This window comes from Schistosoma haematobium, chromosome 2 (genome assembly GCF_000699445.3).
Source record: "Schistosoma haematobium chromosome 2, whole genome shotgun sequence".
NCBI classification, from domain to species: Eukaryota; Metazoa; Platyhelminthes; class Trematoda; order Strigeidida; family Schistosomatidae; genus Schistosoma; species Schistosoma haematobium.
In genome coordinates this window covers 41,015,833-41,087,921 of record NC_067197.1, presented here as the reverse complement: position 1 = coordinate 41,087,921, position 72,089 = coordinate 41,015,833, and the positions used below count along the sequence as shown (strand labels likewise).

The window sequence follows — 72,089 nt, the reverse complement described above, 5'->3', positions numbered from 1 at the left end:
TTGAAGTTCTAGTGAAAATTCGTGATATTAATTGGAAGTAGTTGACAGGAAACTGTGGACCTAAGTTTCATGTTAGACAGGAGTCATCAGCAAGAAATAAGGAAACTCGTAAGAAAATTAATATTTTCTGTTGAATTTAAACTTGGGTCACTAGGCTCCCCAGTCTTAAATGACTGAGAAGACGAACTCAAGTTATCTAACATAACATAAAGCAGTAACTGTTGAGTCACTTGAACTAGTGATCATGTTACAACTTGGTCGATAGAATTTGACGAGCACTAAAGGATCACACAAATATGATTTTGGTCACTACATGATGATCATTGGTTGTTAATCGTATTTCATCGTTTCAAACAAGTTGGAAGTGAAGCAAATACTCATTGATGATATTGGACTACAAAAATTGAATAAATTCTCAAATGTAAACTTACTAGACAATCACTGAATAACTTACGTAAAAATTTAAACATCATTGGTTCGATCTCTCATGGACGCAGTGGATTCAAATCGTTTAAAAACCTTAAACTTCCTGAATTTCAATGATTATAAAGGTTGATTCCAACTCGTAATAAAAATCACTTAAGAAGTGTACTCATATTGTGATGCGTGCTACTTATATTGATGTAAGTAGTATATGACGCGAGTCAAGAACGTAATGTCTGGCAGCAGAAGACGGGGGAAGATCAAGGAAGGAAGAGCGAGAACACAATGCAATTTGTAAGAAAACACATGAACAATGAAATGTGAGACAATGGATTGATGATTACAACAGCAACAGTCCGGTTTGATATGAAGGAATAATATTTTGCATATTGACGATTTACTATATTGTTTTTCTATTTTACCAACTAACTCTGTAAATTCGTGCCAAATACATCCAGTTGTCTCCACCCGTGTTATGTTCACTACAATTTATTTATCTGTTATAATATGTTTCTTCTAAAAAATGGATATCAATAATACGGGAAGCAACTACATTAATGTAGATAATCATACTTCTTTTTGATAATCATCAAGTTGATTTCAATAAAATAATGTTTCTTAATTGAATCAAGAATAATTAAATTCTTTATATAATGATTTCTTATTCATTTAACTGAACTTATTACTCAATTACAATGAAAGTAATGATATAGAATCACGAGTACTTTAGACAGATAAATATCTGAACATTTTATTAATCGATTTTATTACCAAATAAATATATAGTTATTTTTACTGTGTAATCCATACAAACAATCTGATTAATCTATCATTTCGTTTTAAGGATTATGGAGATAAGTTTTATTTTTATAGTCGATTGATCACTGAGTGGTAATCGATCGTTATGGACTTATCTCATTTCAGATACAATTGAAGATCTGGGAGCACTGGATAGCTGTTCTATTTAAAAAAAAACGGGACTTCTCATTACTAGTTACACATAACCCAATCAGAGGTCATGGTGAACCATTAGAGCCACTGGATTGCTATTCAATCTTACAGTTGGAAGCCCAACCTTTAAGCGTTTGCCGCTAAACTTGAAGGTCCTAGGTTCTATCCTAGTCAGGGTCGTTGCTAAGTCCTAAGCTACTACAAAACAGCTATTCAGTGCCCCAGGATTTCTACTGTTGCTCAAAACAAGATCAATCTGTAACAAAAACAACCTAAAAGCTTAACCAATCTCCACAAAATAATGATAGAATATGATAATGTTGGTACTGCACACTGAAAAGCCAGTGTAAAATAGTGTTTGTGAACTTGTTTTCTTTCTAACACTAATATCATTTTTACCGCTTTCCCCCCTTTGTTTTTTTTACGTTTTAGTCAATCAGAATATCTTTTTCATGGAATAGCACTATGGGGAGAACTATTTCTATTCCTATTTCATTTACACCATAGAAATCCACTAGATGTTTACCTACATCTATTATTAACTGGTATGATTATATTAGGGATTCTAGTGTCAGTTGTTGAATTATTAAATCCACACGAACCTATTTATGGTTTAATACGTAGTTGGACTTATCTTATGCAAGGCACATGGTTTTGGCAAGTGAGTTCCATCAATATCTTCTGGCGTTATTTTATTTCTTTACGTTATTACGACTTTCTACGTCTTGACTACTAAAATTTTGTTCGTTAAAGTTTATACTATCTGATTGTTTGCGTTAAGAACTAGGATTGATCAGTCTCGTCTGACATATGTTCGTTCTGATTAAAGTACCTGAATTCTGCCATTTAGTCTCAAGTTATAGTCGAGTTGGATTGTGGTTAACAGTGGAATATATGACGAACGTTTCGTTACATTTGGAACCCAATAGCTACATGTACCTGTCACATTTCAATGTTGACGTACACGATAAGATCCTCACCCAGTATCTTTCGTTTCGAATTACAACACACTATCCATTGAACTATTGAGTCTAGATAGCCTCTCATTTGTTCAAAACATATAAATTTTATTGCTAAAGATCCTAGATAGCTTTCATACTTACGACGTTTAAGAAAATAATTTGCGAGTGAAAAAGTTTAGCAGTTTTTTAATTGAGGATGATAATACAACATCGAAATGACCAGTTGTGAATCAATCAGAAGATAGCTTTTCTAAATGATTAATTTGTGGAAAATAAACAATAATATTACGATAGTCAAGCAAATTTTACTGAAGTAGTGAAACTTTGGAAGCCTCTCTCCTACAGTCTGTTCTATCTGTAAATCAAGAAAATCGTCACATATAAATTCGTTCATAATAATTTAAATTATCCGTCTTTGCCAACAGATTTTTAGCAGTTCTCACAATGATCCTGGTTAGTCTTAAAGATTTAGGGTTGGATATATAGGGTGAGGATTAAAAGTTTAGAGTTTAGGATTAAGTATTTAGGGTGAGGGTTTAGTCTGGAAATTACGGGTTTACGGTTGTGCTTTAAGTCAGGATTAAGGGTTTAAGATGAGAATTTAGTGACAGAGTTGATTGGCATGTTATATACAGTCTACATGGGAATAAGTGAACGTTTAATGCGTTTGGTACTATCCTCTTTACTCTATTATATAATAAAACAGTTCTTCCTTAACACTTACACATATTAAACACTGAACAATAATAGTTCTACTTCTCGCTTCATAAGATATAAGATAAAGGTTGGTTGTTTTTCAATTCAGCTATATAAATTCAGGCGTTTTCTGGATTCTGAATGGATCATCCACATGCTAAACTTTTAGCCTGTTAGTTTTCATGTAACTTAGTAAACAATTAACAGTGAGACTATAATTTATGGACGACCTTTGAGAGACGCTAAAGTAATTTCGGGAATATAGCCCTACTTATTAGGCCTATATGATGGTTATAAAGTAGTATGGAGAGTAAGGATTATGATTTACAGTTGATGGTTGGGGTTAGGAATTAGATTTAGGGTTTTCATCACGAACTGACATCAGTTATAATCCCAAAACTCTATTTAATCAAATGGATGAGTGAATTTCGCTCCAAAATTCGAGACCTTTTATTTTATACTTGATTGGTTCGTTCATAAATTATAGTCTCGCCTAATTAACTTATCAGTGTTACATCACGGAAAATCCTATCTAACATCATTTCTGAGACTTTTCAATCTATGGAATTGTGAACATTTATTAAAGCATTATAAGATACAACTGATAAGTCACCACAAGTTTATTCCTTGACCTTTGTGATCTTTATAGTCACTTGTTCCATTCATTCTGTGATTCCTAGTAGAGAATAATGTATATGAATTGCAACTAGGGCATGAATGCAATTATTCATCTCCACTGTTATTCCCAACAGGATTCAGTTGTCAATCTTTGATTTGAAAGATCAGCTTATTTCTTATCCGGTTATTGAATTAAAGTGTTAGATTAGTAGATAGTAACAAAATCTAAACGTGAATACTATCCACCAATGACTCACTATTACCCTGAATATAAGTTTTTATTTAATATAATAACTGTTGAAAAATCCCTTACTATTAATGAATTACAGTTAAATATCCATAATCATCTCAATTAGATCTACACCACAAAAGACCTAGTTTACTACAAATTGTAATTTCTCATTGACGATATGTTTTGATCTCCTATTTGATGTATATAATTATGTCAGTTTTTACATTTCAATAATAGAAAGTACATGGGACAATTTTTCTCATATTGTAATTAAGATTTTGAGACAATAATTTTACAACTGTTCATTAACGTTAGCTTGTACCGTAATAATGAGTAGTAATTAGTATGATTGACGTAAAATAAAAATGTAATATTGTCTACACACTGATGCTTAACCTGTGTTCTTCTATAAATATATATATATATATATATATTGATCCTCGTTGGAACTGTTTGCCTAATTTCAAAACCAACTTAACAAACAACTCATTCATAATACTAATTTAGAACTTGATGTATTAAGTTCATGTTTCATTTCAAGATTTGCATGTTCATTGTATAAAATATAATTCTGTATAATCGAATAAATTTCTCATTCAAATATGAATAACCTGTTATTTTATTAACAGTTATTTTTGTTAATGATAAATAATGTTACCTTGGTGACTTTGATTAAGCAATATTGATTAATTGATTAGTACAGCACACTGTTGTGATGCAAATCTACGGTAGCATTTTATTTTAGAACATGATTATAAACTTTCAGTTTCGCGCGTATATTTGTGTTGTTAATTTGACAGAACAGAATTAATGTCTCTTTGTAGTTTACATTAGATAATGATTTTATTTGGGTAATCAGCGGAAACCAAGAAGCTGTTGAGAGCTTTCCCCTCCTAGTATGAGATTATTTGACAATGCAATCAACTATCCCTTCATTACTGATATCCGCCTCCCAACTCGATATAATTAAGCTTTACTGGCTACGATCATTGATTCGATGACTGATGAAGTCGTGGATGAGCACTGATAAAACTTCCCATAATAGAATGAAATTGCTGCCCAGTGATTCTTAGTTCCCAATAGTTATCGAACTAAAATCTGTCCTTCATGTAAGCTAAAAACTGGAAGATTTTCTTGAATCCTCTATGTCCATAATATTCAGTTTCCGTTTTCGTGAACGCTAATCATACTAACTTCTCGATGATTTTTGTTTTTACACTCTCAATATTTGGACTAGCAAACCTTACTATATTTAGCTCATTAGCTGATTAAACATAAAACGCTTTGGATAACAGGTATTTCAGAAAAGCATAAACACTTAGATGATTATTTCTGAATAAGATAAAGTGCGCTTTCTGGATTTCAGTAAATTCTGTTGCAATATGGTGTTTAGGTTATCACATTCTTAAAAGCCAATTATATCGAATAGATGGCTCCTTACATACACCATACTTCTTTTATTCTTAGTATGATTATAGATTCTGTCTTTATATTCCATTTATTGTGCCTCAATTCAGGCAATCGATTTTAGTACAAGAGCATAAGTTCGTTTATTTATGACATTGTATACCAGGAACTGATAAACTTGATACGTAACGATTTTAGATTCCTTTGCTTACTGACGATTTTCGAAAAGTTTAAACCTCTAACATGTCCACTGTCGAGCAACTGGAGATCAATTGCGTTATTGGAAAGCATCTGCCCGTTAAGTTCCAGCTTTTATGGAATATGTTCGGACATCCGGAAACAAACCTCCCCTTATGTTCTTCCAATATATGTGATTCCTACATATAAGCTGATAAACAATTGGAGGTAATATAAGTTGGATAATTGTCCACATTTGATTGTCGCAGTGATCATTTGGTTTGGTCTGAATCACCGAAAATATTCCACAAAAGCTGGGATCTAACGGACAGATGCTTTTCAATAACGCTATTGATCGTCAGTTGCTTGACAGTGAGCATGATGTTAAAGTTTCAAAATTTTTAAAGATCATCAGTAAGCAAAGGAATTCAAAACTGTTACGCTTTATTGAAGCTGTTACAATAAAAAGATTCAAACCGAATTCATGTATTCAAAAAGAAACATTTAGCTATCTTATTTTCCCCTAGTGACATTTTCTGTGAGATTATTACGTAGGGGGTTTTCCTATAGAATTCCTAGTATCTCTATCCATACTTTTGAGCTTTACTCAACTAGCCTATATTACATAATCTATTTTCTGTTTTTATTGAAGTTTCTAAATCGGAAAAAACTGTTTTTAGATTTTTTAAGAAACTGACTAAGTGGTTAAATATTTTAATTTATATACCATTCCACATGTTTCAAAATGTGTGGTGACTAGTATATTCTTAGGTTACAAAAAGCGAAAATAACTATATTTAACCCAAGCATCAATCACTAAAGTCACTAACGAATGGTCTGTATTATACAGGCTTCATTACTGATATTTAATATGCTAGGAATCAACGAATTAAAGCTTTCAGTGTTCACAATTCAAAGTTATTCAGCAGTTCACATACAACAGAATAGATCAAAGTGATTTAATATCCCTTGAAAACTACTGATAATTCGGATAGAAATGATGAATAAGTTATGACGGGATAAGGGATATATTTTGTTTGGCAAACTGAATATATCGGGCAATTAGTTTAAGGATTCACAATGATTGATATAACTGAGATAATTTTTGCAAATGCTGCGTTATTTGTTCACGTTGACAGAATAAAGGTTCAAGGAAGTTTTTCATTCATTGTGTTTATTTCTCTGGAGAATTGCATTATGTCTGAGTTATAGCTAAATTATAAGTCTTCCATTTTTAATTAAATGAAAGGAATTATAATCAGTAAACAAATTAACTTTATAAAATGGTTTGATCTAGTTTGCATGTGTTGTAGATCCAACATTTTACTGAATCATTATTCAACATGTATACGTTTGTTTGTCAATCGGTTCATTATCAGACAATCCTTCAAAATCTTGAAATTTCCCCATGTAATTTTTTTTTAGTACAATTGAATAGTGTGTTGTAGTGGAATTCAAAATGTGTTTCATCTCATATCAAAACAATCAGAATAGGATACACTATTATCAAAAGAGACTGATCAATTTGTGTTAGTAACATAAATAATAAATAAATACAACATTTTACAATCAAAATGTTTTTAAGCAAATCAATCACTCAAATTTGTACATGAATGAGGACATTTCTATCGAGGTTAGAAGAATAACGTAAGCTATATCCATTATTTAGTTTATGTAGATGTCTTACAATGAAATTTTAACTGTGCATAGCTATTTTTTATTCATTCTAATTTGAACTCTATACTCACTAATCTTTTAAAGATTTTATCTTTAAAGAGAACAATAAAAGATGTAGAATAAATGAACATGGTTGCTAGTCAATAATGTGTTTATGTAGTGCGTGTGTATATGTGTACATGTGAAATAAACTACTCAAATATTATTGATTGATTAGTATTTATTGAAATATAAATGTTCAGACAACAGATTGAACTCATTTGGGGTTAGGAGTAAAACAGAAGTCGTTAACCGTTGTATTACAATGATTATTGAATACAGTCGGTGAATTGTTAAGAGCTTGCCAAGAGACCTAAATGTCCTGGGTTGTGAACGTGTACCTCTAAAGAGTCCCATACTAGGAAGAAATAGATATCTAGTCCTCTTGCGTTTTCAGTGGAACCGTAATTAAGACCAATCTACCACGAGTCGTACTTTAATTCGATTTTGGAATTAATGGTAATTGGATTTATCAAAATTTCATTACTTATGTTACAAAATTTTCGTAAAGGCGGAAAATATTCTAAGTGAATTTTACTTTGATTGACTAATGGTTTTAAGAAACATTGAAAAAAACTTCCTAATTAAATTAGGGGGGAATAGGTGGAGAAATCTCATCTTTAAGGATGAAAATTTCTATGAAGACTGTTCAGTCTGAAAACAATTGGGATTATGAACTGGCTTTAGGTTGACAGCCACTAGTAGTTAGAAATATAGAAAAACGATTTTTCGGACTACTTTGGTACTCCTCACGAGTGTATACCAATGGTCTGCCTCCCTTTCCCATGAATATAACCCAAACCTCCCAGTACTCAGCTAAATATCGTTTTCTAAACATAATGTTTATAACACTTTCCAAATTTCTCACTAGATAACTAATTTACAGAAAGTGGAAAGATATATATAAATTCTGTAAATCATTGTTGTTATTTTATTATCACTGTAGGTTGGAGCTATTCTATATCCTAAAACATCATGGATGCCAGAATGGGATCAGCAAGCTAAACAGAGTATACCGGCAGCTGCAAATTTATTCGCCTATCATATGTTGGGAAATTCCGTTGCAATCATTCTAATCGCTATACCAGTTATGATTCGTACAAAAGCTAGTTTGATGAGTGATGAAACAATGAGAACACGTTTATCAAGAAGAGAATATCGTCAACAACCCCAGGAACATCAACAAAATTTCACGATTGACAACAATTCAGAAGAAATAGAATTATGGAATTATAATCATAGTACTACAGGGATTAACGAAGTTAAGCAAAGTGACAGAACCTGTGTTTAATGAATAAACCATAAGGCACTTGTCATTACATCATTAAGCCATTATGTTGATGCCAAGTAGATTGAACTGGTAATACGTTGAAGCAATATGAAATTTAATCAAGTTTCATAATATAAAACTATTCCTTCATCTTTCTTTTTTTAATTTTGTAACCTCATCTTCATTTCTTGTTTTGATCGTCTAACCTTAATTCAAACGTATGACTGACCCTCCTCGCTATTTGTCTCTATCTTAGAGATGGGCAAACCATTTTATTAAGAGGCTGTATGAGCCTATGTACTGTATCAAACATGTGGTGAAAAAAACCCGGCAATCTTTTCAGTTGGAATAATAACTTGAATTATTCATTGGAAAACTATGATTTACTTGCTCAGTCATCATCGTAGACGACACTATATAGCTTGAAAGATGAATGCAACTGAACATGACTTAAATAGTATTATTTTTGTCTGTTGTAATGCGTAAAATGGGACCTGGATTAGCGTCTGTTGGTTGAGACAATTTGAAATTTTATTTATGAATAGGTGAGTTCAGAAGAATAAATCAACTCCATAAACAGAATATTCTACTGACAAAATATTGTCAGATATGAAATGTATTCACTGTCAGAGATGAACAGGATTCAATAAATGGATTATTTTTGACGAATTTCTAAGTTTTTATCAACCTGAAGGTGTACTGATCATATATGAATATCACAATCAGTTACCCAAATATCCAAAGAAATTGGAAAACTCAATAGGCTGAACTGGGATACAAAAACTTTTTAAGTCTGCATAACGACGCGAAAATTAGAAACTTGAGCGCTGAAAACTTGTGACCATATTCTGAATAACTTAAACTGAAAATGCTTATATGCTTATTGTTAAGAAATAAACAGTGTATTTTCTCAAATGACTTGAACCTTATATTTTGTTTTCTTTTAGTTGGTCTTGACAAACCAATAGTGAAGAAACATATTCACTTTATTGTCAAATCCAATATAAATGGAATGAATTAATCACTTGCTTTCGGTATAAAGGTTAGAGTTGACTGACTGAAACATTCTCAATACCTAGTATGTATTTCATTTGATTCTTTAAATATGATTGTACTGTAGTGACCTACTTTTATCAAGATGACGCGATTGGTGCAATGGAAACAATTATTATTATAACCAATTGTACCAGGTATTGTTTTACCGTACTTGTTTGTTTAACTGTATCGAAATACATACATTCTCCCGTGGATTGTGACCCTGAAGGAATTCCCGGTTACGTTCAGTAACCACACTTGTACTTCTTTGGCACGATCTCGGTATTCTTTGGATACCACGAGATAGCTAACGAATATATCTCGACTGCAGCCATCAACTGCCTTCTGACATTTGGCTTACGGGGGACCTTATCGGTTAACTGGCACGTAGTCTTCCTGTAGTGGTGATCATAGTCAACTATATTAGTAATCTGATGAGGTTTTACAAAAAAGTGTAGGATTTTCGTTTATAAATTCAATGTTTTAGCGTTCACCTTCAGGCTGGAGTGTTAACATTTAAATACTTCATGTTAACATGCATGAGTATGTGGACCATTAAGGAGATTAAAATTATCGTAGATTAATATGATAATTAGAAGCATTTGAACTAATGAGCTGAAAATTCCCGAAGTAGTGCAGTTTGAGAAAGGTAGAAGTAGATGAGCACAAATGAAAGTATTATATTTGAAATTCGTGATCAGAGTGAAATCAAGTTCAAAGGAATCACCAGTTGATACAAATACCACAACCACCTTAGCTTAAATCGGAATTCGATTTCCATAAATCTACTGTATGTCTTCTCAGGTCCATCATATGTTTGTCCGACTGTACATATAATATAGCGAAATAGAACTAATCCCAATAAGTCTAGAACACCAACAGGACACAATAGAAAAATTCAAATTCGAAGTAAGCAGTATGAGATTACATTGTATTGTAATTATAGGTTTGAATGAAAAATAAAATATTGAGCTATACAGTAAATGTATTAGTTATTCACCATAACTGCCACATGTTGGTTGTGTCTATGTGCCTATAATGTGATCTGGATTTGTTTGCGAATATGTTAAATCTCAGTTGTTCAGCATTCTGATCCCCATTTTCTTCATCTGTCTGAAATTCGTTATGTAAACATAAATATAAATATATATATGCTTTGAACTGATTGACCACTTAAATCATGAATCTTTGCCATCTGACTACCTATTCTTTGAATTATAATTCCCCTTAGATGGTTGGTAACTCCGTCTGGAGTCCCCACGGAGGCTACTGCCGGTCCCAAGCCGAGATAAAGGAGGAGGGTCGGGCATGGGGTTAGCTACCCTATCGCGTAGAAAACTAACTCGTTAAAAAACGTTACCCATAAAAAATTATTCAAACCACTTAAACTCTGCTTGGGAGTGTAGTGACTCACATTTATCACGAGAACACGACTGGTTTAATAAAAACAATTATTATTATAACCAACTGTACCAGTGTCTGTTTTAACGTGCTTTTGTTTGACTGTGCTAATGACAGCTATTTTGTGCTTCCATTCTTGTACTTACACTTTGATTGTAACTTCGCGCGAATTCGGTTACCTTCTGTAACCAAGCTTGTATCCTGGCACGATCTCGGTATCCTTTCGATGCCACGAGATCGCCAGCAAATAAACCTCGACTTGGTCCATTAATTGCCTTCTGATATTTGGCTTCTCGGGGATTTTATGGAGTCATTTGGAACGAGCTTCTTACGCCTTCTGATCTATTTGGCATGTGTTTCTTGGTAGCGGTGTTCATAGTTAATCTCAACTCGACACCACGCTACAATTGGTGAGCCGTATTTTGGAACACGCCTCAACATCTGGTCAAATCTTCCAAAGAAGCCAATTCGGTGAGTCTATGATTTATCTATCCACATCTGTCGTGTATTTTCATATTTAATATATAATATACTCGACATGACGGATAACGATAAGAATAGTATTAATATAATAGACTCATATGTATGTGTACCGAATCCTTGTCACTTTTTATTCGCGTGACGATGAATTCCACGCTTTATTCGAGAAATGTTACCCTATTAACGATTCTCCTCGCTGACCCGGCTGCTTGGTACGGAATGCATACGCATAAGCATATCCGTCTACCACCCAGCACCAAATGGTTAAGTTGAACGGTTTCACTGCCAACTTAAAAGAGTTCTACGAGCACACGAAAACGGCAACTGGCACGAAACCTTACCGCTCGTTATTTTAGGGGTGAGAACGAGCTTAAAGGCAGATATCCAATGTTCCGCCACTGAACTTGTATACGGCACGACATTGCGTCTGCCTGGAGAATTCACACCACGGAGCAGACCTAATTTCGGTAAATCAGACTACGTCCATCGACTGTCTACATTTATGCGAACGCTGTCTCCGGTGTCAACTCGAATACAACATCGACAGGTCGCTCTCTCTCGAGAGTTATCTACCTGTTCACATGTTTTTGTACGAGTAGACTCGGTACGCAAACCTTGGCAACAACCTTACGAAGGCCCTTTTCACGTGATCGCTCGTCACGAAAAGACCTTCAAGGTTGATCGATATGGACGCGTCGAGATCGTCAGCATTGATCGTCTCAAACCAGCACACGTCGATGACAGTGCCCTATCTGACACCCTGAGATTCAATGCTAGACCTATCAAACCTAGCGGGATCCTTAAATCTCCTTCAGGTCCCACGCTAGATACATCTGAGACCTCATTCTCACGTCCCGGTCAACAGCACGCGTCGTCTGCACCGTCTACGGACGAGACGATAGTCTCACGTCCAGATCAGCAGACCACGCCGCCTGACCTCGGATGAGATTGCAGGCTCACGAGATACGAACGAGACTGCTGTCTCACGTTCCGGTCGCCGAGTACGGTTACCCGTACGCTTCCGCGACTAATAGCACAGTGAACAACCGATACGGTGTAGGGATATTCCTGTACTACACGCATGCTACACTCTTCTTTTTTGATTTTCTTTTTGTTTCCTGAGCCCACGCCTTCGACCATTTCCGTTTGGTTCCGTCGACTTCAGTCAACTTTGGCGAAAGCTGGCCTGATCACCCACGCTCTTGTCAACGTATTCAGTCGATATATTGGTTTCGAATGCTTGGCATACGCTTGGTCTCGAACTTGGTCGTTATGGTCGCTTCTGGTCTTTTGGCTCAACGTGGATTCGTCCCACGTCTGCAGCGTTTCTGGTCCGCATTCCCTACGAACGCAATCTTCAGATTCTGGATACAAACCACTCTGGTAGCATGCCAACTCAAGCAATAAATACAACACATCGCTCCTGGTACCGTTCTCCGAAAACGACCTTCGTTGGCAACTCGACGATCAACGATCGCTTTCCTGTTCGCCAATTCTTCCGTCCTACAATCGCTCGTCAGCCGATCAGTCCCACGATTCAAACCGCTATTTGTCGAAAGTGTAAATCCTTTCTAGCGGGGGTCTCCTGTAGTGACTCACATTTATCACGAGAACACGACTGGTTTAATAAAAACAATTATTATTATAACCAACTGTACCAGTGTCTGTTTTAACGTGCTTTTGTTTGACTGTGCTAATGACAGCTATTTTGTGCTTCCATTCTTGTACTTACACTTTGATTGTAACTTCGCGCGAATTCGGTTACCTTCTGTAACCAAGCTTGTATCCTGGCACGATCTCGGTATCCTTTCGATGCCACGAGATCGCCAGCAAATAAACCTCGACTTGGTCCATTAATTGCCTTCTGATATTTGGCTTCTCGGGGATTTTATGGAGTCATTTGGAACGAGCTTCTTACGCCTTCTGATCTATTTGGCACGTGTTTCTTGGTAGCGGTGTTCATAGTTAATCTCAACTCGACGCCTCGCTACAGGAGTCAGAAGGTCTTCATTAATAAGGGTTATGACGCCTCATGATGAAGGTCGAGTTCCTTCGGAAGTCACAAGGCCGATGCCCCTTCTGACAACCACAGCAACCATTTATTTAGGTACACGGAACGCTCGTACAATGTGGGAGACTGAGAGAGTCTTCCGAATTGCTTCAGAAATGAGGAGATACAACCTGTAGGTGCTTGGGACCAGTGAAGCACATTGCACGCAAGTTGGACAACAACGACTAACTTCGGAAGAACTTCTGTTATACTCCGGCCATGAAGAAGAAAATGCCCCACATACACAAGGAGTTGCATTGATGCTGTCCAAATAAGCACAAAATGCACATATAGGATGGGAATCTCGTGGACCAAGGATCATCAAAGCCTCCTTCAAAACAAAGAAAGAGGGCATTACAATGAACGTCATCCAATGCTTTAAGCCTACTAATGACTACAATGAAGACGTTGAAGATCAATTCTACGATAGGCTGCAGTCAATCGTCGAGAAGTGCCCAACAAAGGACCTGACCATTCTGATGGGAGATTTCAACGCCAAGGTTGGAACGGACAACACTGGATATGAAGACATAATGGGACGACACGGGCTGGGAGAAAGGAACGAAAGTGGTGAGAGATTTGCGAATCTATGTGCCTTCAATAAACTGGCCATAGGCGGCACTGTATTCCCACATGGACTTCACCGAATTACACTACACAGAACCCAGTCGACCGTATCTGTATCAACAAAAAGTTCAGGACGGCGATGGAGGATGTGAGAACCAATAGAAGAGCTGATACAGTATCGGATCATCATCTGCTAGTCGCCAAGATGAAATTGAAACTCAAGAAGCACTGGACAACGGAGGGACAACATCACGAAAGTTTATTACGACTTGTCTTCGGGATACTGACAAACTCAACAAATTCAAGATAGTCCTCAGCAACAGATTCCAGGCCTTTCATGATCTACTCAATCGAGAGGGAACTACTATGGAGAGCAACTGGAAGATGATCAAAGAGGCGATCACTTCAAAATGTCATGAGGTCCTGGGCCCCAAGAAGCACCATCACAAGGAATGGATCACTGTTGATACACTGGATAAGATTCAAGAAAGGAGGAACAAGAAGGCAGCAATCAATACCAGTCGAACAAGAGCAGAAAAAGCCAAGGCACAAGCTGAATACACAGAAGTAAACGAGTAAGTGAAGAGGAGCACCAGAACTGACAAACGTAAATATGTAGAGAATTTAGCAATGACGGCGGAAAAGACTTCAAGAGAAGGAAACGTGAGATAATTGTATGACACAACAAAGAAACTCGCTGGAAATTATCGTAAACCAGAACGACCAGTGAAAAGCAAGGAGGGCGAAGTAATCACCAACATCGAGGAACAGCGAAACAGGTGGGTAGAAAACGTCAAAGAACTCGTGAATCGACCAGCCCCATTGAACCCACCCAACATCGAAGCGGCACCCACGGACCCCCCAATCGATGTAGGCCCACCAACAATTGAAGAGATCAGCATGGTCACCAGACAAATCAAGAGCAGCAAAGCAGCAGGACCAGATAACATTCCAGCAGAGGCATTGAAAGTAGACGTAGCGGTAACTGCAAAGATATGTAGTGGCATTGGACCATGACCACACAATCCTCAAAGCTGAACACGAGACTACTCGGAAAATAGATATTCAATATTTAACGCGGAGAAATACCTAATGATGGAGAAGGCGGGAACAAGGAGTTGAATTAATTGAAGTTGATCGAATGGTATGGCTGGGCCTTGCAGGCGTGGTCCTTGTTGAATGTTATCTAATATCTTTTGTTCATATTAAATGTATTGTTCTATCTCTAGCCTAGGCTTGTTCTCCGTCATGTTTTGGTAATTGTTACGATGCAGTGAGTTGATATAGACGATGACGCAACATCCACGTAAGATCCTATAGATTAGGCAGTTATATCATGACAAATCTACGATTTTAGGATTAGATCTATTACTAGAGCAGTACTAATATCAAAGTGGACCATAATTCTACAGATACTCCACATTCTCTTCATTAAGATTTGGGATAAGGAACAAGTACCAACAGACTGCAAAGAAGGATTTCTGGTCAAAATACCAAAGAAAGACGATCTCAGTAAGTGTGATAACTACAGGGGCGTCACTCTTCTCTAAATATCAGGAAACGTCTTAAACAGGGTATTGTTAAAAAGAATGAAGGACTCCGTAGACGCCCAAATTCGAAACCGACAGGCAGAATTCCATAAGGATAGATCCTGTACAAACCAAATAGCAACTCTACGGATCATTGTGGAACAATCAATTGAATGGAATTCATCACTCCACATCAACTTCATTGACTACGAAAAAGCATTTGATAGCGTGGACAGAACAACACTATGGAAACTTCTTCGACACTACGGCGTGCCTCAGAAGATAGTCAATATCATACAGAGTTCATGTGATGGATTAAACTGCAAAATCGTACATGGAGGACAGTTGACAAAGTCGTTCGAAGTGAAGACCGGTGTTAGGCAAGGTTGCCTACTCTCACCCTTTCTCTTTCTCCTGGTGATCGACTGGATCATGAAGACGTCAACGTCTGAAGGATAGCACGGGATACAATGGACATCTAGGATGCAGTTGGACGATCTGGACTTCGCAGATGATCTGGCCCTTCTATCCCAAACGCAACGACAAATGCAGGAGAAGACGACCAGTGTGGCAGCAGCCTCAGCAGCAGTAGGTCTCAATATACACAAAGGGAAAAGCAGGATTCTCCGATACAACACAGAATGCACCAATCCAATCACAATTGACGGAGAAGATTTGGAAGATGTAAAAACCTTTGGTGAACACGTTGGATCTGATTCATATGTGAAGGCGTGAATCGGCAAAGCTAGAGCAGCATATTTACAACTGAAGAACATCTGGAACTCAAAACAATCGGCAACCAACATCAAGGTCAGAAATTTTAATATAACTGTCAAGAGAGTTCTACTGTATGGGGTGGAAACCAAAGGGTTTGACACCTGAGAATCAATAAAATATTCCCGACAAAACGGGATCAAATATCTATCTGCAGGGATTTCAGCAATCTTCCCAGGCAGACAGTCAAAAGGTTAACAGCCACACACTGAATCACGCCGTGACTTTGAGCTTAGTCACAAACGACCTTACTGTCAATAACCCGTCAACATGCAATAGAAAATCAGGTAACAAGGGACAAGTCTCTAATCAAAATCAAGTAATAAAAGTTCAGACGAGGAAGACTGAAGAACAAATGGCGTGGTTAAACGAGATCTGAACAAAGGTTAAAATACACGACAGGGAGAAGAAATAAATAAATGACAGTACTGTCCAACAAAAATGCTGCGGAGGGGTTTTCATCATTCTCTTTCCGTTACAAATTTGACAGAACTAGAAAGAAAAGACCAGGACAGAGTGAGTTGGAGAATGTTGGCTGGCGGCCTATGCTCCATTGGGAGTAACAGGTGTGAGTAAGTAAGTGAGATGCTTAATAGTCATTTCACCATCAAAACTGCACTTTCGATGATATTTTGTTTACTAAGTGAATTCAAAGTACGGGAGTTTTAAAGAGTTGAGCTGAACTACCATGAGTTCTCGGACGTTCTACAATATGATATTGATTTCAACAGTGTGATAGCACTTGTTCAAGTCCAAAAGACATTTTCCGCTAAACCTTCAGGCTGATGATGTCTTGGAGCTGTAAATAGATTAGGGCATCCAATATCATTGATCCAACTGTTAAACTCTTTCCATGAAATGGGTGTAGTGACTCACTTTTATCACGAGAACACGATTGGTTTAATGAAGACAATTATTATTATTATAACCAATTGTGTCTGTGCTTGTTTAATGTGCTCTTTGTTTAACTGTGCTAATGGCAGCTATATTATGCTTCCATTATTATTCACACACTTTGATTGTGACTTCGTGCGAATTCGGTTACGTTCTGTAACCAAGCTTGTATCCTGGCACGATCTCGGTATCCTTTCGATACCACGAGATCACCAGCAAATATATCTCGACTTGGTCCATTAACTGCCTTCCGATATTTGGCTTCTCGGGGATTTTATGGATTTATTTGGCACGTGTTTTTTGGTAGCGGTGTTCATAGTTAATCTCAACTCGACGCCACGCTACATGGGTTCCATTATCGGCTACTGATATTTTTGTGGCCAGTAGCTAAACATGAAGGCTTTGTTGGAGCAAAACAGTTTGGAATATGTAATTCGTAGGGTAGTTTTTAAAAATTAGACCTTCTAACGTCCATGCTGTCAATGATGTATGTGTTGTTCTAAAGTGCTTATTGAATTATTGTTCACGTCATGGTTTTATTATTACTGTCTTTTTCGTTATTGCTGTGGAAATTTTGTTTTCTTTCTTAACTGCTTGCGTAAATTTCACAGAGTTTGCTGGGTATCTATACGCGTAAAAAGCAAAGAATCATAGTTTTTATGAACTAAAATTATCTACTGGTGACTGCCTAACTTTATGTACGGAAACTCCATCTAAGCGCCCTAGATGCATGACGGAATTAGTAGTTCGCACTTGCCTTTGCACAGACTGCCATTGATTCTGTGCATAGGGCCTGTGGAATAAGCTATACGATTTTTTCATGCATCTGAGCCAAGTGTGTGCATGAAGAACTACTTCGTGTACGTATCAGTACAGTGAAGAATGGTAAACAGTTAACCAAGTTATCACGAATCCCTACTCTTACCTGGCTCTGTATGCTAGTCAGGTTTGAAGTTGGTATGATCACGACGTAAGATTGTATTGGATAAGTCAGTTACATTATGACGAGCCAACTATGCTACATTGAACATATCAGTCAAGTTGTCTAAATGGGTCAGTCAATACACATTCAAGAACGAAATTCATGACATTAAAGACATTTATCGAGATATTTTAATATTATAAATCCCGAGGTCTGTATTGCTATCATTAGTATCACTTTTTATGACTTACAGCCCGATTTTTCATACAGTATGAATATCTAATATACGAATAGTAGGTAAATTCAAACTCAGAATGACAGACACAGAGAGTCATGCGATCACGAAAGACCGCACTACGAAATTCAGATAAGTTCATTATCATTGTACACATTTAATTGATTTATTTATTTGAACATATTGGTACAAGGGAACACCAAATACATACGTACCACACAGCAACAATGAGGTTGTATAGAGATAGATAATGTAAAGCGCCTATAAGGAAAAGGCGAACAACAGCAAATAAAATTAAATTATCAGAAACAAATAATGATGAATTTAATATTTGTAGGAAGCAATTTCCTACAGATTCAACTTTAAGCTAATCCCTAGACTGTCGAATACAAAGTCTTGGTTCAGCCAAAGTCAGAACAAGTAAGCAACTTGGCTCGATAAACTTTATGTGTTTCTAAAACGTAAATTCACACTGTTAGTGTACAAAACAAAAGTACAGTCTATAAACACAGGGAAAAACGGAGGCATTAATAACGTACCGAACAGTAGCTAGAGAGTTGGAAAAATGAGTCAACAAGGCAAATATTGTTTTATAATAAACATCGAATTGTGATTGGTGAATAAATGAGACACGGTCATACAAAGTCAAGAAAAGTTAGTGTGGTGGTGGGCGTTTCACTTTACTATTGGTGGGTTCGTTTATCGATCACAGTTTACACTCCCTCCGAAACGCGCACCACGTCCATTGTCCAGGGTCTTCGTCCCCGCCAAACAACCGGCTCCTTTTGTAGATATAAGCTTCGTACGTTCCGAACGATTTCTTCGCTTGCGGCTCACAATTTTGCCGTACGAACTCGTCCGTCAGGGCCATAGCTTACTTGTTCGACAATAGCCTTATGCCAGAGACCTCTACTCGTTTCGACGTTACTAACAGGAACAAGGTCTCCCGGTTGTAAGTTCTCATGTACGTTCAACCATTTGTCTCTTGTTAAGAGAGTCGATAAATATTCTCTTATCCATCTATTCCAGAATGCGGTGGCTAATCTTTGGGCTTCTTTCCATCTCTTGTTGTATAATAACGTCTTATCCACCAAAGCATCGTCGAATGATAATCCTTTATAAATCAACAACAACTTATTCGAAGTAAGAGCCTCTAGGGTGCCAGGATCGTCTGTCACTTTAGCCAGAGGTCCTTTATTCAGTATCCATTCTGCCTCAGTTAAGAAAGTTTGCAGAGTTTCATCGGTCAACACGTTTTGGAATAAAAGCCCTCTTAAGATTCTTCTAATAGATCTTATGATGCGTTCCCACACACCACCTCGATGACTTACCTAGGCGGGTTGAAACGCCATTCACGTTCTCGTTCTTTGAGGTGGTTTTCTATTTTATTCATATCCCAGGAACGTATAATCTGTCTCAAACTAGCATCTGCACTCGAAAATTTGTGCCGTTATCGCTAAAAATACGCTTCAGGCAACCTCTTCTGGCAATAAATCTTGATAATGCGCATAAAAATGAATCCGTATCTAAAGAGCAAGCCATTTCGATGTGAACAGCTTTAATAGACAAGCAGATGAATAAACAGCCGTAGCGTTTCTCGACAACTCTGCCTCGTTTGGAATGGAATGGTCCGAAGTAATCCATACCTACTTGACTAAAGGGTGGCGAAAGACTCTCTACTCGGTATTCCGGCAACAGTGCCATTATTTGGGAATATGGTGTAGGGTAAAGTCTTCTACATAAGTAGCACCGTTTTAGAACCTTCCGAACAGTAGAATATCCTCTAACAATCCAATACTCCCCATGAATACTACTCAGAGTTTGAGTAACTCCAACGTGTGCGTTAATCAAATGATAATGCATTATAATCATATCTGTAACAAAATGATTATGAGGAAGAATAATCGGATATTTGGTTTCAAAGGGTAAATATGATAACTGCAAACGTCCTTCCACGCGGATCTTGCCTTCCAACATAAAGGGGTTGAGATTTCTTATAGAACTTTGACGAATTAATTTTTTTCTCCTGACCAACTCGTCTATTGCTTCTTGACCTTTTTGCTGTCTAGAAGCGTTATCTCCGAGCATTAACGGTGAACTGTTTGGAACTCTTTTTCGGCCGGGAACGAGATACGTTGGACTAGTTTGATTATGTCACTCTTCGAATTTTCGATATCAGCACTTAGTGCACCTTAGGTTAGACGATTCCCATTCCTCTTGCTTAACATATTATTGATAAGCCGTCTGCAATATAAAAATACCCTTAGAAGTCTGAACCAGGACTTGCACGAACGAGATCGATCTAGGAACTCATCATTGCATCCTGGGAGTCCGAAATCCTCTGTCAGTACATGGGCTATAGTGTTCTCAACCTTTTCTAGGTTAGGCCATTTATCTTCTTCCTCCCACAAGAATCTCGGCCCTTGTAACCACTCTCTTATCTTAGCCTTATCATTTAATGATAATTCACGCGACGCGTGATCTGAAGGATTCGATTTACCTTCCACATATCTCCATTGGCTCGGCGTGGATAACTCGTGTATAGTTTCTAACCTGTTACTCACAAACCTTTCAAACCTTTTAGTCATATTTTTGTACGATGAAGCACAACTGTCGAATCGGTCCAATAAATGACTGACGAAATGGAGATACTTAACTGTTCCCTTACATGCCTTCCAATCTTAGCACACAGAACGCAGGCCGTTAATTCCATTATGGGTATAGTAACAAGTTTTAGAGGAGCAACCCTAGACTTAGCTAGCAGGAATGAACAATGGATCTGACCAGAAACACTTTCATAACGAATATATGCAACAACACCATACGCAAGCTCAGAGGCGTCGGCAAAACAATGAATTTGCGCAGATGATGGTCCGAACCCTGGTTTCAAACACCTTGGTATTCTTAAGTGGTCTAACCCTTTTATATGTCTACACCAAATATTCCACTTTGCTTGACAATCTGTGGGTAACTCGACATCCCAGTCTAGTTTCCGGCGACAAGTATCTTGTAAGATCACTTTAGCTGGTAATATTATTGGAGCTACAACCCCAATTGGATCAAAGATAGATGCTACGTACGATAAAATATTTCTTCTGGTTGGGTTTCCGTGAAATTCATGAACTTTGAAACTTAATTCGTCTGTTCGGACGTTCCACTCTATTCCCAGAGTTCGTTTACTTGTCTCATTGGACTCGCAGACAATAATGTTACCTTCAACATGGTCTTCTTCTGGAATGAACTCCAACACTTCAACGCTATTATTAGTCCATTTAGTTAAGTTAAATCCTCCCAAACTTAGGAGTCTTTTAAAGTGTGAATATGTCTGTTTGGCTTCTTCTATAGTATCCACACTTATCAATAAATCATCCACATAGAACCGTTCTTTAGCTGCTTGCGTAAAAGCCCTGGGAAATTTATCTTGGTTATCAGAAATCGGTTTTTCCAAAGCAAACGTGGTGCAACATGGCAATGAAGTTGCCCCGAACAGGTGGACCTTCATTCTATAAATCTCAGGTTCCTTTTCTAAGTCTCCACCTGGCCACCACAAATATCTAAGTACATCCCGATCATGCGGCGGGACTATTACTTGATGGAACATGGCTTTAATATCCGCCGTAAGACCTACTGGTCGTTGCCGGAACCTGGTGAAAACGTCTACCAGGTTATTGACTAAATCAGGCCCAGAATAAAGGTTCTTGTTTAAAGACGTCCCAGCATACTGAGCTGCACAATCGAACGATATTCTTAACTTGTTAAGTTTCTTGGGGTGGAAGACGGGATGATGAGGAAGATACTAAATTCGTCCATCAGAGTGGTTATCGTGTACCTTTTCAGCGTAATCTCGTTCTACATACCGAGTCATGGAGTCTACATAGTCTTGGAACAACTTATCCCGAATAAGTCGACCTTTCAAACAACTAAGTCTACGTTCTGCTAATTCCCTGTTATTAGGTAACTTGTGTTTGTGCCTCCAAGGCAGAGCTATTTGATAGTGCCCGTTTAACCTTTGTACTGAATTTGATATAGTACTGAGTGCTATACGATCTTCTACAGACATCGATATAGTACGACTAAATGGATCTTTGAATTCAGCTGAGTACAACTGTTCAAACTTATCCTCTGATTCCTCTTTAGCTGAGAGGTGATTGATTACACGATTGCTTTTACAGGGTTCCACATAGGAACCGAACAGCGTTCAACCTAACAGAATCTTCACGGCGGATGGTTCACTCAGCTTTCCAGTTCTTATCTCTTTCATTTCGTATGCACTCGGTGCCTTGCACCCGATAAACAGTTTGGCGTTCTCATCTTCTGCTCTCAGGAAACTTATATCTTTTAAATGAAACCAGGATGTCATTTGAGATGTCGTTGGTACCGTCCTGCGCAACACAGGTAATCTCTCGACTGTCCATGCATTTGGGATTCTAAATGATGAAGACGAATCTAAGGAGGAAACCTATACTTGGACCTCTTTACACTGATATATGGACTAGTTATCCAACGTTTTCAATAAAATCGTCTTGAACTCTCCTTCTAAACCCAACCTTCTAGCTAGATCTCCTGTAATAAGCGAAGCATCCGACCCACTATCTAGGAAAGCGCAAGTCTGTACTAACTTTTCTCCATTTCTTACCAATACAGGCACTATTGCGAATGCCACTTGTTTCTGTACACACTCAACGCTTTTCTCCGTATATAGTTGGGTATTAATGTGTGCATTATTGCTATTATCTCCTTGCTCTTCCCGCTTCCTATTTAACAACGTATGATGCCTCCAGCCACATCCTTCGATGGCACATGACCTCGGTGCTCGACAGTTTATTGCTATGTGGTTCGCTTTTAGGCAGATACTACACAACTTCTTCGTTGATACAAATTCTATCCTTTCATTAACATTCTTGTCTCCAAACCATTCACATTGATCCAAGGGGTGGTTTCCAGTACATAATAAACATGACAACCCAAGAACCCTTGGTTCACATATGGGGTAACATCATACTCACTCGTGTTAGCGAACGACACTCTCGCTTTATATCCTGAATCAAGGTGTCTTCTAGTATCGGCAACAGATTGTCTTTGGTTGCGATTAGAAGGGTCACTGGTGACAAGTAATCTATATCTAGTATTAGCAATGTCTGACTGCTCTCTCACAAATTCGCAAAAGTCCTTGAATGAAGGTTATCTACCCGTCTTCAGAATTCTACACACAACTTTAACCCATCCTCTTCGCAAGTGTAGCGGGAGTTTTAAGAACATGCATTCGATAGTCTTTGTAGAGTTAAGACTGGACACATAGTTCATTTGCGTGAGTGTTAGCTCACAAATATGCATCTCATGAGATAGCCTTCTTAAATTATCTGGATCGGTCCCTTTAATGGAAGGAATGCTCAGCATCTTATCAATAAATGCATGGGCTACTATATGCTTCTGACCAAACGCTTCCTCGGGAAGTTCTAGGGCTTTACGATAGCCTTCTTGCGGCTCGAGCAATGCGCAATGAACAATAGTAGCTTTAGCTTCACCATCACAGTACTGGATCAAATAGTTTAACCTAGATCGCAATCCAACGCTCTCATCAACACAGTCCTCGAAATTCCCTGTGAAACTCCAATAGTTCATAGGGTTACCATCGAACCTTATAATCTCTTTCTTTGGTAGGTCTAAAGCTCTAGATAACATTGTTACCCAGTCCTTTCTAGGAGGGACATCAACTGCATACGAGGCAGATGTAGACTCATACGTCGGCGTCTTGTCAATCACAACTTGATTATAATTTTCTCTTCCCTTTTGACGTAACCGTTCCGACTCAATTTCTCGTTCTGTCTGGGCTAAACGTAATTTAGCTGATTCTAACTCTAACAAGGGATCCATTCGGTAGGTATTTCCTCCGAGCTAGTCTTCAATATGAGTTTCTGAATAATAGGGAGACAATCCGGGAATATGATCAATTTTATGACTCTCCATAAACATTTAAAGATACTCAATGTACGAATTCTTGATGAGATACTGTTCGAAACTTTGTAGAAAGCAATTTCCTACAGATTCAACTTTAAGCTAATCCCTAGACTGTCGAATACAAAGTCTTGGTTCAGCCAAAGTCAGAACAAGTAAGCAACTTGGCTCGATAAACTTTATGTGTTTCTAAAACGTAAATTCACACTGTTAGTGTACAAAACAAAAGTACAGTCTATAAACACAGGGAAAAACGGAGGCATTAATAACGTACCGAACAGTAGCTAGAGAGTTGGAAAAATGAGTCAACAAGGCAAATATTGTTTTATAATAAACATCGAATTGTGATTGGTGAATAAATGAGACACGGTCATACAAAGTCAAGAAAAGTTAGTGTGGTGGTGGGCGTTTCACTTTACTATTGGTGGGTTCGTTTATCGATCACAGTTTACACTCCCTCCGAAACGCGCACCACGTCCATTGTCCAGGGTCTTCGTCCCCGCCAAACAACCGGCTCCTTTTGTAGATATAAGCTTCGTACGTTCCGAACGATTTCTTCGCTTGCGGCTCACAATTTTGCCGTACGAACTCGTCCGTCAGGGCCATAGCTTACTTGTTCGACAATAGCCTTATGCCAGAGACCTCTACTCGTTTCGACGTTACTAACAGGAACAAGGTCTCCCGGTTGTAAGTTCTCATGTACGTTCAACCATTTGTCTCTTGTTAAGAGAGTCGATAAATATTCTCTTATCCATCTATTCCAGAATGCGGTGGCTAATCTTTGGGCTTCTTTCCATCTCTTGTTGTATAATAACGTCTTATCCACCAAAGCATCGTCGAATGATAATCCTTTATAAATCAACAACAACTTATTCGAAGTAAGAGCCTCTAGGGTGCCAGGATCGTCTGTCACTTTAGCCAGAGGTCCTTTATTCAGTATCCATTCTGCCTCAGTTAAGAAAGTTTGCAGAGTTTCATCGGTCAACACGTTTTGGAATAAAAGCCCTCTTAAGATTCTTCTAATAGATCTTATGATGCGTTCCCACACACCACCTCGATGACTTACCTAGGCGGGTTGAAACGCCATTCACGTTCTCGTTCTTTGAGGTGGTTTTCTATTTTATTCATATCCCAGGAACGTATAATCTGTCTCAAACTAGCATCTGCACCTCGAAAATTTGTGCCGTTATCGCTAAAAATACGCTTCAGGCAACCTCTTCTGGCAATAAATCTTGATAATGCGCATAAAAATGAATCCGTATCTAAAGAGCAAGCCATTTCGATGTGAACAGCTTTAATAGACAAGCAGATGAATAAACAGCCGTAGCGTTTCTCGACAACTCTGCCTCGTTTGGAATGGAATGGTCCGAAGTAATCCATACCTACTTGACTAAAGGGTGGCGAAAGACTCTCTACTCGGTATTCCGGCAACAGTGCCATTATTTGGGAATATGGTGTAGGGTAAAGTCTTCTACATAAGTAGCACCGTTTTAGAACCTTCCGAACAGTAGAATATCCTCTAACAATCCAATACTCCCCATGAATACTACTCAGAGTTTGAGTAACTCCAACGTGTGCGTTAATCAAATGATAATGCATTATAATCATATCTGTAACAAAATGATTATGAGGAAGAATAATCGGATATTTGGTTTCAAAGGGTAAATATGATAACTGCAAACGTCCTTCCACGCGGATCTTGCCTTCCAACATAAAGGGGTTGAGATTTCTTATAGAACTTTGACGAATTAATTTTTTCTCCTGACCAACTCGTCTATTGCTTCTTGACCTTTTGCTGTCTAGAAGCGTTATCTCCGAGCATTAACGGTGAACTGTTTGGAACTCTTTTTCGGCCGGGAACGAGATACGTTGGACTAGTTTGATTATGTCACTCTTCGAATTTTCGATATCAGCACTTAGTGCACCTTAGGTTAGACGATTCCCATTCCTCTTGCTTAACATATTATTGATAAGCCGTCTGCAATATAAAAATACCCTTAGAAGTCTGAACCAGGACTTGCACGAACGAGATCGATCTAGGAACTCATCATTGCATCCCGGGAGTCCGAAATCCTCTGTCAGTACATGGGCTATAGTGTTCTCAACCTTTTCTAGGTTAGGCCATTTATCTTCTTCCTCCCACAAGAATCTCGGCCCTTGTAACCACTCTCTTATCTTAGCCTTATCATTTAATGATAATTCACGCGACGCGTGATCTGAAGGATTCGATTTACCTTCCACATATCTCCATTGGCTCGGCGTGGATAACTCGTGTATAGTTTCTAACCTGTTACTCACAAACCTTTCAAACCTTTTAGTCATATTTTTGTACGATGAAGCACAACTGTCGAATCGGTCCAATAAATGACTGACGAAATGGAGATACTTAACTGTTCCCTTACATGCCTTCCAATCTTAGCACACAGAACGCAGGCCGTTAATTCCATTATGGGTATAGTAACAAGTTTTAGAGGAGCAACCCTAGACTTAGCTAGCAGGAATGAACAATGGATCTGACCAGAAACACTTTCATAACGAATATATGCAACAACACCATACGCAAGCTCAGAGGCGTCGGCAAAACAATGAATTTGCGCAGATGATGGTCCGAACCCTGGTTTCAAACACCTTGGTATTCTTAAGTGGTCTAACCCTTTTATATGTCTACACCAAATATTCCACTTTGCTTGACAATCTGTGGGTAACTCGACATCCCAGTCTAGTTTCCGGCGACAAGTATCTTGTAAGATCACTTTAGCTGGTAATATTATTGGAGCTACAACCCCAATTGGATCAAAGATAGATGCTACGTACGATAAAATATTTCTTCTGGTTGGGTTTCCGTGAAATTCATGAACTTTGAAACTTAATTCGTCTGTTCGGACGTTCCACTCTATTCCCAGAGTTCGTTTACTTGTCTCATTGGACTCGCAGACAATAATGTTACCTTCAACATGGTCTTCTTCTGGAATGAACTCCAACACTTCAACGCTATTATTAGTCCATTTAGTTAAGTTAAATCCTCCCAAACTTAGGAGTCTTTTAAAGTGTGAATATGTCTGTTTGGCTTCTTCTATAGTATCCACACTTATCAATAAATCATCCACATAGAACCGTTCTTTAGCTGCTTGCGTAAAAGCCCTGGGAAATTTATCTTGGTTATCAGAAATCGGTTTTTCCAAAGCAAACGTGGTGCAACATGGCAATGAAGTTGCCCCGAACAGGTGGACCTTCATTCTATAAATCTCAGGTTCCTTTTCTAAGTCTCCACCTGGCCACCACAAATATCTAAGTACATCCCGATCATGCGGCGGGACTATTACTTGATGGAACATGGCTTTAATATCCGCCGTAAGACCTACTGGTCGTTGCCGGAACCTGGTGAAAACGTCTACCAGGTTATTGACTAAATCAGGCCCAGAATAAAGGTTCTTGTTTAAAGACGTCCCAGCATACTGAGCTGCACAATCGAACGATATTCTTAACTTGTTAAGTTTCTTGGGGTGGAAGACGGGATGATGAGGAAGATACTAAATTCGTCCATCAGAGTGGTTATCGTGTACCTTTTCAGCGTAATCTCGTTCTACATACCGAGTCATGGAGTCTACATAGTCTTGGAACAACTTATCCCGAATAAGTCGACCTTTCAAACAACTAAGTCTACGTTCTGCTAATTCCCTGTTATTAGGTAACTTGTGTTTGTGCCTCCAAGGCAGAGCTATTTGATAGTGCCCGTTTAACCTTTGTACTGAATTTGATATAGTACTGAGTGCTATACGATCTTCTACAGACATCGATATAGTACGACTAAATGGATCTTTGAATTCAGCTGAGTACAACTGTTCAAACTTATCCTCTGATTCCTCTTTAGCTGAGAGGTGATTGATTACACGATTGCTTTTACAGGGTTCCACATAGGAACCGAACAGCGTTCAACCTAACAGAATCTTCACGGCGGATGGTTCACTCAGCTTTCCAGTTCTTATCTCTTTCATTTCGTATGCACTCGGTGCCTTGCACCCGATAAACAGTTTGGCGTTCTCATCTTCTGCTCTCAGGAAACTTATATCTTTTAAATGAAACCAGGATGTCATTTGAGATGTCGTTGGTACCGTCCTGCGCAACACAGGTAATCTCTCGACTGTCCATGCATTTGGGATTCTAAATGATGAAGACGAATCTAAGGAGGAAACCTATACTTGGACCTCTTTACACTGATATATGGACTAGTTATCCAACGTTTTCAATAAAATCGTCTTGAACTCTCCTTCTAAACCCAACCTTCTAGCTAGATCTCCTGTAATAAGCGAAGCATCCGACCCACTATCTAGGAAAGCGCAAGTCTGTACTAACTTTTCTCCATTTCTTACCAATACAGGCACTATTGCGAATGCCACTTGTTTCTGTACACACTCAACGCTTTTCTCCGTATATAGTTGGGTATTAATGTGTGCATTATTGCTATTATCTCCTTGCTCTTCCCGCTTCCTATTTAACAACGTATGATGCCTCCAGCCACATCCTTCGATGGCACATGACCTCGGTGCTCGACAGTTTATTGCTATGTGGTTCGCTTTTAGGCAGATACTACACAACTTCTTCGTTGATACAAATTCTATCCTTTCATTAACATTCTTGTCTCCAAACCATTCACATTGATCCAAGGGGTGGTTTCCAGTACATAATAAACATGACAACCCAAGAACCCTTGGTTCACATATGGGGTAACATCATACTCACTCGTGTTAGCGAACGACACTCTCGCTTTATATCCTGAATCAAGGTGTCTTCTAGTATCGGCAACAGATTGTCTTTGGTTGCGATTAGAAGGGTCACTGGTGACAAGTAATCTATATCTAGTATTAGCAATGTCTGACTGCTCTCTCACAAATTCGCAAAAGTCCTTGAATGAAGGTTATCTACCCGTCTTCAGAATTCTACACACAACTTTAACCCATCCTCTTCGCAAGTGTAGCGGGAGTTTTAAGAACATGCATTCGATAGTCTTTGTAGAGTTAAGACTGGACACATAGTTCATTTGCGTGAGTGTTAGCTCACAAATATGCATCTCATGAGATAGCCTTCTTAAATTATCTGGATCGGTCCCTTTAATGGAAGGAATGCTCAGCATCTTATCAATAAATGCATGGGCTACTATATGCTTCTGACCAAACGCTTCCTCGGGAAGTTCTAGGGCTTTACGATAGCCTTCTTGCGGCTCGAGCAATGCGCAATGAACAATAGTAGCTTTAGCTTCACCATCACAGTACTGGATCAAATAGTTTAACCTAGATCGCAATCCAACGCTCTCATCAACACAGTCCTCGAAATTCCCTGTGAAACTCCAATAGTTCATAGGGTTACCATCGAACCTTATAATCTCTTTCTTTGGTAGGTCTAAAGCTCTAGATAACATTGTTACCCAGTCCTTTCTAGGAGGGACATCAACTGCATACGAGGCAGATGTAGACTCATACGTCGGCGTCTTGTCAATCACAACTTGATTATAATTTTCTCTTCCCTTTTGACGTAACCGTTCCGACTCAATTTCTCGTTCTGTCTGGGCTAAACGTAATTTAGCTGATTCTAACTCTAACAAGGGATCCATTCGGTAGGTATTTCCTCCGAGCTAGTCTTCAATATGAGTTTCTGAATAATAGGGAGACAATCCGGGAATATGATCAATTTTATGACTCTCCATAAACATTTAAAGATACTCAATGTACGAATTCTTGATGAGATACTGTTCGAAACTTTGTAGAAAGCAATTTCCTACAGATTCAACTTTAAGCTAATCCCTAGACTGTCGAATACAAAGTCTTGGTTCAGCCAAAGTCAGAACAAGTAAGCAACTTGGCTCGATAAACTTTATGTGTTTCTAAAACGTAAATTCACACTGTTAGTGTACAAAACAAAAGTACAGTCTATAAACACAGGGAAAAACGGAGGCATTAATAACGTACCGAACAGTAGCTAGAGAGTTGGAAAAATGAGTCAACAAGGCAAATATTGTTTTATAATAAACATCGAATTGTGATTGGTGAATAAATGAGACACGGTCATACAAAGTCAAGAAAAGTTAGTGTGGTGGTGGGCGTTTCACTTTACTATTGGTGGGTTCGTTTATCTATCACATTTTACGATATTACTAGAAGTTCAGTTAGCAAAAATATATCCAGAAAGGATTCTTTGAGTTAAAGACGTTACGTTCCTTTTTTATGAAGAAAGTAAAAGCAAATTACAGCAGAATCAGTACTGGCTTCCATTCTGAGACATATTTGTTAATGTTTCAATCCACTGTGTCGAATCATCTCTAGGACCCCTACCAGGAGTCATGAAAGACTGACAGAGGCCAATCCTGTACAGCTTCCTTTCATACCTCAACACCATGTCATAAAGTAACCAATCAGTCCCAGCATCGGCAAATAATGCACGACGTCGAATTCTCTAGGACGACATTCATAGGACATATCCAACCCATCAAAGTCGACGTTTCGAGATAGTGACACTAACTGAATCGTCGTCTCTGTGCCTGAACACACGATGCAGAGCCCTTGCATTACCAACGTGATGTTGCCACTGGATGTTAGCAATCTTTCGGAGGCAACGATGACCAAACACTGAAAATTATCTGACATCTTCAACTCAGAGAGACTAGGATTCACAAGCATAGAGAAATACTACTCTAATTGACTCATCGTGTGGGCTTTTAAGATGCCAATATATCACTCAGACACAAATTTAATAGACAACCCCAAAAATCAGTCCTGTTCGACGAAACTAACGCAGCCGTAATGTCAAGAAGCGCTACAATTCTTGTCCGGTACTAAGTATGATGGTGTTATTACATTTGGCGAAGGGTGAAAATATGATCAATACATGATCGACTAGAACGGAAACCAGCCTGCTTCTCGCGAGTTAATCGTTTGCGGGTTTTAAACAATCTGTTATTTACGACAGAAGCCAAAAATTTGGACGAGATTGAATGTAGACTTATCCTCCAGATGTTTCAGAAATGATGTGAACCCTTTTTAAATATATGGACAACTATCTGTGGTTTTGGAACACTCTCTAATCGCCAAACCTTTGAGAAGATCTCAGTCACTTTCTCATCCAGAATTCCACCATCGTCTTTGAAAAGGGGTGGATGCAAATAATCTGGGCCTGGTGATTTGTGGCGCGTCAGGGGTTGAGGTTTCTTGAATATTCCCGCCTCACTTAAGACGCTTCCACTCACTCATATAGTTGACTTAATAGTCTGATGTCCATCTTTTTACACTTCTTTATTACACTCTGAACTTCTGACATCACTCTTATTTGTCATCACATTCAAATCAGTTACAGTGGTAGAAGAGTAAATAGATACTCTCTTAATTTCCATATTTAATATATTATTCAAGTTCAGTACTTGTTTTCATTATAAACTGACCGTTTAAGTAAAAATCCTGGATATTCTTATTCTTTAAAAGTTAGTTGCACACAAAACGAATAATTTTCGTAAGCTCGCCACAAAGACATTGGATACTGAAAGCATTTGTTATAAATCCTCAAGTCCATGGACTCCACAGGCACCCCGTTTCAAATGTCGACTACAGTGGATGTTTCGAAAACTTACAAAGTAAGGGTTATTTCTTGTCTTTTCACCTTAAAGAAATATACTTACCTGCAACATTTTTATTTAACAGTTTTGTGTGCATAGTTGTTTTAACGTTAACACGCGTCTTGTGTTTACTTCCAGCCGTTTACTTTCGGACATAGGCATGAAATTAATGTTCTGACCTGAATTTTATTGCGGCCTTTTGCAAAAACTTCATGAATTCGTCCAGAATTTTCGTTTTTAGTTATTCACGTGGATTCGTAATTGAAATCCACAGTCTGCTTTAGACTACTTCTAAAACTAGTAATTGGGAGTATGATTAAGTCTAAAGTAAAAAGGTTTGAGTGAGAATTGTTTTGCTCGCGAAACTATAGGTTTGTGGAAAAATAGGTTAAGTTTGATCAATTTATTTCTAACTAATCAACTACTTTTTGGAATACTGCTCCATTCACTAGAGTGTGTAGTCATTTGGTCTATCACAGTTTCCACTAAATAATTTCATTTTCTTACAATTGATGTGAATTGACACAATCACTATAAGATATTCGAACTTAATTTCTAAAGGCAACCGATACACTCCTGCTTATATATATTTACTTACAAATATCCATACTTAAGTACTAGTGCCTGGATGAAGGGGGCTTTAGGTGACTCTGGTTCTACAGTGACAGCAACTTCAATCACATTCAGTGAGCGGATTTTATTAGCGAATTTCTCATTATAGTGTATTATTCAAATGCTAATTGTGACTTTGATCCCTGTTTATTTTAAGTAAAATCACACAATGTTAAGGTCCATCTTTGTCATATGTTACTATGTTACATTTCCATATCTACATTCGTCTCAGTTTCTTTATTCTCAAAATCCGTTTTCTTGTTTCAAAGTAACTAGACACCTTTCTAACAGTCTGCAAGTATATTTTGAGATGTGATTAGTTAGAGAATCTCACTCATTAACCTATATTTTAACTAGTTCAGTTAAGATATCTGAGAGGCATCGATAGTTTTCTTACTCAGTGTCCCACAACCCATTAACTTAATCTTTATTTGGTTGATGAGTTATTCTAACATCTCATCTACAAATGTCTGTCTGAAAGTCGCCCATTTCTGTGAATGTTTAATGGAGTTAGTATCTTAGATATTCTGTTCATGTAGATTGGCTTCCCTGTTATAACATGAAATAATTGGTACGGGAAAGCGTTGATAAAGTCTCAAACTGAGAACCTCAAACTTAAACTAAAAACGCTTCTTTTTTAGTGTCTTGTTCTTTCTAATCCAAGAAGTGCCATACCACGGTCCAAATCTGCTAAATTAGTCCAAAAATGATATGATCAGCCGCATTATAAGCATACAACTGTTACCTAAGAACACTCATGGATAGAGACATTACTTAATATAGCTTGACTAACAGTTCATATTGTTCGAAATTATTATAACCGTACGGTGGATGCGTGAATCTATACTTTTTCGTTGAGCTTCATTATATCTGTATTTACTTCAATGTGATGAACATGTATTAACTAGAAACAGGAGATTTTTATGAGTTTCTGTTTAAATGGAAGGGTACGATTCAATAGTCCATAGGTATACAACTCATCATAATGTTCGCATTGTACTCCACATTCATGTAAAGTTACAATGTAATTTTAAGTCGGTATTGAAATTTTTAAATGAACTTTAATTATAATGTGTTCCCGATTCTAACTTGTATTAATAAGGTGATCGTTTTGATAGAACTATAAGTTTAAGTTTTTAGTCTTGACTCTTTCGCTAATTTTCTATTAATTGTTATGGATCTTCAATCTGTTCTAACCAATCCTCAGAGTGACCTTAGAGATTGAAACATCAAGTGTGCAATGTGCTCGTTTGCTTGCCTTTGAAAATCTAGGTCCAGAAAATATATCACGCATTTCTGTATTTATAGCAAAGTTTATTATTGGACACTAAATTGGTGTGCAAAATAGAATATTTAATCATTCAGTGTATTATAATCCGATTAGGATTCTTTGATTTAGTTTCAGGCAACCTTAAAAACTCGTATAAAGTTTGAATATCACTACCTACATTTATCGGTTAAGGATTTATTAGCAGTTTATTTTTAAGTTGTGTAAAACAAACTGTCAGGTCGGTGGCATGTTTCGTTTTTGAAATCACAGCGGTATGCAACATAAAAATATTTAGTATTGTTAAGGTGTAGGGAAGGTAAGTTTCATGATTCAAAATCGGCTGCAAGAGCTTCAAGTTTCAGGCAAAAAGAAGGTGACAACTCATTGTGTTTTTGTATGTCTGGCAAATCGATCTACATAACAACCGACATATTAATTACTCAAACGATTAAAGCTTCTGGTATTCATAAGGTTTTTATACTGTGCAGATTACATCAATTATCTGTAAAGTAACCACATCGATGACAATCAACTTTAATAAGCACTTGCAGAGTTTTGATTCTGGATTTCGGATATTTCATTATCAGACTATTTTATTCTATTTTATTAACAACTGCCTTATAGAAAATACATTTGTGAATTCACCAGTTGTTTTTAGATATTTACACTTTATAACTCAAGCTTGCTAATCTTTAAAAAACTTTGCATACAACCTGTTTTAGTCTCCAACGAGCCATAGAAAATGTACCAATCGAATGACTAGTATGTTTCGTTTCTGTTCTACTTGCTTGCCTACTTCAAGTTCATCAGAAAAAAAAGTTCAGATTGCACCACCTACAGATGAAATCCCTCAAACGGTAAATTCATCACACTAATCCACACTGAATACTGCTAACATTTGTGGCTTATATGTAGCTTTTTCCCTTCCCTCCCACTAATAACCAGTACAGTGTTTGTGTTTCCAAACTTACTTTCCTGGTGTCATCAGTATTCTATTACTTGTTCTGTTTTATGTTTATTTAACTACTTACTGTGAATAAGTTTATACCTAGCATAAATATGCACTAGTTCTAGCCATCTAAATCTTGCATCCGTACAACAAAAGACAAAAGTATCAAAATAAAAGACAAAGAGAGGGAAAAGCTAAACATCTAAAATGTATCTGCAAAAATAAAACAAATTAAAAAATAGAAAATACAGACCACTTTAAATCTCATAAATTCTGAGGTTTGGAAAATAAGCAAACTTTTTCTCAAGTGTTAGAGTAGTACACGAATAGGACTAGTACTGGTAATCATATGTATCCGTATTTCTTACCCTTATCAGCAAAAGAACTTGTGACTAGTACTCTGATTGATTAAGAATAAAGCGCATCTTGACTGTATTTGATAACATCAGATATGAAAATATTCCTCCCCCTAGTTGATATAACGGCAAAATGGAAATATTGTTTGTCGATCTTTACTATCAACATACGACGATACTGCCAGTAACCTAGACTATATCATCACCAGACTGGGCACTTGATCGATACACTTCACACTGTGGGGTCACATGGTATCAAATACGCGATTCATGACCAAATATAGAAAACCGGAGTATAGACTAGATAGTACGTTCCTCAACACAATTACAACCACTCTACACTCATTGAGTCCAAAGTAGGAATCAACAGTAGGATGGAAATGAAATTAAATAGTCAGTAAGCTGAACGCCTGTTAATCTCCACTCAGTGACCAATCATAATTTATTTTCTCTAGTTAAACATCAATATCAGGCGTGATATTCTTATCTAAAGTGTACTTAAAGTACTTTCTGAATCTGAAAGATCGCGTTGTCGCTCAAAAAGTATGTAACATTTATCCCCAAATTCACTTTCATAAATATAACAAATCTCAGTACTTTATCTCATCACTGAAATTATATGGAGGAGTGATATAACTGTTTTGTTCACACGTCAATTTCAGGGAAGCCATATATTCGTTACCCTTTTATTCTTTCAGAAAGTTTAATTTTTCTCCGCGCAAAAATCCTTCATCTGATCCAACGTTCAACCACTTTATTGTGACCAAAGAGGTTTTATCTCCAATAGTTTATTAGTCAATATGCAATTAACTCTTCCTGGATCCCTGACAAGATTTCTGCTGGTCCAGAGCCCGAGTAAAGAAGGTTTGGTCTCTCCCAAAGTAGGGTATTATTAATGCTACCCTACCAACTGACACTGAGTACCCTACGTACACAACTTTGTATAGATAACTGTACCTTTTTGTAATATAGTTGTAGTAGCCCTACATGTTCCAGCTCCGTATACTAGAACTATCTCCACGTTTGTAGTCAAAATGCTGACTGATGTTGACTGACAGTCAGTCATCTCGATTACCATATCTTATGTTCTTCAGTTGTATGAATGCTGCACTTGCCTTGTCAATTCTTGCCTTCACATATGCATCAGATCCTCATTGTTCATCAATGATCCTGCACAATTACTTACCACTTTCTACCTCTTCCACAGCTTGACTGGTGCCCTCTTTGTTGTATTTGAGGATCTTGTTTTTTACCTTGTGAATGTTGAGGCCTACTGATGTAGAGGCTTCTACTACATTGGTTGTCTTCACCTCCATCTGTTGCTGTGTATGAGATAGAGCAGCTAGGTTGTCTGAAAAGTCCAAATCATCTAGCCGCACTCAAGCTCTCCATTGCATTACGTGCTTCCTCTGAGATGTAGAGGTCTTCGTGATCCGTCAACCACCGGAAGAAAGAGAAAAGGAGAGAGTAAGCAGTCTTGTCTGACACCGATCCACACTTGGAATGCATCTGTCAGCTGTCTTCCATGTACGACTTTGCAGTGTAGTCCGTCGTATGAATTCCGGATGATGTTGACGATCTTCTCAGGTACACCATAGTGTTGAAGAACGTTCAATAGGGTTCTTCTATTAACGTGATCAAACACTTTCTCATATTCAAAGCAAGTGATATATGATAATGAATTCCATTCAATTGATTGCTCAATAATGATCCGTAGTGTCACGAGTTGGTTTGTACACAACTGATCCTCAAGGAATTCAGTCTGTTGATCTCGAAGTTGGGCATCTGCTGAACTTTTCTTCGGTTCAGCAACATTCTGTTGTTAACGTTTTCTGGTATTGATATTAATGTGATGCTGTTGCAGTTCTCACACTTGCTCAGATCACCTTTCTCTGGTATCTTAATCAAGTAACGTTCTTTCCAGTCTGTCGACACTTGTTCTTCCTTCCAAATCTTCCTGAATAGAACGTGGAACATCTTTGCAGTTAATTCTATGTCTGACTTCAGTACTTCAGCTTCTATGTTTCTTTGAGTGGGTGTTGAAGAACTTGAAACATGTTGCTGAGATCTATTTCGAATTCGTTGAGTTTGTGAGTATCTCGAACGAAGACTGTACTAAACGGTTGTAAGTCTGTTGCTCCAATAGTTTTCCAGTGCTTCTTTAACTTCAGTCTCATTTCGGTCACAATCAGGTAAAGATCTGAAGCTATATTAACTATCCTCTTTGTTAATACGTCTTCCATGAACCTTCTGAACTTTTTATTTGTACAGGTATGGTCGATCTGGTTCTCTGTGGTGTGGTCCAGTGAAAACCATGTAGCTTTGCGTATATATTTGTGGGGTGGAATTGTGCCAAACTACCATTGGAAACCTTGAAGCACTGGGCGGCCGTTTCATTCTAGTATGGGACTACTCGGCAATTCGCATCCATAATACCACAAGCGGGGCTCGAACCCAGCACTTTCAGTTTCGGCGATATGTTCCAAGGCTTACAAAATCTACTCATAAAAACATACTAGCTGAATCACTGAAGTCAGACATAAAAGTAACTGCGAAGATGTTCTATGTATAATGGGTTTCACTCATTCCGAGCATCAGCAGGTTGTATCTTGTCATTTCCACAGCTATATGAGTAGTCCTCCCGGCCTTCCGCATTGTTCGAACATTCCATGTACCTATATTAATTGTTTCTCTGGTTTTTAAAAGGGACCTCGTTTCGTGACTTCCAAAGAAGCTCGTCTTTCACCGTGAGTCGTCATAATTCTTCTAAATGAAGATTCTTCAACTCTTGGGCTTGAGTTTAGATTTTTTGAACGATTGTTTCTGGTTAGCGTTTTATTTAGCAATTTTGTTTTCTACTGGACGAAGTTGTCGACCACATGCCCAACCCTCCTTCTTTACCCGAGCTTTGAACCAGCAGTAACCTTAGAAGCGCGTCATGCTGAGAAGCAAACATACTGTACTTTGGATGTGCAAACTAACTATATAGGAAATTAGCAAAGTTTAGATTAATCAAGAATGGCAAGCCATAATTACCAGGTATTTAGAAATGACAGCAGAGATTTCCTACATTCTGTTCTGCAGGATTTGGCTGAAAGAACAAGTACCAACAGGCTGTAAAAACAAACATATCATCAAGATAGAGTGACGTAATCAGCTATTGGTGATCTTGAGAATAACAGAGGTGTCAGATTACTTCTAATACTAGAAGTTTTTGGCAGTGTCGCTGAACCGATTGAAAGATTTGATAGACACCCAAATTTAAAATTAAAATGCTGGCTTTCTTAAGGGTCAATCACGTACTGAGTGAATCGCGACACTGCTATCATTGTTGGACAAGTAGTCGGATGGAACGTGTCACTTTACGTCAGCCTCCTAGATCATGAAAAAGGGATCAACTCTGTGAATAGGAGGGACTTGTACAATCTTCAACACTGGAGTGCTTAAAAAAACCACCATTCGAAACTCCAAGGACGAACTGAATTGCAGCGTTGTGCATGGATGGCAACTCACTGATGCATTGCTAATTAGAACTGTTTTTAAACAAGGCCACCTGTTTTCACCTTTTCTCTTCTGATCGTTGAATGCATTATAAAGATCTCCACGCCTCAGTAAAATTATAGGAATGCAGTGGACACGTAAAATGCAGCCAGACGACTTGGATTTAGCAGATGACTTACTTCTATCTCATATACTGCAACAAATCCAGATCAAAACCCTCGGTGTAGCATCGGCTTCCGCAGCAGTAAACCTTAGTATGTACGAGGGAAAAAGCAAGATTCTAAAATACATTAGTAAGTAATGGTCAAATCACAATTGACGGAGAAACTCATGAAGAGACAGAAGCCTTTACGTACGTGGGACACTTCATTGATAAACATGTAGGATGTAATGTCGATGTGGAGGCACGAGCTGGAAAAACAAAGGCAGCATTCTTGCAATCGAAGAATATCTGGAACTTAAGAGAGCTGTCATAAATGACCAAAGTTATGATTTTCAACACTGACGTTACAACAATGCTGTTGTACGAAGCTTAGACTAGGAAGTACCACCATCAAAACAGTGCGAGTACTTATAAATACTTGTCTGCACAAGATACTCCAGATCCATTGTCAAGAGATCATCAGGAGTGACCTGCCATATCGGAGAACAAACTAGGCTTCTGTTGAAAAAGGAATTAGAAGATAGTGAAAGTGAGGAAGACACTATCCAAAAACCACTAGACTGGATGACAAGACAACCCTTAGCTTAAAATTCTCAAGACACATAACTCTGGGATTCGGAAGCAAGCATCAGGAGTATTAGTACCACTTAGCGAAAACTAGGAATGTGAGTGCAGTACAGAGTTGTATGGAGATCGCTGGCTGACCTACGCTCCATAAAGGGTAACAAACAGGTCTAAATAATTAATATGTTAATATTTTGTTACCGCACTTCCAAAATATCACTTATTAATGAAAAAAAAGTTTATAGATAAACTATATTCAATCGGTAGCTCAGAAGTTAAGGCACTCGACTTTCAGTTATCAAATCGTAGCTTCAAATCACCTCCCCACTTTAATTTGTGCAATCAAATTATATCACTAATCCTCATACTTATAATGTGAACCAAAACCAAATATATAAATTTTACCTGATCAGTGAATTCAATTACATTCACTATTTTTTATTATTACTATTATTATAATTGCATAACACCAGTAGCAGCTAATTCAGTGGCATTTGTTGTTATTTCTATGCACATTTATACTGTCTGATTATTCTCTTACCATTATCGTGTCATACTACGCTGCATATTTTTAAAATCTTAAGTAGGAAAAATTAGGTTTCCTTTTAAAATAGTTCATCTTTCTCTCGCTCTCATAATCTGGATCTCTCTTTTCTTTTTAATTCTTTATAGCGTAAATCACTTGATCGATATGAAAGAATTGGAAATTTACTAGAACAATTTTTAAAAGGAAAGCTACAGCATATTCATAAATTTACTGATTTACCAGGTGAGAGAAATAAAAAGAGTAAATACTACTCTTTAATCCCATTTCAGTTGAAAATTTACTTTTTTACACGTGATTTCTTCTCCTTCAAAAGTTGAGTAAAAACAATATTGTGGAAGGTGAAACACTTGTAACTAATGACAGTGGATAATTGATGCGCTATATCATAGATTGGTTGAAGATAGAATTATACCACTGGACATCGTACAGAGGTTAAGTCGTTGACCGTGAGACCTGAATATCATAGGTTAAATTTGTGACGAGATCGTAAGTGCGCATTAATGAGAAGCGTTCATATGAGAATAAAAAAACTACTCAGTGCTACGTAGTTTCCAACAGTACTACAACTAAAATCAATCTTTGGTGAATACAACCTACACAAGTTGATATTGTTTAAAAAACAAAAGTGAAGACATTGTGCTTGATAGTTATGTACATATTCATTGTTTATTTTGAATAGTGGTTATCGAAGTTATGAATAAAATGATACCCTAAAGCTTTTAGTGTACTCAATTACTATTAACAGTGAAAACTTTCTTCAACTATCTCTTAATAATTAACATTTCATTGTACTAATTTGTATTACTTACTAAATTACCATTATCTTATCAGGTAGGTTTTTTTCACTTTGGACTGGGGAGAGAGTTGACAATGTTAACTATCATTGTTATTATTATATAAACAAATTATTTCTTTCTACTATTCATTTTTGACAGTTCAATGTTCCTTCGTACATTTTCTAGTTTGCAACAAAACAAAAACATTGTGAGATATGATACGATAATATGTCGTAACCAACAGTTATATTTCGTAATAGAACAGTAATGAATATTATTAATCAGTACAGCGCAAAAGATAATATGTGAATATAAAGATGACAAACACGGCAAATCGGCTGATTAGATGATGAATCTTCATCGATTGAAATGGTTGGGAGATGTATTACAAATCAATAATTACTGCTTACTTGTACGGGCGATGTTAGCTAGCATAAGAATATGTTGAATGGAAGCTAGAAGCGACTTGACTAATACTTAGCATCAGTTTATGATGTTTTTGACTATTTGTGTAAACGGGTATATGGCAGGTAAAGACTACGTGGTTCGGATTTTGGCCAGTAGTTGCTGACGTTTAATGACGTGGTTCACAATTGTGCAGATGGGTTCACTTTTTGTCTTCCTTCAGATTTGGGTTTTGAAATTATCGTATAGTTGGTATTTCACAAATGTATTCCTTCTTCGTGAATTTTATTGTCTCGGTTTATTATTTTATACCACCACTGATACTGTTACTATTTCCACTACTGTGGCATTTGTCTTCATATTTTCATCTCATTATGCCGTTAAGTGTGAGACGACTTAAGTAGATACATACACACACACACACAAGGTTTCTATGTTGCTTATGAATGACTGATGTGGATGAATCTTTGTTATTTCTATGATTCTAAAGCTTTGATCATTTAAAATATTCAATTATAGATCTCATTTGTCTCAAGGATATCCATAGATCAGTCTTTTTTGCTGTCAAGAGAATAGCATCTTTTTTGCTTCATATCATGTCAATTAGATTAACTTTCGGAAACATTAATCCTATGTTAAAATGACTTCAAACAACAATCAAACCAATATCTGTCCTCCAAATCTGGATATTTTGTTTTGTTTCCTTAAATACTAAACTGATGTACTTTATTTCCTTTTTTGTAAATATACATTGACTTATCTAAGTTTCTACTTCATTTTTGTATTGTATCTTAGTTGCTTAAAATAGATTGGTAGTTATTTTCATTTTGAAAACCTACGTTATAATAAGTAACCTTACTCACTCATACACATTCCGTTGAGGTCACTTATTATTAATATACACTCTTAAGTTGCTATAACAACGAAAACGACCGCTAAGTGGTGATCATAATTTTTTAATTTTTGTTTGTTAACTAAAATAAAAGTTAATTATGATCATTCTGGAAGACGCACCATGGATTATTTTGTCTCTTACGGTTGATATAGATATTAACATCTCGACTTCACTCTTTGTTGCATTCTCGATTGTGAGTTCCAGTATTCTATCGCACGCACCTTTTCATTCTGTCTTCCTGAATCGTATGTCAGTGCTTAATCTTTCTCTTCATCATTGTTACCACATCAATTCCTTTGTTTACTCAACTTGTTGGTTTCATTGAAATCACAGACTGATCTAAGTTAGACAACTACTGGGAACCTGGAAGTATTAAACAGTTGTTTCTTCCTATTATACGACTACTTAGTGATGCGAATCCATGATTCCGCGACGAGCAATCGAACCTACGACCTTCGGCTTCGCGCGCGGACGCTTAACCTATGGACCACTGGGCGGGGACTGAATGGTGTGCCAGACTAACTTCAATCAATCCATAATGTTGCGCAACCATCTTCCATTGTCTTTTGTGAGTACCTTTCTCACATCCAACATGGTTGTTAATTTCATCTCGTCGTGTCAATTGGGTCTGCCAACTTGGGCTTACGCACATTTGTACCATACTTTACATGGATTTTAATTAGCTGACTTCACTGGAAGATTGATTTTTATGAATCGTAGAAATAAACCATCATTCATTGAAATTTGATTCGTCTACTATAAATAGAATCAAATGTCGAAATATAAATTAGCATAATACGTACATCATATTTGTCAATTATCTCAAGCAATGGAAGTTCAGACTTTCTTATATTCATAGATCCATCTCTAACTCAATTATTACTCTTCAATACACTCACTGACTGATCTTTTATAAGCTTGCTGATATATATGTAGACAATTGACACTGACATATAAAAAAGTAAATCAGTGTACCATACAACTTCAGTATAAAATGGTAACTTCACATTGAAAAGTATATAGATTATGATCAGACTAATACTGTTCATTAAAACTAATTCTTCATTCTATCCTTATCAAACTGTGTGTTACTAAGTCTCTGGTCTTATGAAGATCATGTTAGGCTTTGAAGTGACCATAAAATAATGTCAACCTTGAGCGACGTATCATCCAATGAGAAAACAGAGTGTAGAGTTACAGGGCTATTTATAAGAAAAATGGTGATGTGGTGATGGATATACAGTTTCAACATGGTAAGTTTAGCGTCTAGTACAACTACACAGATGATTCACCCTAACTTTTGGACAGACTTTATTGACTCAAACAACATATGATTATTGAGTCATTCTTACTATAATAATAAATGTTGTCATCATAGGTAATATGACCTTCAGCACACACTATGTCCTTGTGATTCTGTTCTTATGCACCTCATATGTACTGTTTATATGTCTGCCACTCATTATTTCACTCAGTACCTGTTTATTTGTCACACTATGCTTTATCTATTTTGAGTTATATTGAAGCTTGTAATGAATTGTAAAAGGGAGTATGCTTTCTTGAATTCTCCGCTTCGAGTTTCTGCTTCTCGTTTTCATGTCTGTCTGAATAAGCGATTGTCTGAAATAAATACATCCGACTCAATCCTTACTTGACTTGTTACCCCCGTCGCTCAAACGGGATTAGCCTAGGTGTTAAATGGAAGATTTATGTCCACGGTATATTCGTTCTTTCGTCCAAATTGGAGTCAGATCTCTGGGCACTAAAAACGAATTAGGATTAAGATTACGGACAAGAAGTCCGTCTAGACTCAGGAGTTACACTTAGTAGTGTCAAAGTTGAGAGTTAGGGGTATAATATCCTAGAACACTCTTGACTATGCCCTAAAGTACATCATCGCTCTCAGGTACGATCTGCGTCAGGAGCATGTAATCCTTGTAATTTGACTTATGCATCATGTCAAACTCATTATATGGACCCCTAAAAGATTTTTATCAGTTCTAAGCACCTTACAAGATAATTATGAACAATTTTACTTATTTCATAAATTTCGATAATGTAATTAGAAGACGAAGATTATCAGAACTATGTGTTTTATTTTGCACAAAATCCAATAACCACTATATTGAATCTGATTGGTTCCCTCAAGGTCGTTGTTGGTTTGTAGTCTCGCAATGATTTTTTATCAATAACTTTGGTTTAAATTGAATAACTACTGAAAACCCAAGGATATCGGGCAGTCACTTCACTCAAATTCTGAAACTCTTAAGCAAAATATACCCACACCACGGACCCTCAAAATCTTCCAGTCCCATGACAGTCGTAACCTTTATCCAATGTTGACTTGCCTACTTTTGGATTTTATTAACTCCAGAAGTCAAAAGCTTCACAACGTTGCTAGTGATCATACTACTTACTACTTAATCTGATGCTTTCGTGTACAGCTTTCCTATAATTCCAGGATAGTGTTCATTATCTTTATCGAAAACACTTGAATCTTGAGTGTGCTCACCCATTACTGTCGAACAGTCCTCATATTAAGATGCAACAACTTTGTCTAATGCATCGATTTCATTTCACAACAAATAACTTGTGTTTCTGTTCCTCTCTTTCTCTCTCTGTTTTCAGATGGTTATTTCCTAATTGATGAAATTATCCAGTTACCTGAATTCAAAAAAGAACATTGTACATATGATGAAATTATTGATGTTGTACATAATGATGCATTATTACGATTCAGTGTTAGAGGATCAAAAGTTCGCTTGAAACCGCCTGAATTAAATGTATGGTGATATTTCATATTTCAACTTTTCTTGATATTTTTTATGATACTTTAGAAAGACCCTGATGTAATTTTATCAAAAAAGTTAGCTTGGATTCTACGTCATGGAGCAGAGAATGTCGGAATGAAATATGAACCTGGTATGTATGTGTGTTGTTTTCACGTCATAGGTTTTTTTATCTAAATATTCCCATCGGACAATGTTGGATGAATTGATTGGACACATAAAAAAGGTGACCGAACTGCAGTAGATGATCTACTCACTAAACTGTTCGCCAACTCTCCACCTAAATGAATTTCATAATAAAAGTAGACTATAGTGAAGATGTTCAGCGACTCTTGAAGTAACTTTGAGAAATTAAAGTCAATTTTTAGCCAGTAGGAATGCAGGTTACATAAATGAATAATTTATTACATCAGCAAAACCAAAATTTTCTTCAAGTAAAGTAATTGGCCAGAATTTAAGGTTATAAATTCGAATACAACATGAGCAATTAAGAGTAGTGATAATAAATTATTGGATGGACAAATATTCTCTTACCCTATATCGATGAAAACTTTAAATATCAAAAACTTTGAAGTTATTTTTGTAACTTTATAAATTACCGTCCTCATCCTTCAACCTTCTCATATTTATCGGTTTTTAGTAATTAAATATTCTAAGTATTTATTCAACTTTCAATATGTTACATGCTATTTGTTATTGTGCTTCAAACTTTGCGCAAAGATCCAATAGCCATCTTAAATCTCATTGATCTGTCAATATATGATGCTTTTGCCTAAACCGTTCTAATGAAATAATTTTTCTATGAGTACCCGTGGTCAGACAACAAATAATGAATGATGGTTGTACGGGATCGTAAATTAACTGAAATAATATATTAACATGATTGGGTCCAGGTTGATTAGTGTAAAGGTTGAACAGTCACGCACGAGACTGAAGGCTATGGGTTCAATTGCTAGTCACGAAGTCATGGATGCTCACTGTTATGAAGTACCATGCTAGGATAAAGCGGCCGTTTAATGCTTCCAGATTTTTAATAGTGTTTTGGATAAGATCACTTTATGATTTCAACTGTGAAAATAATTGGTCAATCATGAAAATAAATGTTACAAAGTAATCAATATAGCATCACCTATACCGATTACATTTCTTTGTACATACCATACCACACTAAATATCTGACAAGATTTATACTGCACAAAAAGTTATTTAACCTACGCGATAGCCATACAATGATTTTTAATTTAGAGTGAATGAATACCGTAGTACTACGAATTAAGTTTCATTTAATATATATATCGATTCGGGATAAATTTGCTGAAGTAGAAATAGAGTAATCAAACGACACGATAATTTTCCTACGTCTAGTTAGACTATTATTAATATAACGTAAGGTTTACAATATTTCCCTCTCCCTTTCTCTCTGCGGTTTACTACATGACGCTAGATTGGATACTTGAACGATACACAATACACAGAGGTTAGATCACCATACATCAGATACACGATTCACGATCAAGACTAGAGAACCTTCGTAAATACTAGACAATACTTGATTGCACACAGTTAGAAGCAATCTACACTCAACGAGTTAAGAGTAGAAATCAATGAGAGGAATAGAGATCATATATTTCATTGTCAATAAGTTAAATGACTGTTTATCTACACTTGGTGACTGATAATATTTTACTGCTACTACCACACATAAATTATTTAATTTTTAAAGTTGAATTCACGAGTCAATTTAAGCTAGACCACTATTGAAAACCTGAAAGAAATGGATAGCCGTTTCGTCCTAGTTTGGGACTCCTCAACATTGTTTCCTGGTTTTCAATGGTAGTCTAGCTTCGATTGATTCGTGAATTCAACTGCTAAAATACTACAATCTCCCCAAATCCCCACATTGATAATTATCTAGTTGTTTAAATTGAATTTCAAATGAGTCAGTGTTCGAGCTTGTGACCTTGATTGGTGCTGATTGTTAAATATTCTGACTTTACTCATCAATTATCTATCATATGTGTAAAGTATATTTAATAAGAGCTAATTGTTATTCTTACTATAGGAAGCATTTTAGAGATATTCTTGAATTTTATAGTTCACATGACGTTACTAATTGATTTGCTTTTATTAACAATATTAATATTTACTTATTTTTCGTTAAATTTCTACAGGTGGTTACCTTTATGTAGATAAAATACTTCAATTGAAACCATTTCAAGGGGTTCGACTAGAAGATATTTCACGTGTTGTTAATTCGAACGATAAAAAACGCTATGAACTGTCGACAAATCCAGAAAATGGCCGGTTAAGAATCAGAGCTTACCAAGGTCATACTGTTACAGTAAGTGAATAAATGTATCTATATATAATTTCTCATTTTTCCGGTCGTTTATATTTCTTGTTCCTTGTGAATATATATATATATATATATATATATATATATATATATATATATATAAATGATGTATCTCTCTTAATTTGAAAGCGAAGTAATCAGTTTGATATCAAGGATTATATTGTGAATCGATGTGATTTCTACTGTATATTTTCTACTTGTCATTTAATTCATCAGTTAAATACAAATCCAAGTACTTAACTTCCAGCTACACAAATGTATGTTGTATACTATCTTTTCGGTGCGCAAAACACCTTAATATTTGTTGACTGTTCAGTTAAACTATACATACTATCTAACTAGTCCCAGGCCTAGTAAATTTACATATTAGAAGTTCTGATGCCTATTTGAAGATAAATGTATGAGAGAGTACATTATTGTCATTATGAGTTTACTGATTAACAAAAGTGTGTTAAGTTTTACAAATAATGTATTTTTACAATAGTAGTTCATTTAAACCACAGTTTTTTTATTAAATTAACTGTTAGATAGTAATCGGTAAGAAACCTTTAAACCCTTAGTTTTGTGCTACTTGGGTAGTCATCAACAAGATGTACGTTCACTATGTATTTAGTTATGAGTCATGTGTCTGTCTGTTAAATCAATGTTTGAGTTTACTGTTCGTCAGTTCATTTCATATTGTTCTACTACTGTAAAATTATGATCCATGAAGCTAAAAAATTATATATGTAATCCTTTGCACTTGTTTGTCATTATCTAAGCTTCAAAAAGTTAGATAACATAACACAGAATCGCCTACTATACATTATCACGATGAAATTCATCCATAAGAATCACGTATCCAGTAGATAACAAACAAACATCCTACTGAATAATACGACCTATTTATTACCAGACTCAATCATCCCAATTATCAATATAATATGCTAAATAAATAAAATGATATAACATTAACATGCAAGATTTTACTTCCACTTAGATATCAAAAACATACATGTCATTTATCTGTCTTCCAATCAAAGGGAAAGTGTGCTGTTCATAAGTCCACATCGTATTGCTTTACTACTGTGAAATATACCCAATGAAAGCACAAACCATGTATGAACTGCAAATATACATGATGAAACCACTAAGTAAGTGATTCTGTGGTTAGGTATACAATACTAGGTAGAATACAAGAAGGTTGGTTGATAAAATCATAAAATTCATCAACTGACAAAATAAGCTAGGAGTCTCTATATCTAGACAGGATATCTGCATGAAATCGTCGAGTGCCTAGTCTATGCGACGTTAGAAGGTGAAAAATTATGAATCTAACCCTGTGAAATTGTTTTAATCTATATTTGTAAGCAACTCCGCCCACACTCCCACCAGTGTTCCTTTTAGTCCAAAGTCCGGGTAAAGAGTGAGGTTCGGCAATAAGGTTAATAAACCAAAACCCATAAAAACAGATACTCACTCGAAAACGCTAGCCAGAAACAATCTAAACTCGAACCTGAGAGTTGAAGAATCTTCATTTAAAAGAATTATAACGACCCATGATGAAAGACCAGATTCTTTGGAAGTTACGAGACTGATGTTCCTTCTAACAACTAGAGAAGCAAGTAATATCGGTACATGGAATGTTCGAACAATGCGGAAGACCTGGAGGACTACTCATATAGCTATGGAAATGACAAGATACAACCTGCTGATGCTCGGAATGAGTGAAACCCAATAGAGGCACACTGGACAGAAAAGCTTAATTTCGGGAGAGATGATGTTGCATTCTGGTCATGAAAAAGTAAATGCTTCGCACACACAAGAATTTGCAGTGATTTTGTTTAAAGGGACACAGAAAGCACTCACAGAATGGGGTTATAAAGAACCGATAACTTGAAGTTGCCTAGAGGTGCTGTGCTTCAATAAGTACTAACAATAATACATCTCTGTAGACAGCCTGGATAAGATTGAAGAAGTAAGAAACATGATGACACCAATGAATAAGAACGGAACAAGAGTGAAGAAAGAAAGTTAAGACACAAGCTGAATATACAAGCAGACAAACGTGTGAAAACGAGCATTATGGGTGAGAAACAGAAATTATGTAATGGACCTTAAAAGTATAACATAAAAGCTATAGGAGGAGGAAATATGAGAGAACTATATTATATGGTTGAGAAATTAGCAGGAAATTATTGGATGAAATATTACTAATCTTAGTTGAATCTCAATAACGTTAAATAATCTATAAGTAAAGTACTACTTATGAGTTGTATGAAATCATCCTGCTAAAAGTTAGTGATTATTTTATGAAACTAAACTCACATCATTATAATGAATTACATTACAATTAGATACTATTGATTAGACTAACACCTTAATAAATTTTTTATCTAGTTGGATAAAACAATTTATTTGTTGCTGACTAATGATAAGTTATAAATGTCTATATTTTTTGATTACAGCTCACAGATAAACTTAACATGTTCCTTATTTTTAAACCGAATTCGTATTGTAAATAATGCTCACTTTGAAGAATAATCTCTGTGTGTGTGTGAATGAATGAATACCCTCTAATAGATTACGGCTTAAACGGTATATAGAGCTTCGACACTCTCGAACGTCTGGAAACTCAAGATTACAAATCAAAAAACAAAAGAAAGCAGGAAAAGTGGTTTTTAAGTGTCAGAAATGTACGGAGAAACAGGGGCGGTATTTATAGTTCTTGGTATGGATTATAACATAATACAGTCAATCATACCATATCACGTTGATATTCTGGAAAGTTCTATCGGGTTCTGATTAGATCCAATCTGTTCGAATCCTTTATAGCTTCTGAAGGCTTTGTCACGCTTTCTGGGAGCCGTCCCAATAATAATAATAATAAATATAAATTCAGTCAGTCAGTCAGCTACAACGTAGGTCAGGCACATATATGCGTCGGTCCAAGTTTCCATACCTCATTAACACAACAAGATGAACACTGAATTTATAGTTTGGTCTCTAAGTTAATGATTGATAAGTAATTGGTTAATTAAAATAATTCTTTTACTAACCAAAAGTACTTTACAATCAAATACTAGAAAAAAATAGGCTTGTAAAAAGTCAACACTGAGTACCTTGGGGTAACCTTTTACTTACCTGCAAGTTTGTATATGTCTAGATCAATAAAGTTATTTTGAATGAATTTATGGCAGACAAATCTCGTTATCAGTTTATGATATAAAATCTATGAAAATTAATTTCCACCAAATCCTATACTGATAACAGTCATGTACTTATTAGCGGCTATCTTCTAAATGCAATTCTTGGAATTCTAATGGGAAGGTGTAACTAGTAGAGTTCAATAATGTGTGGTGTAAGAAAGTTATCTAACTCAGCTATTGAGTGAAGGTTGGTCAGTCAGTCAGCCAGTCAGTAACAACGTAGAACTTCGTACGTATGTACATCAGTTCGAGTTGCCACACCACATTAGCACAGAGATGCAGTTGTCGATTCAAATCCCGTAGTGGTAGAGGTAGCAAGAGTATAAGCAGTAATCGGGAAGATTAGGGTTTGGAGATGTTATTTAAAGAGTATAATCCAGTGAAATAAATTTGGAAAGAGGAAAAAAGGGACATGAAGGATTCAGAAGATTAGAATTTGGGAGAACACAGAGAGTGGATGCACCTGCGCCATTGCAAACGATTTTGAGCCATGTCATTCAGGGTCTCTAACCATCGGTTGCTATCATCTCGCGGTCCCCAACCAGGTAGTCTACACCTACCAACATGACTCAGTTCACTTGTCAGTGACTTCATGGGCTTGTGCCATGTTTTGGTTTGGCCGCCCCTAGCTTTCTTCCAACCTACTCCTATACCACTGAACATAGCACGTTGGTTGGTCAGTATCGTGAGTCAATTAAATTTATTTATTAGATGTGTACACTGTTTGATTCCTGGTTAACAGTCTAGGGGTTAAAGGTTCGCTCATGAGACTGAATATTCTAGGTTCGAATCCTTATGGTATGATCGTGTATGTGGACACTCTGAGTGATTTCAAACTAAGATGAAACGGTTATCCAGTGCCTCCAGGTTTTTAATAGTGGTTTGGCTAAGACCAGTCCGTGATTTAAACTACGAAAATTCTGCAATCTGCGCAAAACCCTATACTGTTATTTTCTTAATAATTCGTGTATATTCCCACAATTGCTCTCTACTTTTCATATTGATTTGCATGTATATGTGAGCGTGTGTGACTGTGTACATGCTCATCTAGCTTACTCGACTATTTAGCCTCCAAATGGTCTTGTACGACTGAGGGTGAATAGATTCCTTTCTCCCTCTAAAAATGCTATCAAATGGCCACGCGTATATAGCCACTCCCAGGGAAGTCCCACTCACTGCCGTATCACAGTGAAATTGTTGTTTACGAAACTGAGAGCGAATGTCCGGCGCTTAAATCGGGTTGGTGGGTACGGAGGACCCACCTAGGGGAGTTAAAAATTCGTGATTCCAAACCAATGGGCTCCATGATCCCTAGGGAGCAAATGATGCGCGAATCTGTTGCTGGTCATCGCTTACCATTGGACTGCATCTCCCAACGCTGACCCACTACCTTGTGGATTAGACCTCCAGGTCGAAGGCTCGCACAGTTGCCCCCTAAGAAAATCACCCACTTCAGCTTATCCACTCGGGCATTATCCCATCCCACATAGAAAGTTAATGATTTATTGTGTGACGCACATATATTTTGGTGCTCCTTTATACCAATGTTTATCTGGCTAAATAAATAAATAGTGTTCATCTGACCTACTCATTTATTCTCTTACGCGCCTAAACAGTAATTCCCCAATCGCTCTACTACTCATTTTCATGTTAAATATTAATTGATGAATTTTCTCTTTTCCTTTTGTGGTTTCTAGAGTGTAATAAACTGATTTTTTTTCAACTCAAAGTATTTCTATCATAACAGTCTATTTCATTTCTATCTTCAGTGACATTAGTAGTGCAAAGTTAGGATAAATTCTAATACACTGAACAAAGGATATTGTTTATATATATACCATTATTTCTTACTAAATTCGTATAACTTCATACACGATATAGCCTTTTATCAAACATTTGATCAGATGTCTAATGACATTTATTATTTCTCTCTTATATCATACAATTCCAAGTGAAGACATAAACTTATTCAAATTTAACATTGCATATAACTCATTTTAAATATTAGCAATTTTCACTATGATGTTGTGAAGATTGTTGAGTTTTATTGGAATCATAAACCGATCTAATTTAGACCACCACTGAAAATTTTGAAATACTTGACAGTCGTTTCGTTCTAGTATGTGTGTCTACAACCCCACACGCCGGGACTCAAACCCAGAAGCTTCGGCCTTGCATGTGAATGCTTAACCTTTAATACTTTCTACTTTTCTAACTTAGATCAGTTCATGATTTCAATGAAATTAAGAATTTTATTGTACTTTACAAACAATCCTAAATTAACAAGCTATAATCTTAAACAATGTAGTTTGCCTTAAACTTGATCTTCGTTTTTCTGGAATGATTAATTTGGATCCATAAGTGTAGAATTAAAAGACAATTTATTGAAAAAATATGTTCTTCGTTTATGTATCAGTGTTTTAATATAATTGGATATTTTTTCCCACTTATGTCAAAGTACAGTTATTTCATAGTGCTTTACTCACTATTCACGTCGTCTCAATCAATGTACACATATACCAATACATATGGAAAAATACCTTGTCAATTAGTTTACAACTTACTCTATCGTTCTACCAAAGTTAATAACTGATTATTAACATTATAACATGATGTCTGGATATTTTTGTCTTTATTCAATATAACTATTATCGTGGTAAAAGGAATTACAAATTAAGAATTAATATGCTGTAAAGTTATATAGTATAGGAGTGAGTTAATCCCATTTTAGATTGTTGCGCAATGTCCAAGTATTACATATGGCAAGAAGTAGATATGTAGCGAACGAGAACTCAAGTGAGGAAACCAATGGATTATTTATAGAGTAGCTTAGTAAAATATAAAAATCATACATTAAACACATTATTTGAACATCTTTGGATTATCCTTTACATTCTGCATTATTCCTCTAATTCTGTTGTTATCTTGATTGCTCTCCGATTTCTTTTCTGTTGTCTTCGTTTCAATCTCCTGCTGCCAGGCATTCCATTTCCGATTGCAGCTACATACTACTTATATCTGTCATCATAAATAGCATACACCACAGATATACCTTTGTAAGTTACTGATAATGTTTGAGATGATAACGAATAATTATTTTTGCGACCATAAATAAAAATTGGTCTTAAATTTATTAAATGATCAATCCTGTCTCTGTTAGTCGTATATGACAGGTAAATCGACACTATCTCTAAAATCTTAATCCTAAACTCTTGTTCTTGAAACAAAACCTTGACCTGATGGAATTCTATCTTATAGAAAGACCAATCAGATAGCGATTCTTGGGATTTTGCTTGAAGACCATTCATCTATGTTGTTACAGAGCATTTTCGCATTATAATTGATGTCAGTTCGTGATGAAAGCTCTAGCCATAAACCCTTATATCTAACCCCAAACTAGGAAAAATATGAAATATTTGAAAAATCTATATTCATCCTTTTAAGGATAGTAAAAGACAGGCAACCTCTAACTATAAAGGTGAATTTATATATTGTCTTCTTGATTTAAAGCCAGCATAACCTGTAGAAAACGTTATTAAATTCATTGATTATATAACATATGTTAAAACTTTGTAATCTTACTATTTTCTTTTCTTTAAATTAATCTTTTAAGGAAGATGTTTTCTGACTGACTAGGAACTAGCTAGTTCATCGTGGTTATTCTAATCTCATCCCTGTATTATACTCTTTTACTCTTACCATACATCGTAGATGTTATAGTTATCCACTAATCAGTAAAATCGAGGAGTATGTTATTCGATAATCAAATATTTGAACTTATTTTAATCGAAAGTTAAAGGACCGGAAGTACCTCGGTACGACAAATTTAGTAGTAAGAATATTACAAATAAAGTTGCCTAACAAATAAACTCAGCCCTAGAATTTTAACGTGATCTTTCTACTAAGTGTAGCACCACCATGTACTATTAATTTCTGAAAACAAATCAATAAATCAGTGAAATATATTGTTATCAATGGAATTATCTGTTCTTAGCACAAGTAAAAATAAGAAACTATCATCGTTAATGTTAGTCTTGTTGACTAATGCAACTGTTAATGACAACTTATGTACAAATTACAAGAGTAAAAAATGATGCAGTGATAAATTCACTGAGATGGTTGTTGTGTTATTTTTTGTACTACTGTTTAAAAACATTTCATTGGATAAAAGTACAAAACTGCTCGTCAAGGTTACTTTCATTCTATTTTAATATTTTTATTTAGTATAATTAAGTATTGATGAAATAACACTGGTGTTTCTCTTCTACAGTAATGCGACATTAGATTGCCGGCACAATTCTGTTAGGCATCAACACAACTCGATTATGCTGGCTGCATATCTATTATAGAGCACGAGTGGATTATTCACACAGATAAATCGTTCATTGTTCGTCCTCAGCAATCTAATGTCGCATTACTGTAGAAGAGAAACACCAGTGTTATTTCATCAATACTTAATTATACTAAATAAAAATATTAAAATAGAATGAAAGTAACCTTGACGAGCAGTTTTGTACTTTTATCCAATGAAATGTTTTTAAACAGTAGTACAAAAAATAACACAACAACCATCTCAGTGAATTTATCACTGCATCATTTTTTACTCTTGTAATTTGTACATAAGTTGTCATTAACAGTTGCATTAGTCAACAAGACTAACATTAACGATGATAGTTTCTTATTTTTACTTGTGCTAAGAACAGATAATTCCATTGATAACAATATATTTCACTGATTTATTGATTTGTTTTCAGAAATTAATAGTACACAGTGATGCTGAGATAATATATTATGAACTGGACAAGAACGTTAGTATTGTGTAACATACTTCAAATGAGAAAAAAATATCATTTAAGTGTATCCAATTCATCTCCGTTAAAAGATCATCGCTTACCGCCAATGAGTTGTGAAATCGGTAAGCCAGAGAATGGTTGAAAATACTTCATTCAATCAGCACTCAATGAAAAGTTCCGAGAATAGTTTACAAAAACGAAGGTTTATGTGTCACACTATGATTATATAGTTATCTGTTTTCTCGCTAAATTTAGCGTGCTTCCAGGAGCTTCTAAAACATTAAGGTCGCACAAACCTATAAATCTCTTTGTTCTCTGTACCTAGATTAACGTTGGATGTAAAACTTCTTTTCATACCTTCTCTTTGTGGCTCAGGTGTAGAAGAAATGTGGCGAAACAGTAATCACTTAGTAAATAGTTATCAAGCCTTCTGCCATTAAACTTACTACAGGATTACCACTGGCTTCTATTCTGTGTCATTTATAATAATAATAATAATAATAATCTTGTGAGTTGTTAAAGGAAGTTGTGTGTCTATTTCTGACTTCGTTTACGCTTCTAATGAATGATCATTAATATATTAATCCATCAATAGAATATTTAGAATTTCAGTTGAATTGGGTTATGGATATTTATTTCACTTAAGATATTTTTATTCAAATAACACAAAAACACCAACAACGAGCGAGTTAACGAATAATGTTGAACAAGCGAATATGTATGCTTAAGATAATGACTAATTTAAAAGACCTAAACAATCAATGTTTAAGCGGATCCATTAGATAATGGCGTAGACTGACACATAAATGAGTTCAATCATACAACCTCACTTCTACAAGCATGAATATATACGTATAAAAGTATGATAGAATTATGATGGCTTGATGTAATACCATTCTGTCTGTCCACCAGATAGGCTAATAATTCAAAGATAGAGTAATTTGAACATGTATATAACTGTGTGTCTGTGTATGGATTTAGGTATAAATCATATTTACTGTGTTCCAGAAAAAATGCATCGAGTTGGACAGAATGAAAACAGCATAAAGAATAGCTGAGTTGAAATAATTAGTGTACAACCGTTGGAACAGTATGAAATTGAAATGTAATGATTTGTGTGAGTTTTATGTTTATTAATGAGGAATTCAAGTCAATAAACAAAATTTTACGACAAACAACTGCCCAAAAAAAAGTTTTTAAAACTTTCATTCAAAAAGAATTATTTTAGCGTGCAAAGTGTTCGTCGATTGGGAGGTAGCATTGAAACGATATTTCCTACTTCCAGTTTAAATATCACCTATGAAACAAAAGTGTTATTTCCTCATTCAATGATCCCCTTCAATAATATGTGCCTTTTTAATGGTCACCCCTATTACTACTCACTCTTTTCCATTGCACCATTTTAATAGTCTCTCTTTCGCTCGTGCTCTTATGAGTGAATACTTCTGGGCTGGGTTAGACACCACTTATCTCGTCTTAGCTGGAAATTTTGTTGGACAATTCCGAATTGGTTCACCCATACTCTTTCATGTCTTCTACCATGGTTCTATTAGCTAGGAAATAATTCTCCAGGTATGCAAGCCATAAAACATGATTGGGCGCTTTAAAGATAGGGTTGTAATACTTAATTATGTAAGTCGGTATTAATGAGTGTATCAATGCTATAAGACTAAGAGACTTGATATAATTTATCAATATGGGGACTTGTGGAAATTATAGTATTTTAACAGTTGAGTTCACGATTCTACCTAAGCTAGACCGCGCGCTCACGCAAGACCGAAGGTCCTTGATTCGAGTCTCGCGTACGAAATCGTGGATGCACACTGCTGAGGAGCCCCATACTAGGACGAAACGGCTGTCGAATGCTTTCAGGTTCTCATTTGCGACATAATTTAGTTGAATAGCCTTGTCGTGACTGCCTAATCTATATTGTCTAACGTCGAAGTCACAACATTTTCTCTCTTAACTTGCTTTACCGCGACAGTCATAGTTTACCTCTCCGTAACAACCCTTGAAGAACGAATTTAACCTTACCATTAAAGTATATTTAATGCAAAGACAAAAGAATTACATTGAAATATAATTCCTTCGTGGTCGAGCTCTACAACCTGAATAACATCGGCGCGTTGGTGTTCATTGACTTTATTTTTCATTTACCATTCAACGTCAAAATGTAAAACTTTTGAAGTAGGATTCATACAACTTGAAGTATCACATAATTGGATTTTAGCGTTATCCCTCTGTCATTAAAGGAACAAGAATGATAACACCCACGGACTCTATGTTACAAGGTTCATTAGGATTGAATTTTTCAAACATGTTCAACTATAACGAATGACTATTATCAACAGTTGAGATCATGAGTCAATTGAAGATAGACCACTATGGAAAACCTGGAAGCACCGGACGGCCGTTTCGTCCTATTTTGTTCCAGTGCTTCCAGGTTTTCCATGGTGGTCTAGCTTCAATTGACTCATGATCTCAACTGTTGAAATTATTACAATCTCCACAAAACCCCTTCTGATACGAATGAATATATGTTTAAACATAGAAAAAAAAACATACCGGTAATAATAATGATAATAACGAGCCCAACGAATTATACTGTAATACAAAATGAAGTAGAATCACTAAACATTTACAAACCATTTAATTGTATAAATTAAAAAGTAAAATATCAATATTATTGTTGTCAATGTTAATTTATGTGTAAAAGTTGGTCCACATAACTAAATGGAATTTTTTAAACTCGGTTCTCATTTAGTTTACTACTGTACTGCCAACAATATAGACCGTTTTTCACTCCAAGTAATATCAATGCAGTAGGCGAAATGTGTCCATTCACTATTACATGTCTTATTGTATGTCTGTATTTAGAAATTTATTAAAAATATATTTACATATCACACTTCCCCCGTAACCGTTTTAAGGTTACTGCTGTTCCAAAGCCCGGGTAAAGAAGGAGGGTTGGGCATGTAGTCAGCAAATTCGTCCCGTAGAACACAAACTTGCTAAACAAAACGCTAACCAGGAACAATCATTGAAACAATCTAAACTCGAATCTGAAAGTTGAAGAATCTTCATTTAGAAGCGTTATGATGACTCACGGTGATTTCCATCCGTTCTTCAGCTAAAAATAGCTTGTAATAACAATCATCGTATTATAATGTGATCATGTTTGTTTTTTTATCATCTCAAGTGAATGATAAAAGTATGCAAACCGATCAACATGTTATTTTCTAATCGCTTTTTATTTCTGACTTCTATAATTAAAACAAGTCACTTTATGATACTCTAGCTGTACAGTGCTTTTTTTGTTAGACTTTTCGGCTGATGTAAGTTCTTAATACATTACTGTGTAATGATATCATGAAGCCATTGTGGTATAGATATAATGCTGATCAAACTATTTCCAGTCACAATAATCTCAATGGTATCATTGTTTTATGTTAGTCAGTAAACCCTGTTTTCAAGTAGGTTACATGTCGTTTGTCAATGTGCTGTACCCTCACTTGAACAAGCCGATACTTTTCCCTGTACTCGAACCCGTGTCAACCCAGCTTCACAGTCTAAGACTTTACCGTTGATCTAATAGTGTCACGACTCACCTCCTGCAAGGCTGAGATGTTTCCATAGAGTAGCCGTTGAGTAGTAACCGTTAGCACGTTTGTCTAGCCCTTTGGTACCGACCGAATTTTATTAATCATTCTGCGTTTCGACTCCTAGTTCATGTGACTTAACACTATATTTTCATTTCTTATGTAGTTGAAAAGTGTTGGTGATGCAGCGTGGCGAATGGTGAAGTATAACCTGTAAGGATACCATACAAAGAATTATTGTCCATATTTTTAACTCAGTAATTATTAGACGCTTAGACTTGCATTATTTTATTCTCCGATTTCTAAGCTTTCATCTAACCTAGAAATCGTTGTCATATATCTTATTGTTCCAGATTTATAGTTAATGAATTAATTAATTCCCCATATTGTACCACTTGTAACTAGGTTAAGTAAATATTGTGATTTTCTAATTGTGTTGTTGTATGATCAGACATTCCAGATATGTTATTGTATGAGTTTTGTGTCATGATTGAACCGACTATAATAAAGAGAGGGAGATCATACAACCGTTCCCTGTTACTACGTTCTGACCACTCAAAACCCAATACAACCCGAATAATTTGTTTGCTTTTTTCAATGTAATAGTCAGTAGAAATCCTTGCTTAATCCAGTTTAAATATCAGTTTTTTTTCAATTATGAATGTACTGAATTTAAGTAAGTAGTAGCAGTATCCTACTGTACTATACTTTTTTCTCCTCTTCCACTCTCTCACTTATCCATATAGATCGAAGGATTAGATATTTCGTTGATTGAAAATCCTGAAGATTACCCAACTGTTATCCATGGTACATATTTTCGTAATTGGGATTCAATACGTAGAGAGGGCTTAAAACGTATGCAACGTACTCATATACATTTTGCACCGGGTGAAGTTGGTGAAACTGGTGTGATAAGTGGTATGCGTTCAAGTGCTGAGATTATTATTTATATTGATTTAATTAAAGCAATAAATGATGGGTATAAATTTTACTTATCAAAAAATAATGTTATTCTATGTGAAGGAAATAAAGAAGGTTGTTTACCGACGAAATATTTTCGTGCAGCTTATCAACGTAATCCACGTGAGTGAATTTCCATACAGATATATATATATATATATATATATATATATATATATGATAATTGTTTAATATATCACATACTCTTCGACAATTGAGAATTCAGCCTATTCCTACCAAATAATGGGTCCATTAACGCCATCATGTTTGGTCTCAAGTTCGACTCCCTATTCTACTAAGGTCAGCTTTGGCAACAAATCTCATATATAAAGCGTGGCTCAAAGCCAACCCACATGAACTTCTAGTTGGTAGGATGAGTCACAAAAAAATCATTCATAAAACTACACTAAATTCACCTGTTAGTAAACCCAACCACCAATCAAAGATTATCCAAGTAAAATAACTTGGATTTGTTTAAATCAGAAATCCATTCGATTATAAGCATAAAATTCGTGATCCCAACTTCCCATGAAATATTAAGTCTCAACAGGTAAACAAAAAAGAAATTTGTCATAGAAAATTAAGTAATAGGGGTGTATCGCTAATTAACTGTAATTTATAATTGGCTAAATAAACGAGATATCACTGAGATCAATAAGTAGGCAGATGCAGAACTTACAAGTAGAACAGTACTGAAATACCATAAACCAAGTGTTTAATAAATAAATATAGAAAGGCAAACAAACTGATTCTTCAAGAAAAGTTATATAATTTCCATGATTTTCTTTCCACGTTTCTTTCTCATAAGGAATCACTATTGTGTAATATTTAAGCTAGACATACAGTACTTATGTCCTGATAGTAGATCAGTTGATGAGAGGAGGGAATATGGAACTTCATTGACTTCGATATCTTTTACACAATTTCGGCAACTCCCTATCCAGGCCTATAGAGCTCATTTACCAAATAAAAGCTTGGGTACTAGACTATGAGTCACACTTTTGATGTAAGGTCTAACGACAACGCACTGTTATTCAGACTGTTCTAAGTGTCTTAGGGTTTGAACCCGGCACTTAGTGGTTGAAAGCTGGGTACTTTAACTTCTAAGTCATCAATGCAGCTTTTTGTCCTTCCCAGCGTACTCTGGAAGTTAGTTAGTTAATCCCACACAGACAAGTCGATTGGATTATCGGAAGAAAATAAATTTAGTTAAAATATATGAGATTATAACACCGAAGAAACCAAAGCAAACGGGAACACTGGCAGTTTACTTTGGTACAATTCGTGTATATCAAAGACTTCGAGTCAACCATACTTTATGAATTAGACGAACACATTACTAGTCTACTTTTGTACAGCTGCATTAGGGACATTCCCATCGGGAAACCCACTAACAACCCAAAAGCATTGAGAACAATAATGAATAGAAACCAGTATGAAACATGAATAACAACGCAAGTGTTTGTTACATGCATGTATAAAATACATGAACCAGAGTATATGCACTATATGTTACCTATACTAGCATAGATACTTTCTATCACAAGTATACGTTACTTACTTGCATATGTAGAATACATAGACCAATGCGTATACACTACATAGTACATACATGGGTATGGGTGCGATTTGCTTTTGCTACTTATAGGTCGGAGTTCAATCCATTGACAATGAGAAATGAATCAATTAATTGCGTTCAAATCATTTGAATAAAGCTGTCTATTGACGATCAACTCCACACCCATACCATAGACAAGTTTAGAGTCCTGTGCACTGGTTACGACACAATTTATGGCCATCACTCTGGATCACACCGGACCTGACGGTCTTTCTTAGAGATAATCCATTCAGGCACCAAACAAAATAAATTCCTTTTTACGTTTCTTCATTTTATAATTATTTTTACCACACACCGCTTATATAGTCCATATTTACTATTGAGTGGGGGACTAGTACGATATCCATCCCTCGTGTTAGCTCATGAAACAAAGTCCCGTCATCTTCGGGGCACCTTGAGGTGTTAGTTGGACTCTACCCTGTCCCATAGAAACAAACTAGAACAACATCCCACATGGCTGATGTTGATGCTAAATCGCACAGTTAAAAACAATCTCACTTCATATTCTGTCTTAGTAATCAATCCATAAGGTAATTGATTATTATTATTATAAGCTGTATAAAGATGTTACATACTCTTTGATTAGTGTGAGAGATGGGAAGCTCTGTTAGATAACTTTGTGCAAGGTTTTTTTGAGGAATTTTATACACGCACAATCCATTTTATTGTTTTGAAGAGAGCAAGAACATATATTTACGCAGAATAACATGAATTCATGTTATTTCGAAAGACTGTCACTTAAATTAAAACATTTTTATGTAAATTAATTCATTCCTCAGGCACTTGAATTACGAGCCACACTCCTAGTACGAGTGCTGATAATATACTAGCTGGTTGCTTAAACTGAGGTAGGATTGATCAAAGCTCGAGACCGGAACATATTGTTTGAAAGTCAAACTCCTTAACCATTAAGCCACCACTCCAAAACTGCTTCCTATAAGCGTGACAAAAATTCAATATTAGTTTGATAATACCGCACACCATCGAATTAATAATGTAATAATGAGGAGTTCATTAAGTCATGTTCTGATAGATATGTTTCTGAATTGAAAATAGTTGTGGCAAAATTACTGACTCTATTATGAATGATGATGGATTTACCATAAAATACTAATTTCCCTTTTAATTCCATATATGTTATAATTAGGTTAACCCTATTGGGCAACAGTGCGATATAAGAAATGAATTAGAATTTTATTTTAGGCATTGATTTTCAAGCAGACGTATGATAAAAATGAATAGAGCGTAGTGTGGTCTATGATTGTTGTTAACCAATCGACGTTCTTTAAGAGTTTGTCATCTTTCACGTTGGGTAAAGAATATATCACAAACAGGCGAATACCTAGGCAATTAATCATTCTATAAATAACAATCAATATACGTACACACACACAGTACATATAAGAACACTCTGAAGGTTAATATGTATGATAACTTAACAAAGGCAAATATGAATGTACAGAGAAGATTCACGTGGGCATTGTAGTGTCTATATGGGCCTCTATACAATTAATGAAATGACAGAATATTTCAAATATTTTGGTTATATGTTTATTATATGCAACGACATACAACCCATCTATTAGAATTTTTCAACAAGACGCATAATAACATACAGTTTATCATAGAACAATATGTTCCATTTCCTTAACGTTACCAATAACAAAAGTGACCAGTTGGTACAGTTCAGAAAAAAGCTGACAAGACCCTAATAAGCTCAAATAAATTCATGTTATTTTCCGCGTCTTTATTTTTACTCTCTCCATGAAATACAAGAGAGGAATATTGACCAGTTCCAACTGGATTCGAAAGTTACTGTTACCAAACTCAGTCCTCTAGCTAACTACTCTTCTCATGAAACATGAAGGGTGATGTGATGAATTTAAATCTTTGTGATACAAGGTTATGGATGTACATTACTCTAGGTAGTCTTATACTAAGATCAAAACACATTTGTTCGTTTTATTATGGCTTAGATCATAGATTGGTCATAATTAGACAACCATCGGAAACCAAGAAATACTGAACAGGTGGCTTATTTTAGTATGGGACGCCTCATTAGTGCACACTAATAACATGAGCCCATCAAAGGTCAGGGCCATTACCTTCAAGTCTCGTGACGAGCGCTTAACTTTTAGACCACTTTGTTGGCATCCATTAGTTTTTATTTCTAATTTCAATTGATTCGCGATGTTGTACAATTATCGTCCAATAATATTGGTAAGTAACTGCCTCGCTACCAGAAAGTTTGGACTTTAGTGATGATGGCTTCTTGCCAGAACTCTGAGAATCACATCTAGAAATAAGTCGCAAGTGTACATATTCTATCGTATCTTGTTTTTTGGTATAATATTATAAAATGCCTGAATATCTATCATTAACTGCCTGTCCATTAAGATCATTTTTTAAATTAAATTTATTGATATAGAATTGCGGAGATTGTTGAATTTTATCGAAATTATGAACTTATTTAATTTAGAAAGTTATTGAAAACCTGGAAGCATTGAATGGCTGTTCCGTTCTAGTATGATGCTCTACACTAGTGCACATCAACGACCCCGCAACGGGGAATTGAACCCTGAGCCTTCATTCTTGAGCTTCGACAGGTATTTTCTGGGGTTCTAGTGCGAAGCTGTGACTAGTGGAATTCAAACTTGTCGGATATGTTACAGTTACTCAACACAGGCAATGAAGGATCGTGATGCAATATCGCGAATCGATTGAATTTAGAGATTAACACCATTGGGTGCCAGCTCAATGGTTTAAAAGTTAAGGGTTCATGCGCAAGACCAAAATTCGTGAGTTTGATTACCTGTGGTAGGGTAATGAATTCGCATTGCAGAACAGTCCAGTACTAGAACGAGGCGGTTGTTCAGTGTTTCGGGGTTATTAATGGTTGTCTAACTTAGACCTGTTTGTGATCTCAGCAAAATTTAATTTTTCTTGATAGACTACCTCAGTAAATAGAGTAGGGGGTCCGAATAAATCTTATCATTTACAAAGAAACTTGCATAAAATTCATTGATATCATAGTTTTCTTCTGCTTTGTGCCCGCTAGCTATATGCTTCATTCGACAACTCAATTATATTAATATGTATATATATATACTAAAATTGTTTGGTGACCCCCTCACTCTCCGCATAGAATTCTTATATATTCCGTCAACCATCGGTCAGAATTCTAGAAAGATTAGATAAGCACATCATACTCTCCCATATTTTTATTGAACTTAAAAAATTCCCGTGATCTTATACATTAAATATGAGGTTATAATATATGAAATTGCAAGTTGTATAAAACTAGGTCATATGTTGTATAGAGCTAATTAACAGATATATAAATATTGAATTGTAATTCATGAACAGTAAGGGATTTTTTAACACTTAATAAGTTAAATAAATGCTTTTAATCAAGGTAAAGATGCCATAAACCAGTACATACATGTTATCATATATATGTAGATCGATACCCCAGAAAATAGCTTTCCAAGTTTCACATTTTTATATTTATTCATCACAATTTTAACAAATATAGTATTATCAAAAGGGGTTTGTGGAGATTTTAGAAATTTCACCGATTGAAATCATAAGTCAATTGAAGCTGGACCAACATGGAAAACCTGGAAGCACTGGACGGCCGTTTCGTCCTAGTATGGGACTCCTCAGCAGTGCGCACCCGTGAGATTCAAACCCAGGACCTATCAGTCTCGCGCGCGAGCACTTAACCAATTAGACCACTGAGCCGGAGCATATATATATATAATATACAAACTTATTATTCAAACCTTCTTTGATCCACTTCTTTTGACTTTAAATAATCCTAAACGTTAGATAATTCTCATGACGAGATATGACCACAGTTGACCATATGTTCAAGGATTGACCTGTTTGACTGGCATAGATTTCCTTTTTAAATAGTAATACACAGTAGCACTCGGGTATGCATTTGACAAATCTACTCTGTTTACAACCAATGTAACCTGTTCCACATCAACAATTAGACTTATAACCGCACACTGAGAGATGGTTCAAAGCAGTGATCGTTTTCCATCAAAAGAATTATCGTTCAAGATTATTCACTAATCCAAAAGAACTGTCTGAAAGTGTGTTCAGATCAGAAATTTGCACAATTCAAAGCTGATCTCTTGTTTTATCAAGGTTTTAGCACCCATTTTCTAGTTCGGTATATGTATAAATATATACATCTAGATTAACTTCCAAAAGTTCACTACTATAGAATAGTTATTGATATTGATTATCTATTTACACATATGATTTTTATAAGTTTATGTCATGTGATATATTGAAATAACAATTATTATTATTTGCTAAAGTACTACAAGTTTTTGACTAAGTAACACAATATCAATGCTAAGCGGTAAGCTCTCAGACTATATAGTTGAATAATAACATGGTTTCAAATCCGATAACGGGCATTCAGATTATCTAATGGTTCATCATCAAGTTGGAATTGAATAATTTTCAAGTTTATGTTAATATATAGGAAAGTAAAAGTTGTTCTCTAATTGAACAAAGTCATTATAAATCACTCAGTTGTTTGTTTACCAGTAAACTAACCTTGAAGTGAATTTCTTTAAATTCTATTGCGAAGCCATAATACAGCGGAAGTTCAATAAATATATCAACTTCACAAGTGATTTCACCGCTATTATACTTCACACAGAATAATGCCTTAGATGAGTTAAAACATCTTCCGGCAGTTACCAGATATATCTTATTATTTCCAACTACTTAACATGTTTCAGCTACCAGCTTTGACTATCCTTATGATGAACTTTGTGAAATTTTACGCTTGAATGATTTACACATATTCTTACAATCTATTAAAATTGGTGTGTTTCCAAGTTTTAGAAAACTTATGGAAACAATGTCGTTAGTTATAAGGTAAATGCTTCATGAAGGATTTACAATCCTCTATTAGGTGTCTTTTAAGATATATGGTACTTTCTATTTAGCAGTGTTTATAGGCTAATCCACATAACAATTATGTAAATGCCTCCCATTGACCTCATAATACATTTTCAGTTGATATTGATTTAATAATACGAACAAACAGTTATTAGGACGCGTAGTATCTTGAGTGCGATATCGAGATACACAAACTTCCCTATATACAAACTCTCAACCAGCTACTGAATGAGACGACTAAAATGGGAAAGGACATTTATTGGACTGAACCGATTCACAAGCATAAACGCTCATATATATAACAGTATTGTTGTATCCTTATCTCACTTTATAATATTAATTGAGATGGGATAAAATGTAAAATCATATTTACGTTGAGTGTGATATCTTTAATTTGAATATGTAGTGTAATATTCATTTAGCGTAACTTTCTATCCAATTATTTTATTATAAAATTCTCAGTATTTTCAGTTACACTTGATATTCATTGACTAACCATCAAATATCAGAACTCGTTTGTTTTTCTTGCTTAGAGGGTAAATCATGTCTTCATATTGCCATCTATTTGTGTATCTTCTATCTGCCACTTAGTGCCATTTCAGTTTCCTGTTTTTTAAAGTTGACTTTCTACATTTATAGCAGACAGTAGTATCAGGTTAAATGGTCTCGTGTAAATTATTTCACGTTGAATGTGATATTCATTATGGATTGACTTACTTCAAGATGAATTAATGAAGTTTTACTAAAAAGTTGTGAATTTAATCATATCATGAGTAAAGCAGTCGTTATTAAAACAGTTGTATGAGCATTGAACAATGTCACAAGTTAGTTGAAACTAGAAATGTAAACCATTACTTATCAATTTAATAGTTTCCAGAATAAACTCTCTCTTTTGCTATGAAATTTGAAGATCTTGTAATCGATCCCTAATGTGTTCGTAGGTAGATTACCATTAAAGAATCACATACGACGATGAAATATCTGTCTAATATTCCCTTGTTTCAACTAGTTTTACTGTTTAAATACTTGATATTCAACCAATGAGCTATATGTATTATCTTCTTCCCCTTGCATTGTGTACATCTCCAGTTTTCTCATGTTTCATATGTTATTTTTCAGCAGTTATATCGACGTCTCTTTCTCTGTATAAATATAAGCTTTGTCATTACTCTGTATTGTTTATTGATCGTTTCTATTATTCATATTGTACTTTATGTTTCATTTTTTTTGGAATATATGCATGTGTAAACACGTATGAATAATTATGAATTAGAATGCACATATATCTCTATATACTTGTAGTTAAACTATAATACCAAGTATATTTTACCGTATATAATCACTTGTTGTCGGATTAGATAATATTTAGTTGTATATACTTAAACTATATGGATTATTTACTCTGTTTTTGTTCTTTTTTTTTCTTTTTTTTACATTTTTATTGATTTTAATTATGTACAAATAGTTTATTGATTTCTACGTTGATGTTGTCCAATTCTTTTCATTATTTCAAGAATATTAAAGCTGTAATAATAATAATAATAATAATAATAATAATAATAATAATAATGGTAATGGTAATAGTAACGGTAATAAACAGCAATAATAACAGTGATTTAAACACTTATAATATCATGTTATTGTGACCTTATGCATTCAAGTACAAACTGTCTGTTTCTTCTTTCATATAAAATTGTAGTTTATTGTGCTATTGATAAGTGATTGTACGAAACAGAATTCTTAACTGTACTTTGTAACCTTTTAGAGAAGTCTTCTACTCTTAAGGTTTATATAGAAAGCAAGAGGAAATGTTTAGGACTTTGTGACCTTGAGAGGCTGAAAAACATTCTAAGATTGGCAATAAATTCAATAAAATCATTCAATTAGGATCATGTAAACAATTTCTCGTAAAAATTTCTAACAATCGTTTTGATTGATTGAAGTATGTTCAGCATTTTCTTAGATTCAGAAAACTTTTTCGATGACTTATCAAGAACACTTAAAACGCATTGATTTATGTCTTTATATAATAAAATTGTCACTTTACAATTGTACCCTTTTCTATTGTGTACTCTGAGATTCAATTCATTCTAACATTTCATTATCCAACTGTTTGGTGAGAGAAAATTGTGAAGTGTTATTTTTTATAACTGAATAGTAACGTTTACAATAGTTCATCAGACAGACATGAACACGTAAGGAATAATAATAGCTTTGTTTAAATGAGTAATTCCCACACTGACTATGCCCTGTCTAAACATATCATTACGGTGTGGCTTGGAGATACTATGTGACTTCTCCAACTTTACCCGACATATCACCTTAAGAAACTTCCCATCATTATAGTTCTCAATATCTAGATCATGGACATTTGGATTACGCCATTTTTAAAACACATTGACTGAAGTAACATAGCGAATATTTCAATGATTACTACTTGTATATGTGCTACATAATATTCAACTTATTGTACACTGATTTGTTTATATTACTGTTTGTTGTTTTTCTTTTCTATACGTGCACAGGTCTTAAACTTTCACTCACTCCGTAAAACAGCTGACTTGAATAATGCTTCTCGTATAAAGAACATACTTATATTTGTTGTGTATAAAGATAAAATTCTCACAAACATTCTGATACAAAAGTACAAAATTTTGTCAATACAGTTATATCGTGATTATGTTTACTTCCAGTTTCAACTCTACGTTAGTGCACTACACTTGAACAGCCCACTTTCATATATTTATCTGTATCTTTTGTTTTCTGTTATATAATATAAACTACTTTTACTCTAAACGAGTAGTTTGTTGTTTTGGAGACTATTTTATTTCATTTTTCAGATAGATATTCAGATTCGTTTGACTGATTTTTGACTTTTTGGTTTGCTATTGTATAACATATATATAATTTTTTTATATTTGGATTTTACTGAGCTGCATATTCTTATGCATATTACACAGAATTTTACACATTTGAATTACTACACTATAAAGAGTTATTATCAGTCCTAGTTGTTTTTACTTTACGTCATATCTGGTTTACATATTTTGGGTGGGGAAAACCTTGTGTTGATACATTGTCTCCTGTTTATATTCTCCGCTTATATTGTTATCATAAAATATCTGTCAATTTGAACCGCTGTACCCCACCTTCGTCAATTCTATATGATAATGCTTTGTGGACACATCCAGTGTAAGAAAGTTATCATGTAATGACACTTGGTTATGATCGCACATTTTATATATAGTTGACTGGAGTAGGAAATGTGAATCGTTGCTGGTTGTAAACTCGATGATCTCAAAGTAATGCAACCAGTATGATGGTTGTCCTGAGTCCTTTTTTAGCGGGGTAGTGTATCCACACTTGAGAAGTGCAGTACTCGAACGTAGTATTCATTCAGTGACCCTTGGTTTTCTAGTGGTTCTCTAGCTATATCCAATCTCTCATATACTTCATGATCGAGGTCTGTCGTTTGGTTTTGGTTTTTCTTATCGTGAATCAGTTTAAGCCGACTAAAAAGGATCGTATTCAAACGTCGATGGGGTTGTGGACGAGCACTGATGTGGGGTCTTATGCTAGAATGAAACAACTGTTCAGCCATCCCAGGTTTGACTGAGATTAGTCAGTAGTTCATACTGAAATGTTCAACAGTATCCAAAAACCGCTTATACTGATATTTAATTGGTCGTTATCTACATATTATTGTAATAGGACGACTATCTCCTAGTCATTGGATTAATTGATTCAGAGTTTCCAACACTTCTCTAAATACGGTTTGGGCAACTACATCAAAACGTCTAGTTCAAAATTGAGTAAACGAAGCCTGTACGGCATTATCAGGTCCCACCATAATAATAATAATCTACACTCCATGAAGTGTAGGAAACTGTCGATATTTTGATGAATGGTCTAAAAATTATCTACAGTGTAAGTATTTCAAATCAATAATACTATTAGCCGGACAGTTCTTTACTCACATTGACCTATCTGACGATCGAGTTCCTCGCATCAATGTAGTAGTTGTAATGATGACAGTTATTACTATAGATTTATTCAATACTTTAAATTTCGTAACATTAAGGAAATCTTAATACTAGCTATGGAATATTGTGATGAGGTTCCCTTTAACTTACATTCAATATGTAATTATCCCTGCAAATATGTGACTCGCAAAATGTTTCCAACAGTCAATATCCGCCGCTGGTCTATTACTTTAGCTGCTAAGATTTTTTTCACCCACCAGAGATATTCATTGAGTGAATTTCAATATAGTCAACTCTCTTCTCTACAAACAATAAACTAGGAGAGAAAATGCCAAAAAACTATAGTGTTTCTTTTGGTATTGTTTTGCTTGTATCTTCCCATTGAGGTTTAAGAGTGCAATCGATCAGTCTGTTATTTGCATATGTGGTCAATTGCAGTCTTAAACCTCAATGGGAAGATACAAGCAATACAATACCAAGTGAATTTAAATTCACCCCATTGCACAAGCAAGTGGCTGTCGTGACTCCGTAGCTGAGTGGATAACGTAATGGCGTTTGGAGTGGATGGTACTGGATTCGAGTCTCGGAGTGAGCACCAACTCAGATGCAGGTACATTCATCTAACGAGTCCCAAATAGGACAAAACGCGCGTCAAACTGGATTCCACTGCTAGCCACTGCCCATCTTTGCTTATATAGTGTTTCTGTTAAAGTCTTCTAGTATATGCCATTGTAAGAAGTTGTAAGGTTTATGGTTAGCAAATCGAAAAATAGGAAGTTTTATTGATTTATATGCACAGTAAAAAAATAAATATTCTTAACTTTTATGGAGTTGACCGACGTAGATAGCATCCAATTACTAACGATATTTAATAACATATTTAGGACAGTAAGAGTTATCACTTTGTTGGAGACACTGAGTCAAGTGAAATTTATCTAAACTGAACAACTAGATGATCAAGCATTAGGAAAGTGTTTAATGACAAAAGTGGACTGAGGAATATGACAATTCCATATTAACAGCAGTAATATCGGAATTGTATGTATTGGGGGTTGTGGCAGTATTAAGTTAGTAAGTCAAATATGTCTCTGGAGTTAATAGTTTGTAGGTACTGACAGTATTTAGAAAGACATAGCATTGAACTCATCATCTATTTTGGATCTTTTAATAGTAGCCAATAAACCATAACACTATTGCTCAGTGTTGTACCAGAAATTTTAAATATCTGTCGCAAACTATAAGATGTATTGCATAAATGCTTTGTATTTTATTTGCCTAATCAGATGAGTTATGCATCTGAATAATCAATATCATTCGTTTAACTTAATGGTGTTCTGATATATTCGTCATTTGTGTATAGAAAGTACAGTAACAGAATCAATCAATTCATTTATAGTATTATATTTGAGTACATAATAGAAACTACTCTAAAAATAAGACTGAGTAAAATTCTTTTGTGATACTAATAAACCAAAAAATTAACTAAATTAGTAACTAGAAGCATGACTCTTATCATCTGTTCCAATAATAATTGTGATCAAATAATTAAAAATAATTATCATTACTGTTTCCAGATCAGATGTCACACTAATCTATTAAAAGGAATTTAGTTTTAAAAAGTCATATAGTTTGCTTATTTGTTTGCAATAGTGTTCACAAATCATGAGAACATTACATAATCACAAAACTTCTTAGACAACGTTTGCCTACTTATAAGTAGTCAAAATTATATAGCTAAAATGTCAATCATAGGCTTTTGAATCAAAAAATTTCAAAATGAAGCAAAAATGAATATTAAATAAATTTCAAGAAGCGCCTTGTTTGTAGATCATGGACGATAACTAAATCAGACAATAAAGTCAAACCTGTAGATAAAATTCAACTGGAACATTAAATCAATATGATTACTTCAGGATATATATGGTTACTAATAACGTTTTTC

At 35.7% G+C, this 72,089-nt stretch overlaps 2 protein-coding genes across 4 annotated transcripts in view; both read left to right on the top strand.

Annotated features, from left to right (window-relative positions):
* TMEM45B_1 (Transmembrane protein 45B) overlaps window positions 1-13,324 on the top strand; it is a 15,393-nt gene extending 2,069 nt beyond the window's left edge. Inside the window, exons 2-3 of the mRNA XM_051208125.1 lie at window positions 1,807-2,035; window positions 8,129-13,324. Coding sequence (XP_051068409.1) covers window positions 1,807-2,035; window positions 8,129-8,473 — 574 coding nt within the window. The 3' untranslated portion in view covers window positions 8,474-13,324. The remainder of the gene's footprint in view (window positions 1-1,806; window positions 2,036-8,128) is intronic.
* Window positions 13,325-31,675: 18,351 nt separating this feature from the next.
* TRPT1_1 (tRNA 2'-phosphotransferase 1) lies at window positions 31,676-70,137 on the top strand. Of its 3 annotated transcripts, none has more exons than XM_051215217.1 (8): window positions 31,676-31,912; window positions 34,499-34,633; window positions 39,982-40,078; window positions 44,561-44,715; window positions 44,770-44,854; window positions 46,893-47,062; window positions 59,404-59,740; window positions 68,690-70,137. In XM_051215217.1, exons 1-8 carry the CDS (start codon window positions 31,850-31,852, stop codon window positions 68,713-68,715), a joined length of 1,068 nt encoding a protein of 355 aa, XP_051068407.1. In that variant the 5' UTR covers window positions 31,676-31,849; the 3' UTR covers window positions 68,716-70,137. The 3 variants fall into 3 exon arrangements, with proteins under 3 accessions (XP_051068407.1, XP_051068408.1, XP_051068406.1); XM_051215218.1 differs by lacking the exon at window positions 34,499-34,633 and having other exon boundaries at window positions 59,404-59,575; window positions 59,624-59,740; window positions 68,690-69,171; XM_051215216.1 differs by lacking the exon at window positions 34,499-34,633.
* Window positions 70,138-72,089: the final 1,952 nt, after the last annotated feature.

What these genes read in the sequence shown, in the direction of transcription:
- TRPT1_1 (XM_051215217.1), top strand. Translation starts at nt 31,850, where the DNA reads ATGGACTCCACAGGCACCCCGTTTCAAATGTCGACTACAGTGGATGTT. An exon ending in TGAAACCGCCTGAATTAAAT is followed by an intron (nt 44,716 to 44,769) that starts GTATGGTGATAT and finishes ATGATACTTTAG; the next exon opens with AAAGACCCTGATGTAATTTT. An exon ending in AGCTTATCAACGTAATCCAC is followed by an intron (nt 59,741 to 68,689) that starts GTGAGTGAATTT and finishes ATACGTGCACAG; the next exon opens with GTCTTAAACTTTCACTCACT.